Source organism: Beta vulgaris, chromosome 6 (genome assembly GCF_026745355.1).
Source record: "Beta vulgaris subsp. vulgaris cultivar EL10 chromosome 6, EL10.2, whole genome shotgun sequence".
In the NCBI taxonomy this organism is placed as follows: domain Eukaryota; kingdom Viridiplantae; phylum Streptophyta; class Magnoliopsida; order Caryophyllales; family Amaranthaceae; genus Beta; species Beta vulgaris.
Window position 1 is genome coordinate 54487047 of NC_079207.1, and position 72089 is coordinate 54559135.

The window sequence follows — 72089 nt, forward strand, 5'->3', positions numbered from 1 at the left end:
GACCCAGACCCTTATAAATGGGTCGGGTCCTAGCGGGTCTGGGTCGGGTCCAGGACCCATTACCATCCCTAGCCACAGTGGAGAATCTTCTTAGCTAAATTGTTCATCTCCCTTTAATCAAAGTCCTCTTTGTCATACTTTGAGAGAGGCTTAGGAACTGACTCACCTTTTCATCCTTCCCAGTGACTTCAAAGTCACCGATTTCATGACTCTCCAAACTTGATAATTTTCAGCCTTGATAAGATTTCCAAACGATTCTTCCAGTATGGATAGTGCTTGCCATTGAACTTAGGCGGACGTTGTGTTGAGTAACCTTCTTCTAATCTTTCTCTCGTAGATTTTTACAAGGAAAACTTCCTAGGCCCAATAGGAAGAAAAACCTTGACCACGAGAGATTTTGACTCAAACTCTCTTTAATATACTACGCCAAAAGACTCTCTTTTGTACAACCTAATATTGGACCTTCTCTATTCCTCTAGAAACTTGTTCCCCAGTCACCCTGTTCCCCCTCAACAAGTGACCTTTCTCGCTTGACTTCACTCGAAGTCTTCTCTTTCTCTTTCTCATTCTCTTTCTCACTCTTGATTACAAGATTTTCTTCTCTAAATGTCACTCACTCGATCAACACTCGAAAGTATTACAAGAATAATTGCTTTGAAGAGTATTAAAACCGAAAATAAACTTTCTTATAAAATATTACAAATAAATTTGGGAAGTTGTTAGTTAATTATGGTTCATTGTTGAGCTATATATAGGAGATCTCAACAGCTCCTATTTTTGCTCCACTTACATAGACATGGGTGTTCTTAGTGTCCCATGATCTATATGTTGATGTAGCCATTTTATCCATGATCTTCTCCCACTAACTCCACATTCAAATCCACGTACAATCAGCCATTACTTCCATATTCAGCGTGAAGTTTGTTGTGAGGCTAAATATTTGGAGTTAGTTAGATCTCCTAGATTCTAGGAACTGACTGGTCAAACAGTTTCCAGTCCCTAGATTATAGGAGCTGACTGGTCAGTCAGTTTCCAGTCTCCTGGATTGTAGGAACTGCAGCTTGATGTGCTTCCTCCATTATAGCTCGGTTTGTTATTTCTTGTTTTCAATAGAATAATTCTTTCAACCTGTAGAATAATAACAAACGCATACTCCAACAAATATCATGAAAATTATTTTACTCAAAATAATATTCCATGTTATTTGGTTAATTCAAAGCAATTTATAACACATAACATTTCGAGCATATTAACTAATTTATTTAAATAACTTGAATAGGTTAAACTCATAATCATTTCTCCACAAATTTTAACTAAATAAATTAAACTCAAGATAATATGAATTTATATAAAATAAATTCAAAATTACACAATTAATTTCCTAGACTCAATTTATTTTTCTAGACTCAATAACATTATTTGTCATCATTAAAACCGTGAATACAACATGACCTTATATTTTTGTAGTATCATGCTAGGCTGTTTGTTTGTTCTTGGACTTTATGTACTCAATTCAAGTTTGTTGATTTTGTACTTTGTATGTTTGATCATTGCTTATGCTTTATTGATCTTTTGACGACTCATCTTTACTACGTATTGTTTGGTGAGAAGTCACTTACAATAATAGGTCATGGCTTTTTTAAGTGAGAGTTCATGATGCATGGAAGTGCTAGTGTAGCTGTTTCGTTTTATTATTTTTATATTATTGGTTGGATTGTTTTAATGTTTCTTAAATATAATTTTGAGATTTTTCTTAAACTCTAGAGTTGTTTGTAGTTTAACTTTTGGTTGACTTAGTTGTTGACTTTTGTCTCGTTGACTTAGTTTGGCTTGGTAAGTCATGTTTGGTTCCAATGTACGACTTGTATTTTGACTTTATCTATTTGGTTTGAGATATTTTATTATTTTTCGCTATAAAATTTTGTAAAGGTCAAAATTTTAAACGTGGCGGTAATGATTTGATGATTCTCTTTTATTTATTGAAAACGTGTTTTTTAGATAAAGATTATTGGGGTATTATAATTTATATCACACATACATCTAACGTTAATAATTTATATTATACAAGTTCAAGGTTTTTTTCACATTAAATCTCTGTGATGAGCCTGCTCATTTAGATTTAATTTTCTACGAGACTTGGGAGAATGAAAGTTGAGAGAAACTTGCAACGAGCCAGCAAAGAAAAATAAAAATAATTGACTTTTTCTGGGTTATTAGGTACCCGCTTAACCAAAACAAGCAGCCCATTACTTATCTCAGCGCTTTCCCCTTTTAACTTTTCCTTAGACGGGTACACGACCCATGAGAACTGGAAGTTTTAGAACAATTACTTATTTTTTTTGTGGGTCAATGGGTTGATTCAACCACTTCAGTTTTTTTTAACACCCTTAATTCAAAATAATTTGATACAAACAAAAAAGGATAGTTACAATTATTCTGTGATAAAGGGAGTATGATACAATGATCATACTAGATAACATATATCAACCAATCGATTTGGTAATATATAGATCCACAATGGTACTATAAACGATGTTCAATCATAATAAAAAAAAAATTGAAGTTAATGTGAAAGTAAGCATTCATATATATATATATATATATATATATATATATATATTATATATATATAATATATATTATATATATATATATATATATATATATATATATATATATATATATATATATATTAGGTTGATTAATCATTAGTCATAATTTTAAAATATTATATAGAAAAATTTGCCAAAAATACCTTTTAAATTATTTTTTGCTAAAAAAACAAACTTAATTTTTTTCAAGATAAAACCTATTTCCATTTTCTTGTGGTTTTTGAGATGCATATGGGTGACCCTTCTATTTTCCTTTCACCTTTTATTTCCATTAACCACATTACCACCCGCTATGTATCTAAAAAACCACACCGTAAAATGAGTTTATGTTTCATCTAGCAAAGGAAATTAAGTTTGTGTTCTTTTTTTTCTTTACAAAAAATGATTTGAAATGTTTTTTTTTTTTACAATTGAACTTTTTAATTTTTTTGGCAAATGTTCCTATTATATATTATATTTAAAAGATAGTATTTGTTTTTTAAAAAAATTATTTATGATTTCGAGTCAACTGAGTTGAGTCTAATTCAACTCTTAACTCTAATCCAAAATTTCAGGATTCATAAAATTGAGTCATTTTAGGTCGAACACTCTTGCTCAAAACCCAAAAAAATTAGGTTTGTTTCGATCGGTTTCTCGAATCAGGTCATTTTTGGACAAGTCTAGATAAAATGACTACTTTGCCAAATAGTACTAATAATCTTATATAGTGCTTCCACCTAATATAACCTCAATTTACTAGCTAAGAAACTAGTGGAAACATGGAGTGCATTATTCATACATATTTCATGTGCATGGTATCTAATATATGGAAGACTATTACATGCTCATTTGGAGCTAGACATGGCCACTAGCCGGGTGGGACCGGTTCAATTCGACGTGAATCAAAATCGAACCAGTTAGATGAACGGTTCGGTCAGGTTCAAGCTTGTTTTTCTCAAACCTGAATTGATTCATCTCCGGTTCAATTTAGTTAAGGACTCAGGCCGGGACAGGCCAGTTTAGGTTTGGTCTACATGTCCAATTTTGTTTTAGTAAACGAAAAAGCGTTTTGATTTTTAAGTTTTAATTGCATATGCACTATAGTTTACGATAAATAATTTTCGATACTTTCCATATATGATAACGTTATTAATAACTAGGCCGAGTATGAATGACTTTTATGCATATTTAGAACCAGTTTAACAGTTCAATTCAGGGTTGCGTACGGTTTATGGTCTGGTTCAGGATCGAAAGCGGTTCGCAGTCTGATTTAGGGTTAGGGTCAGACTGATTTCTTCCCCCATCAATTGGGCCCATGAGAACCCTTATGTTTATTCAGTTTCGGGCCGGTACTAGCCCGACCATTTGCCGATTCGGACCGGTTTTCTTGCAAGATGGTTTAGGCTTGAGTTCGGTTAGGTCCGTCCAATGACTACCTTTATTTGGAGCTCACTACTATTCAAATATGAGCAAAAAATAATAGAATCGAATGCACTATATGCCCACCAATCATGATTCACTCGGATGTACTTCTTATGTTAGTTTTAACTTCATTATTTCGTTTTTGACACTATTTATCAACCAATTGTGTTAATATTTCTTTTACAGTATCATTATGTAAGATACAAACATAGTCAAGTAAGGTCTTGTTAGATTCGTCTCATTATAAGATTCCAAATATCACATGTTTATAATTTTCACTTATACACAATTAAAGATATTGATGTTTAAAGACTTGTCTCTACAAATAGATGTTTAAAGAGTCGTCACGACAAATGTGAAAAACAAAAATGGTTTAATTAATAAAAAATATATAAAAAGTATGATAAAAGTTCAAGTAAATCGGCTCTAGACAACTGTGTTCATACTTCATTGTATTGAAAAGATTGTTAAGATGATAGCATATTTTCATTAAGTTGTAGACTACGAGTACAATTACACTTTAATTTGGTGAATTAAATGACTTTGAAAGTCACTCATAAAAGATATCCTTGCATCAAAGTCAATTAGAATTACTACTCCTGTTGAAGAGTACAAATTTACCAGAGGTAAATCAAGAAATGTAAATCTAAATACTGCAAGGGTGGTGGTCCCAAATCCCCAAACAAAAAGTAACAGATCCACATACGCAAATACTACCTCCGTTTCTTTTTAATTGTTACACTTACACTTTTCACGCATGCCGATGCACTACTTTGAGCCTTTATATCTCTAATTTTGTATTTGTAAAAAATATAAAAACTACATATTAATAAAATACATACTAATACGAATCTAACAAGATCCCACATGACTATGTTTTTATTCACGTATAAATCACAAACGAGAGTCAAAGTGCAATTTGTGAATAGTGTAAAATGTCAAAGTGTAACAATTAAAAAGAAACGGAGGTAGTATTACGTAATAAAATCAAACAAGCTTTAAATGATAGAGAAAAACAGAAAACTGAAACCATAATTTTGCAATTGACCACAAACAAATATAGCAAAACTCTTTTTTACCAAAGCACACAATCACAAGTTACCTAATTTAGCCAAACTGATACAATAGTAACTGTCAATAATAAAAATCATATATTTATACCCATTATTTACAGTTTTAGCAATTTCAACATACCCCAAATTCCCAAATTAATTAGGACAACACAAAAAGTCAACACATAAATAGTAGGACAAAAAAAAAAAAAAAAAAAGTAAGTAGGAGTAGATAATACAATTCTAATATATTTTTTACATAAATATTAATTAGGAGTAGTAGTTTAGAACCAACCTTAAGAGGAAGAAGAGAAACCCACGTTTTTTTTGTCTCGATATTTTCTCTCTCCTCTAAAACCCCTTCTCTTTGCCATCATCTCCTTCTCCCCCTGTTTTAGTTTTTTTTTTTGATTTATTTTTGAGTTATTTTTGGGATATATAAATAGTTCCGAGGCGTAGCCGTCGAGGCTCTTTCTTCTTCTCTCAGTAGATCTCACTCTTTTTATTTTCTCATTCTCTTTCTCTCTCTTCGTTTTTTTTTTCTGCTCGAATTGTTCGATCTCAGTTCGTTTTTTATTTATTTATTCAAATTTAGATCGGAATTTTTGTTTCAGGCCTCGGATTCTCTCTCGATCGATTTTGAGGTTTGTTTGTTTGTTTGTTCAATTTGATTTTAATTTCGTTGTCAGTAGGATCTGAAACTGAAGAAGATAATGTTGTTTTTTGAAATTAAATTCTGAATATCTTGAATAGTTGTGATTATGATTGTTTATTTTTGTATGATTTTCTAGAGGTTTAATTTGATTTGTATTTAGTGTCACTTTGATGGATCTAACAATATGTAGCTGAGGTTTTTTTTTTTGTTTCTGAAAATATTAATTTCTTCAGCAATGCGCTTGATCATTTGATTGTAATAATATATATCATGCAATTTTAACAGCTGAGAATTTGTTATAGTTTTGTTAGTTTGAGTTTAATTTGGTTAAATTTGGTTAAATTTGGTTAAATTTGGTTGAATTTGGTTAAATTCCTCATGCATGATGAATTGAGTGTTCGATCTGATTATTTGAATGCTAAATTGTGTTTTTGAGATGCTGATTTTGATTGATGAATATGATTTTGGCGATTTCGACGAATGATTTTATGACAATATATATGTTTTATATAGATCCGAGTGAGTTGGCGATGGCGGCCGCCCCGGAAAAATGGTTTAGGGGTATGGTGAAGGGTGTTCCTTCTGGTGATAGTTTGGTGGTGATGAATATGAGCAAGGGAGATGTTGTTCCAATGGAAAAGACTGTCACTTTGTCACATATCATGGCTCCTAGACTGGTATGTAATTTTCTTTTACTTTTTTTTTTGTTTTCTAATTTTGGTAAATTCTTCTTTATTCGATTCCTTGGAACTTTTTTTGTGGTTAATTTCTTGTATTTATTCTTTTTCACGTCACCAAAATTGCATCTGTCGCCTATTATGAGGTTGTCCTAAATTATAACGGTGGTATGTGAATAGTAGTATATCACTGGGGAATTTTATGTAATTTTGGGTAAAGTTATGGGTTTTTTAGGGATTTCTCGAATAATAGGGGTCTTTTGGATAGTTTTTCTCCCTTTTCTTTTTGTCATAATAACGAGATTGCCATTGTAATATGCACTATTCATATGTCACTTGGTAATTTCTCCTGGTATTGTGCTTATCAGCAGTAATTCTTTATTTAATTTAGCGTCTTGCTCTTAATCCATTTAGCTATATGTTGCTCTATGGTCGTTTTCGAGTCACCTGGATCTTCTAAGTAAATTTTAGGTTTGCCAGCTTAAATGATTACTAGCACCTTATGTTTGACAATTCTTAATGTGAGGTATCTCTTGTCTCGTAATAGGCTCGAAGAGATTCAGATGACGAGCCCTTTGCATGGGAGAGCAGAGAGTATTTGAGGAAACTCTGCATTGGAAAGGTGTGCTTTTTTTCTTCTTCCGTATATTTCTTACATTGTTTGGTGACTGTCTGCATCGTTTATCTCCCTGTCAAATAAATCAGAAATTAGTTGCCTAACTTCTAACTTTGGAAGCTTCCTGTGTATGACTTTAGGAGGTAATTTTCAAAAAGGATAGTACTGCACAAACAGGGAGAGAGTTTTCTACTGTGATACTTAATGGAAACACTAATGTGGCTAAATTGGTGGTTTCACAAGGCTGGGCAAAGGTGTGCTTTATACATTTTTACTTCTTTTCTGCGTATTTTTTGGGTGTTCTTTAATTTGATTCGGAGTGTAAAGTTCTGAGTGTATCAATTACGTCTGTAATATTTTTTCCCTTGGTAAAATGATCCATCATTTTTAGATGTGTTTGTTTCTGTTGATTGTGTAAAAATAGGTAAAGGAACAGAAAGGTGAAGCAAACGCTGAATTGGCCGAGTTGCAGCAACTTGAGGAACAAGCAAAGCAGCAAGGTTTAGGCAAGTGGAGCAAGGTAGATCTCAAGCTTTGTAGTTTGATGCTCTAATATAAATGTTCTGTGCTGCATTGCATAACAACACAGAGGCTGTGTTGTTGGTCATAAACATGTTCCGCGCAACATGTATAATTACTAAGATGCGTTTATGCAGTTATTGCTCACTTAGTCGCTTATAAATCAATTCAAGTTTATCTTATTAATTCTAATGGAATTGCATGAATTGGTATGTATTAAGATCAATCTTTGTTCTGTACAGGTGCCAGGTGCTTCAGAGGCTTCCATCAGAAATTTACCTCCTTCTGCCATGGGTGGATCTGATAATTTTGACGCTGCGGCTTTAATATCCGAAAACAAGGGAAGGTCAATGCAAGCAATTGTGGAGCAGGTTCGTATTGGAAGCGCAGTGCGAGCCTACTTGCTCCCCGAGTTTCAGTATGTTCAGGTTTTCGTGGCTGGAGTCCAGGTATGATGATAGCTAACTTTTCATTTCTTCGTGGTGCTAAATTTGGATGCTAGGGTTTTCCTGGAGTGTGGGCTCTAATGTTATTTTATCTTCATGGTGACTAGTGTCCATCAATGGGAAGGAAACCAGCTCCAGAGAGAGTTCTAGAAGCCGAAGTGAGTGCAGATGGATCCAATGGAGAAACTGCTACTGAACCTCGTGCCCAGATGACCTCAGCACAGAAACTTACTGCTTCTGCTGCAGTGGGTGTGGAAGTAGATCCAGAACCCTTTGGAAGGGAAGCAAAGCACTTCACGGAAATACATACACTTCATAGAGATGTAAAACACTTGTCCTTGTGTTATGTGATTATGTCAGTGGTTGATGCTCTTTATGTCTGAATTTGAATCTTTAATTTCGCTCCATGAACAGGTACGCATTGTCCTTGAGGCCCAGGACAAATATGGAAACCTGGTTGGTTCAGTTTATTATGATGATGGTGGTGAAGCAAAGAATCTGGCCTTGGAGTTGGTGAAAAACGTAAGTATATCTGGCAAAAAATCAAAAGGTTTCTGTTTGGCGCTGCATGCAAGGGTGCTTTTCTTCTGTACTTTATATCAATTGGTTTCTGTAATACCGTTGCGGTGGGTGCCTTTTTGCACACCGTACAAGTTGAAATTTTATATTATCAGGTATAATGCGAGATGCACTAAAATGTTTTTATGTTAGTTATAAAATGGCCATAATCATAGATAATCATTTGCTGTGTTCCGGTTTGAGTGAGAAGAGTATCTCTTGTGTTAGGTTTCTAGTGTTTGTTGAAAAATGATACTCGTTAATGTATTTGCTTCAACATAATCTGTTGCAGCACATATGTGTTGGCAGTATCAGCTGAACATTTCTTATTCACTGCCTATGCATATTAACATGCAGGGCTTAGCTAAATACCTTGAGTGGAGTGCAAGATCTTTGGAAGAAAAGGAGCGCAAAGAATTGAAAACAGCAGAGCTTGAGGCAAAGAAGAAGCGAATCAGGATGTGGACCAACTATGTACCCCCTGCTACAAATTCAAAAGCAATTCATGACCAAAATTTTACCGGAAAGGTAACAGGATAATAGCGTTGTCATGTGATATTATTATCTTTGCAAATTACTTTTGTGCAATTGCCTAAGTGTTTTGTGATATCAGGTGGTTGAGATTGTTAGTGGAGACTGTATTGTCGTTGCAGATGATGCTGAGCCATTTGGTAGTCCATCGGCAGAGAGAAGGGTCAATCTCTCTAGCATAAAAGCACCCAAGCTGGGTAATCCACGGAGGAGCGATAATGTACCTGAGCCATTTGCTCGTGAGGCAAAGGAGTTCCTCCGCCAAAAGCTAATTGGCCGTCAGGTATCCCACATCCTAGGAGTTTAATTATTGTGCAAGGTAGTGAGATCAATAAAATCCAAGTCTAATTACTAGGTTCTTTGTAATAACACAGGTAAATGTTTCTATGGAGTACTCGAGAAAAGTTCCCCTTGGTGGTGTAACTGAAAATGCAGCTACATCAACCGAATTTAGGGTCATGGATTTCGGAACTGCATTCCTGATTGCTCAATCAAAGGGTCAAGGAGGTGATGCTACATCAGTTCCATCAGCTGGCAGTCAGGAAGTTGGATACAATGTTGCTGAATTGTTGGTTAGTCGTGGACTTGCCAATGTTGTACCACATAGAGACTTTGAAGAGAGATCCAATTACTACGATGCACTTCTAGCAGCTGAAGCGAAAGCAAGAGCTAGCAAGAAAGGGATCCATGGTGGTTCTTCTCCCTCGAACCACATTCAAGACCTCACCACTGTGAGTAATGGTCTATTTTGCTCTGTCCCTTTCATGACCTTTATGCCCTTTATATGGGGCACCCCTGTTGCCTACCTTTTGTTTGCTTCCTGTATTTCATTTTTGTTGCTGCATTTTTCTTGAAATAATTCATCATAAATGGGTATTCATTTTGGTATAAAAATTTACAGGCTTCAGCAAAGAAAGCCAAGGAATTCTTGCCATTTCTGCAACGAAATAGGAGACTTCCTGCCATTGTGGAATATGTACTCAGTGGCCATCGGTTCAAGCTGCTAATTCCCAAGGTCACTTGTAGTTTAGCATTTTCCTTTTCTGGTGTGAGGTGTCCTGGACGAGGTGAAAACTATTCAGAGGAAGCAATTGCATTGATGAGGAGGAAAATAATGCAGAGAGATGTTGAGGTAACATACATCTTTTCTGAGTTGTTACTAGCTCCTGGCATCCAACAAACTAGAGTACTTGCTTCCTTATGCCATAATTTCTGATTCATTGGTTTCCCTCGAAAAATCAGATTGAAGTAGAGAATGTGGATAGAACCGGAACTTTCTTAGGATCCCTTTGGGAATCTAAGAAGAATATGGCTTCAGTTTTACTAGAAGCTGGCCTTGCAAAGTTCCAGACCTCTTTTGGTACAGATCATATACCAGATGCTCATCTCCTTGCTCAAGCTGAGGAGTCTGCCAAACGCCAGAAGCTGAAGGTCAGCAATGCGTAAAATTTTCCCTTCTTTTTATTATATTATTCTTAATGTCTCTTTTAACCAATTACTGGCTCCTTGCAGATATGGGAGAATTATGTCGAAGGACAAGAAGTTGCTAATGGATCATCAGTCCCTGAAAGCCGACAGAAGGAAGTTCTAAAGGTAGTCTGGCTTGTTTACATTATCATGTTATAATGGTACCTATGTTTTTCTAAGTGTAGCCAGAGGCCTTGGCATGTTTGCCGGCGCACAAATTTGAGCATTAATATCTTCAATTATGTATAAGTAGAAACTAGAAGAAGTTTATTTTATGAAACTAGATAATGAAGCGAATCTAGCAAGATTCCATGTTACTATGCTTTTCCTTATGTATAAATAATGAAAGACAGTCAAAATGAGATATGTGAACAGTGTCAAAAATCACTATGGTACAACTAAGAAAGATGAAGTAAATATGTATTTTGTTGGATAGAAAAGCTGACCATATGTTATTTACCAACGTTTACATATAACTAGGTGGTCGTTACTGAAGTCCTTAGTGGCGGCAAGTTCTATGTTCAAACAGTTGGCGACCAGGTGGTTGCTTCCATTCAGGCACAGCTTGCCTCCCTGGACATTGGCGATGGTCCTGATATCAGCAGCTTTAACCCCAAGAAGGGTGACCTGGTTCTTGCTCAATTCACTGCAGATAATTCATGGAACAGAGCGATGGTAAGTGAAGCAACAATTTGGTTCTTCAGTTATGGTTTAATAAAAATTGTGTCATATTTAATGTTAACAAAACATTAACTTAGTTTGCATTTTAAACATTTGATGCTTGGATTTGTTCAGTGTTTGCTATGATAGATTATGAATGTGCCTTATGTTGGCATTGCTCAATCACATTTGATTGTTTAATCTTTTAATGCCGAGTTTCCTTTGCTGTTACGATAGATTGTGAATGTACCCCGTGGTGGCAGTGTTCAATCCCCAAAAGATGAGTTTGAAGTTTTCTATATTGATTATGGTAATCAAGAAGTACTCCCCTACAGCCGTCTGCGGCCTCTACCTCCTTCAGTTAATTCTGTACCTGGATTAGCTCAGCTCTGCAGTCTTGCATTTGTAAAGATCCCAAGTTTAGAGGAAGATTACGGACAAGAAGCTGCTGAGTATCTGAGTGAGCTCACTCTTGACAGTTCCCGAGAATTTAGGGCCATGATTGAGGAAAAAGATACATCTGGAGGAAAATCTAAAGGTCAAGGAAGTGGCACAGTTCTCCTTGTGACCTTGGTTGACGTGGAAGCCAGTTCAAGCATCAATGCTGCGATGTTGAAGGTATAATTATGCTTCTTAATTTTGTTTTGAATTAATCTCTATGAGTTTTTCTCTTCAGCCTTGGACCATGCTTTTTTGGAGAACATGCAGCTGTTAAAATTGTTCATGAAATGCTACACTACTACAGGGTGGGCTTGGGCTTGGGGGGGGGGGGTAAATTGGGAAATGAGGCCTAGTGGTGGACTGGTGCCAAACTGCCAACTACTTTTGTTTCTGGTGTGAGAGGAGGGGAATCACCCATCTCTATTTTATACTCCCTCCGTTGCATAATATAGTGCTTACTTCTTTTCTTGCACGGGAATTAAGGAGAGTGGACGGAGTAGTAGGAGCTCAAAAAATTTTTTTTTTTAATAAAGTACTTTTGTCTTGGAACTACTACTACTCCCTTAGTTTTTTTTTCCTTCAAAAAAAAATCAAAAAACAATAAATATTCCTTGGAATGGTCTAAAACAATAAATTGAGACACATATTTTAAAAGAAAAGGTAAGGTATTTTGGAAAATTTGTGTAAAGATTGAGAATAATTTAGTCCAAATAAATTGATAAAAATAAAATACACACAACATTTTGGGCACCCAAAAAGGAACATAAGCACTATATTTATGGGACGGAGTAGTAGTAAGGAGGGCCTAGGAGGGAGGATGGTTTAAACTAAGGGAGTTGAAGTGATGCCTCAGAAAATGCTTTTGAGGTAACATAATGAAAAGATTAGTGAGCACAAAACGAATCGTAGTTTCTAATTTTACTAAAGAAAATTGATGACTATAACTACATTGATCCTTTACAATGTCATTGTATAGTACTTTTGAGGAAAAATACTGAATATTATCCAGTAATTGCAATACAAATAGAGAGCGCGAAGTGATTCCCCCCACTGTCCCCCAACTTTTTGCTAGAGAAAAAGAATCAACTATAATTAGACTGATCCTTGACAATGCCATTGTTCTCTTCATTTACTTTTGAAGTTTGAACCATACCTTAATTACTCAAACAAGTTGTTTAATTTTGATTCATAACCAAAATTGACCAGATCCAGGCTGAATTGTTGCAAACTACAATTTGTGCCATTCTGGCTCTTATTGCTAGTAATTATTATGGAGTCATGATTAGGATTTTTTTTGAGAATTTTTTTGCTTGTATGAGCAGTCTCCATATTTCGAAGTCGGGATTTGGAATTAGAGTTATTAGTTCGAACTTGATACTATCTTTATGGGGGTAAGTTGATGTAATAGGTTTTTGGTTATACCTATTGTGAAGTAGATTTTAGCTTGTTCTTTTGGAATTCTAGGTCTTTATTATGTAAATGCAGCTTTGTGGTATTTCAATTGATTCTTTGGAATAAATCAACGTTTACCAGATTCATGGAGATCGTCATTGACCCAAAATTGAAGTAACTTGAACCAAAGACTGTCTATTCCCCTAATGGCCCAATATGACCTAAATCGAGTTGAATTGCATCGAACCCAATCCTAACTGCCGGTTTGCCAAATCTCAAAAACAAATATTACTGTATAGGTTACCTTTTTTGGCAGCTATATCAAGGTTACCTGCTCACCGATGCCTTTTTTAATTTACATTTCTGCCTTTTTCTTCCCCGACTCCTTGTTTATCTATATTGAATGGGGTTATCTTGTCATCTGAAAATTTGGATGATAATTTGAGGGTGAATTATCAACCCCTCCTCTCGCGACCCCTGTAATGGAAATGACTTGGCCAATTTCCAGAGAAAAATGGTATGCGGTCTACCAAATTCATCTGTGGATCTGCGTATTTAAGCACACTCCGGGACTTGTATCATCTGCCAATTTAAGCTATCCGGGACTTGTATCATCTGCTTATTCAAGCTATCTGGGACTTATACCATCTACCGATGAAGGCTTTCTTTTGGATACAAGGACCTTTAAAATCTTTGTTGATGTTTGAGAATTTATCTTTTCTGCCTTGATATGATGTCTGCCTCTCTTAGCAGGAGGATTTTGCTCTCATGAGTAAATCTTGTTTCTGGGCTGTTACTTTATTTTTACTCAGCTTTCTCCTTGGTTATAATACTGCAGGTTGGACTTGCTAGATTAGAAAAACTTAAAAAGTGGGACACGAAGGAGAGGAAATCTGCCATCGATAACCTGGAAGAATTCCAGGAAGAGGCGAAGAAAAGCCGCAGTGGAATGTGGCAGTATGGAGACATACAGTCTGATGACGAAGATACTGCTCCTCTACCTTCAAAGAAAGTTGCTGGTAAGCGTTGAGCGACGTCAACTGGCAGTCTGTTAACCCATGGTTTAGCGATAGGGCGTGACCAAATCTTCCGGAGTACAAGAGAATAGAGAAGAGGAAAATCAAAGTCTTAAATTAAACTACTCAGTTCGTTTTTTAGTGGTTGCCAATTTTGTTATTTTTTTTCTCCCTTATGTTATAAATTTTCTCTTAAGGACTTTTGGACAGTTTAGTGCACACTGCCCCCTCCTCCAGTCCTCCCCTCGCCACCCCTCTCCTTTCCTCACCTCTCAATACTTGAATAAAAAGTGTCGGAGCTTTCCTGAGCGCTTTACCTCTATGTAGAGAGGCTGCGCTGACAATTTTCTCACTAGTGTTAAATTTTGTACCATTTTTTATATACTACAAAAAACGTTTTCTATTTTGGAATAGTGCTGTCACTTGTGTGAAAGTTTTAACCATGGAAATACACAAGCGAGTAGGGATTCGTCTGGTTGAGCAATACTACATTACAATTTTATTTACATCTTTGTAATACAACTACAATGGTTTCTATCATAAAATAAATAATATGTAGACTTATCAAAGAAAAAGAACTACCAAAACTCATAATCTAGGACGATTCTCGCTTCTCATAGAAAAATAATTTCCCTCTGAAATAGACCACTATTAGAGCTCGTTTGGTTCATTATTTTTAAGCTTCAAGAAATGGAATCAATTATCGATTTTTTTTATTCATGTTTGGTTCAACCATTCACCAATTCATTCCATTACTTGGTGGTAATGGACTTTCTCATTCTGTTACTTCCCTCTCCCCCTCGAGTAACAAAATTCATTAGTTTGTGGTAATAGTTACCATTCCATTACCATTATATGACTTGAATTAAACACTTGATAACTACAACCATTTTTATTATAATTTTCCTTTTTTATTTGTTTTCATTTTATTTCCATTTCATATCTTGAACCAGACGACCTCTGAGTTTAACTCTACTGCTAACTATCTGTCCTATCTTTGCCACTTCAAATCAATTAAGACACATTCTTGAGAAAAGACTTCTCTAAACAAGTTTAACTTTCTTGTCAACTAAGAGCACCCATAAAAAGTTACTTTAACGAGATGTATAAATCGAAATTCTGTCACCGTTATTTAAAAGTTCAGCATGCAATGTTTTATGCTCTATGAAACTCAATCCACACGTTTCATCCTCAATATTTGAATTATGTTTGAGTAAAAGTATGGACATTGTATTATGAATATACAAATTGAAAAAAAGTTTAATAAGATACGACATAGTTATATTATTATTTCTACATTTAAATATAAATATATATATATATATATATATATATAATATATATTATATATATATATATATATTTATTTATTTATTTATATATATATATTTCACATCTTTGAGACTCCACCTCAAACAAGCAAAAGCACACACATTTAAGAGCATAATAAGGAGCCAATCAAAAAAAGAGCATAATAAGGAGGATAAAGCAAGTAGGGGTATGATTTTTATTTTCGATTTGAATTTAGTCAAGTCCTATCCAATCTAAAATAAATTTTGTTTGTATATTTTGAGGTTAATCTTATCCAAATTCCGCTAAGTCTCATATGACCTATCCGATTTGTGATCGACTAATTTGGATCAAATATATTTTTTTTTTTTAAAAAATGAGATCATTTGATATTGGGCTAATAATACCCAAGGACCTTATTTATAATTAAGGCCTATTTACAAATATAGAAAAAGTAATTCTTACAAGCACATACATTAGCTCATGATAGGCCTGAAAGTAAGGTTCTGCTTGGCAACATATTAAGTCGTCTTAAAAGAGTAGGTGCTAAAAGTTTAAGTCACCTAAAATAAATAGTCGTGTTTGGGATAAGAGTTTAAATAAAATTCAAGCTCAAAAATTGACTGAAATTGAGTTACTAACAAATATAGCATCTCAATTTAAGTTGCTAAAATTTGAACTACCTTATCAGTTGAGCTCCTTTCAGCTACCTTATTAGTTTCAATTCTATTTCAGCTTATGTTCCCAAACATAGCATAACTCTTAAAATACGCAGAATCATATTAAAAGTCTTTGAAAAATTCTAAAGATAATCACAATATGTTATAACTCCTAAAGAAAATTAAATATTCTTAATTTTTCCATTTGTTAGACTTTTAGATTTTGATTAATCGAATCCTATAAAAGATTGTCTCTGACAAAAAACTCTAACTTTAATTCACCCTTACAAGAAAGGTTAATATTTACTCGTACGGAATTCTACCATTCTACGTACTTTTGTTTGCTCATTGAAAACTCTTTAACCAATTCAGTGCGTCTTGCGTACGTGTGGCCGGCCACACGCGAAATTACAGGTGTGGCTGCACGCGACACCTTGTCAGCGCGTCAGCTCATTTTCAAATAGTCATATCTCACTCGTTTCTCATCAAAATCAAGCTTTTGACCATGCGTTGGAAAGCTATCGAGCCAAATCTTCATCTCCAACTTGAATCTTTCAAAAATATTAAGTGTGCTGTGAGATATGACCTTTTGAAGTTGCCCTTATGCACAAACCTTTATGAATAGATGGAGTTACTCTTATGAACTGATGGAGTTACTCTTATGACCAAATGGAGTTACTTGTATGAGTATGTGGTTACTTTTAACAATAAAAGGGTGTCATTCCTATAAAGAAATGTGGTTACTCTTATAAGCAAAATGAGATTACCTATGTGAATATATAGGGTTACTCATATAATTAAATGAGTTTAGTAGTATGCTTAAATTGGGTTATTCCTTATGAACGAATGAAATTACTCTTATTAATAAGTGGGGATTGCTTGTATGAACAATTGGGGTTACTGATACGAATAAAATAGGGTTACTTATGTGAACAAAATGAGGTTACTCATATGATTAAATAGGGTTACTAGTATGAATAAATGACTTACTCATGTTGAACGAATGAGGTTACTCGTATTAATAAGTGGGGGTTACTTGTATGTACAATTAGGGTTACTGATGCAAATAAAATGGGGTTACTTATGTGAACAAAACGAGGTTACTCATATGATTAAATGGGGTTACTGGTATGAATAAATATGATTAGTCTTTATAAACTAATAAGGGTACTAGCTCGTATTAATAAATAGGGGGTTACTTGTATGAACAATTGTGGTTACTCGTATGATTAAATGAGGTTACTCGTATAAATAAATGTGCTTACTAGTATGATTAAACGAGGTTATTCATAAGGTTAAACAAGGTTACTCATAAGATTAAATGAGGTTACTGCAACATTATTTTAAGGTTACTCATATGAACAAATGAGAATACTGGTATGATATGGTATGAATAAATAAGGTTACTAATATGAACAAAGGAGGTTATGTAACAGCCCGCACTTTCGAGCTGCTAGCTAAACACACTTAAGATTCATTAATTACAATTAACGCTAAATAAACCTCGAATTATATTCACTCGCAGCGGAAACATAATTTATAAAACGATCCTGGACCTGTGGGTTAGGGCCCACAACAAATCATCCTCAATAACCAAATAACACATTACATAATACCTTACTCGACTCCCAAAGCAATATAATATTTTATTCACAAAAAGGATATATACTCCTAAATACAACCTCTGAACCATTAAATCTAGGGAAATTCTCACTACAAAAAAAAGTCCATTTAGAGACGAACAAAATCCGTCCCTAAAAAGGTCAAATCCGTCGCTATATGGGCTTAGAGACGGATTTAGAGACGGATATTGTCCCTCTCTAAAACCCTTGTCGCTAATTCGAGTTAGAGACGGATTTTGCAAATCCGTCTCTAAACTTGAAAATCCGTCTCTAAACTTAGAGACGGATTTTAAAAATCCGTCTCTAAGCTTAGAGACGGATTTCGAAAATCCGTCTCTAAATTCGCTGAAAGTATAAAAAATATATAAATGAAATTAACAACACGATAGTTCCTAATATTATCATGATTATATTTAATCACCTATTATTACCTACCTAGTTCAAGTTGATCTCATTACCATTTAGGAATATCCCTTAAGTAAACCCGGTTCAGCTCTACAAGGGAAAGGATAAGAAGACTCCACAGTCGCAAGAATCGCTGTTCGTAGGAATAGAACTTGTAACCTCAAAGAAACGAGAAGAAGCTCCAACCAACTACACCAAATACAACTTGTATACTTCTCTACATAATATTGGTATAATGTAGAAGAAATATTCGAGACGGATTCAAAAATCCGTCCCTAATTTGAGACGGATTTTCAAATCCGTCCCTAAATTAGAGACGGATTTCAAAATCCGTCTCTAACTTAGAGACGGATTTTTAAAATCCGTCCCTAAATTAAAGATGCGCAATAAAATATTCATATTTGAATTTAGAGACGGATTTTTAGAATCCGTCTCTAAATTTAGAGACGGATTTAAAAATCCGTCCCTAAATTAGAGACGGATTCTAAAAATCCGTCCCTAAATTAGAGACGGATTTTGAAAATCCGTCTCTAAATTAAATACGTGCAATAAAATATTCATATGTAAATTTAGAGACGGATTTTTTAAATCCGTCTCTAACTTTAGAGACGGATTTAAAAATCCGTCTCTAACTTTAGGGACGGATTATCAATATCCGTCCCTAAGTTAGAGACGGATTTTCAAAATCCGTCTCTAAATTTATTTCGAGACGGATTTTTAAAATCCGTCTCTAATTTAGGGACGGATTTTTAAAATCCGTCCTAAAGTTAGAGACGGATTTAAAAATCCGTCTTAATTTAGAGACGGATTTAAAAAATCCGTCTCTAAATAAATTTAGAGACGGATTATCAATATTCCGTCTCTAAATTAGAAACGGATATATATCCGTCTCCAAAAATCCGTCGCTATATAAGCTTTTTTTTTGTAGTGTCTCATTGGTAACCTTGTAGTATTAGAAATTATATTTGGCAACCAATTTAAATCTGTAATTCAGAACGTGACCTTGTATTATGGTTTTTTTTACTAAACGTGACATTAATGACATTTTACGTTAATTATTCCGTTAAATCTCATGTTTTTAGTTATTTAGTTCTAGGTGTGGTTAGTAAGTAACGAAATTACTAATCTACCCCGAATTAAACCCACATCCTTCTTTTCCCCACCTAACCACTGTTGAACTTTCAAAAAAACGACCCTCCTTCTTCTCCAAGTTCTTTGAGAGCTCCATGTGAGTGAAATTCATGAACTCCAAAATCTGAGTTCTACAAGTGAACTCCAAAATCAGTTGGTGTTAGGATAATTGGGTTTCTTCTCCAGAATCTAGAAGTGAACAAGGAAGACACTCCAAAAAACGAGTTCGAGTTCGACAAACTTAGGGTTACTGTACCCTGTCAATTTCGGGTGAATTTTAAAGCAATTTCAGTCCATCTTCACTTCACTAGCATCATGTAAGTGAATTCTTCCCTCTTTTAAATTTTTGTCAATGATTTCTTTCATTTGTTTGTATTTCTTTGGTGTGAAGTTGTGGTGCTCTGTTTGAAGGGAAATGTTTTTTTTTTTCAAAAATTGAGTCTTGTTGTGGTTGTTGTATTCTGTTGCCATATAATTTCCTGAAAATTTTGAATTTTTGTTTCAAAATTGCAGAATGTGTGATAGAGTTGTCCTTGTGTTTCAACATAAAGGGTCTGATGTGGAAGTTGTTGTTGATGATGTTGATAAGGCAATGTTTGTGGACATAATAATTGATTATTGGGACAATGCTGCTAAACTGAAAACCCTAGTGCCTAAGAAACCAAAGTTTGTGTATCTTTATAAAATGAAACACATTGAGATAGTAACAGATGCTGATATGGTTAAAATGTTAAGCAATTTGCATGATAAGAATAGGATTAATGTATGGGTTGATGATTGTGAAAACGAGACAGATGCAGTTAAGGCTGCAATTAGTTTGAGGAAAACTCAGGATAAGGGAAAAGCTCCTATAAATCCAGAAGTTGAACTACCAATTAAGCCAACCCCTAGGAGAAGTCTTAGACATATGGAGGTTCAGTTAGTTGACAAACCCTCAGATTCCAAGTCAAACCCAAATGTTGAAAGTAATAGCCCTGATATGGTATATAATGACATGGATGGTGTAGATTTAGGAATTATGCATGCTTGTGAGGATAAGTGGGCAGACTTGGTTATTTCTCCAATCAAACCAGTAGGAGGTAAGGGCAAGGCCAAGTGCAAAACAAGAGGAGGTAAGAAACAGTTTGCAGGAGGAAATTTGATGGGGATATCAATCAATGAACCCTGTGAGAATGAGCATCATTTGACCAATAACCCAGAAGTTAGGGTTAGTTCAGTACCTGAGAAGTTGTGCTCCTCTAGATCATCTAAGTCCTCAGCTCTGATGACTAAAAGGGTTCCAAAAACCACTGCAAAGAGGAAAGGATTGGTGGTAACTTCAACGGCTAGTAAAATAATAGATAGGTTGACCAGGAGGAGGGAGTTAGCTGAGAGAAGACTAGCTTATTTGCAGGCTGACATGGGAGATGATGATGAGTTTGAGTCAACTGATGAGTCAGGTTATTCACCTACTGAGAGTGAATGCAGTGATGTGTCTGAGAGTGTAGTGGATAGTGATGATGATGGAGAGTATGATGATGTTTTATATGGACCAATGGTCCAAGACTGTTTTGATCCTTATGAAGGACCTGTCTGGGTAAATGAGGGTGGTGATGATGTTGTTGACTTAAATTTGGCCAAGGTGTATAGAAATGGAGAGATGTACACCCAACAAGAATGGGGAAATATTTGCATAAAGCCTTGGTAACTGTTTACTGATAAACAACATTTAAGAGATATGGTCAGGGATTACTGCATCCAATGTGGATTTTCTGTTGTGGTTGACAAGGCTAGCAACTTCAAATACACTGTTAGATGCAGTGATGACAAGTGTGAGTGGAAATTACATGCTAGTAAGTTGCCTGATGGGAGCACATGGGCCATCAAATCTATTCAAAACCAAGAACATACATGTCTGGGACTTGAGACAAGGAATCCTATGGTCAGTTCAGCTTGGGCTTCAAGGGTCTTAATGGAAGATATTAGAGCAAACAATGACATATCTGCAAAGTCTATGAATAAACTTCTTTGGGACAGATTTAGGGTAGAAATGTCCATTAGTACCCTATATAGGATGAGAACAATGACATTGCTTGAAATACATGGTGCACATTATGTTTCTTATGGCCATCTGCCTAAGTATTGTGAAGTGGTGAAAAGCACAAACCCAGGTTCAGCTGCATTTTGTGCATGGAAACCACCAAATGATCCTGAAAAGCCTCTGGCTTTTGTATCCATCTTCATAGCTTTCAGGGGTGCATTAGATGAGTTGTTTGCTGGGTGTAGAAGTTTCATTGGAGTTGATGGCACCTTCCTGAAGGGACATTATGGTGGGGTGCTACTTTCTGCAGTAGCTCTTGATGGAAATAATGACTTATTTCCATTTGCTTGGGCCATTGTGTCTGGTGAAGACAATGAGACATGGAAGTTCTTTGTTTGGCATCTAAAGAATGTGCTACAAGACAGTGGGAGAGGAGATGAATGGTGTATCATTTCAGATAGGCACAAGGTGAGGTATTTACAGTATTTTTATTTTGTTAATGTTAGTTCAAGTTTTTGTTCTTGCATTTGGTCTTTATTACATGTTATGTATTTTACAGTCCATTGAAGCTGCATTCTCTGCTTTATGGCCTAAAGTGGGTAGAAGATATTGTTGCAAGCATTTAGCTTCAAATTGGAAGAAGGCCCATCCAGGCCCTTTGATGTTCAGCTTGTTTTGGAAGGCTTGTGGAGCCACTTCTACCTTCACCTTTAAGAAAGCCATGGATCAAATTCAGAAGGTCAACCCTCAGGCTTTGGTTTGGTTGTCTAAGCTAGGTGAACAATCAAGATCGACTAAGCATAAGTTCAACCCAAATATCAAATGTGATATGAACAAAAGCAACTTTGTTGAGAGTTTCAATGCTACTTTGGGAACGGACAGATGTAGACCAGTGTTGACACTCTTAGAAGGTTTGTTACTTTGCATTTACAAACTTGTTTATGTCACTAATTTGATTTGTTTCTAACTTGTTTTTGCATAATTGCTAGGGATAAGGAGGGTTACTATGGTCAGGCTAGCCACAAGGAGACAAGTATGTGAAGAATGGGAGAGAGATGATGTTTGCCCAAACATCTTGAAAAGAATTCAAGTGCTTAAAGAACCTGTTAAGCACATATCTCTGATGATGGTGAATATGAGATTGTAGATGGGAAATCAGTGTTACCAGTTAGTCTTCACACCAAATCTTGTGCATGTAATGCTTGGCAACTAACTGGTATACCATGTAAGCATGGTCTCAGGGCTATACTTCATGCTGGGCTGGATCCTTTGAAGTTCATTGATGACATGTACACTGTAAAAGTGTACAAGCTTGCTTATGCACAATGTATTAAGTCAGTGCCAGACTTTGAACAATGGCCTGACATTGATCTTCCTACTATTCAGCCACCAACAATCAAAAGGAAAGCTAGTAGGCCTTGTAGGAATAGGAAAAGAGGTGAGGATGAAGCAAGAAAGGGGAAGAGAAGCTGCACTGTTCAGTGTAAGAAGTGCAAGAGCTTTGGGCACAATGCTAGGACCTGTAAAGGTGGACCAACTAATGCACAAACTACTCAAAGGAAGACCAAGGGCAAGCAAGCAAAGCAGCAAGCAACAAGCAAGCAGTAAGCAGCAACCCTTCTTCATCTCAACCAGTTCAAAGGAAGAAAAGGGGACAACAAGCAAGCCAAGAACCTTCCTCATCTCAACCAGTTCAAGGCAACAAAAGGGCCAAAATTTCAGCATCACAACCTCTACCAACCACTAAACACTAACTAGTACTCTTTGTTTAGATTATGTAAACTTGTGAATCATTGTCAGTTTACTTTGCTTAAAACATGTTTTTTTTGTTAAACCTCAATTACCTTGAAGTTGGTATTTTGTCGTAGTTGAAGGACGCAAAAGTTGGTCTGTTGTTGAACTTGCAAGAATCAATAGTTTGTTTTGTTTAACTTCAAATAGCAAAAAGTTCTTATATTGCAAATTCACAAAACCATCTCCTTTTCATCCATAAAATGCACTGAAGTACATAACTAAACTTCATTAATACATAACTAAGCTTCATTAGTACATTATGCAAATTAAAAGCACAAAATACATAATAACAACCATTTTAACAAAAACAACAGTCTGATTAATGAAACTTTGTAAAATTGCCTTCAAATCAGCCACATCTTGACCCATTTCTTCCCTTCCTGAGCTTCCTTCCATTCCTTGCTTACCTTGACCATTACCTGACATATCTTCACCCACTCTTCTTGTGTAACCCATGAAAAGAACCCACAATGCTTACACTTGTAGTAAGGTCTTTGGGGGTTGTTGATTGACTCTGAAATTCTGAATTCAGCAACTTTTGGAGGATGACAATAACAATAACGTGCTTTAATCCATTTGTAGTTTCCAACGCTAGGTCCTGCTCTTGAATTCGACGAAGAAAATCTTGAATCAGCCATGGGAGATGGAGAAGTGAAGAGGGATGGCGCGAATTAGGGTTTCTCTCTCCACGAAAGCATGAAGAAAAATGGTGGGAAGTTTTTTTGGGGGAAAGGTTTAGATTTTAAGAGGGAAATGGATGGTTGTTAGTAAATAACCATGGTTAGCCCTTAAAAGCATATAAAACACGTGATTTTAACTAAATCAGCTCATTAATGTCACGTTTAGACAAAAGTCAATAGTATAAGGTCACGTTGTAAATTAAGGATTTAAATTGGTTACCAAATATAATTTCCCATACTATAAGGTTACCAATGAGAATTTTCCTTAAATCTAATTACAACCTTGATACCCAAATTCTTCCTTTTACTCCATTCCGAGCTTTCCACACACGAACCTGCAAGATCACTAACAATGAACTCTGCCCCCACCAGGACAGGTTCCAAGAACAAAATCAGAAAAACTGAGTACACACTATTCAACCAGAAATCCATGCTAGTGGCTTAAAATATACTCGTATCGTTAATCAATTTTCATAAGATTACTCCATGTATTTAAATAGATGAATATCGATATAAGAAAACTATACACATTAGAAATAAGATGAGATGATAATCTATACTACTTTAACAAAACCATAGATCTTCCAAATGAAACAGACAACTATATGTTTCAATTCCATAAAGCAGTTCTTCGTTACCTATTTTATAGATAAATCCTTTCGAAGATATTTTTCTAAATCCAACTACTTAATCAATATTTCAGAACACTTTATTGAGAGTGTATCTTTCAATATAAAATCATTTGTACAATATATATCTCAAAATTTCTACATAAACCCCTAAGTCGTTGCAGCAACCAAAACGTTTTTCATATAAGAAACTAACTTGGTAATTGTTCGGAAAATAATTCATCTTTTAAATATATCGCTGGCATAGCTTAATCACGTAATAGAAATCGCTGGCAAGTACAGGCAAAAACTTATCATAATATAACATAATACAATATTCGACCTTATCTGGTCTTAACTCATATATGAGTCATTTCCCTCCACCTGTACCTTGCCCACCATTCATTTTAGTTCATAAACTAAGCCAGCTAAAATAATTTCGAAATCATTTCCTCATCATATCATACTCAAATCATATTCCAAGAATACTTTATAGTTTCCATAATCGGGGAACTTATACGAATAGAGAGGCTACACCATCTCTAAAACTCATGGGGACGTCTCCCCTATCAACTTTGTACTGCTTGCAAGACTTTCTAGGTCATGACCCCACATAATGGAGGAATACCCGCTCCACACACATAATGAGCAAACCTGCTCTACAAATGTTGTTCACTTGCCCTTATAAAATAAAACTTGTAATCATACAAAAATATTTATACTCAACACTTGTACTTTAATACTTATTCGCAATACTTATACTTAAATACTTATACTAAAATAATTATACTTTTAGGTGTTCACGGTTGTAAAATATATACATACATAAATATATCGAGCTCAACACAAGAAATCCATGTAATGATACAAAATATCAATTCATATTTCTAAGGTGGAAGGACATGTGTGTACCTTTCCTCAAGAACAACTATATACAACCTCCAAGGATCGAAACTTGATCTCCATCTTGAACTCCATAAATTATGTTCATGATCATATTAATAAAACAAAATAAAAATCAGAGTATACTCATACACTTTTATACTTGAAGACTACTCCATTTTGCTTTGACTAATCTCATTCCCGAATTCCACTCAATTACCATTCCAATAACTATTTATGAACTAATCCACTTCCTTCCATTATACTCAACATCAACTTCATAAGATAACTCTAATCAACTCATTCCTCTTAATTAATCACATAATATCATTGCAAGTTCAATTTCTCCAATCCAACTCTAGTTTGATATAAGATTTTACAAAACAAGAACAAGTTCAGAATATACTTAATTAATTAAAACCAAATCAACAAGTTGATTTTATAGTTTACTTAACAAAATAGAAGATTATAATTTAATTCAAAATGAGTTTCAATCTAAGTCATTGAACAAAAGTTCTAATATTTAATCTCAACAATCCAAATAATACCAATTCCAATCCCATAATCTAATTTTGCAAATCAACAATACTTTCAATTGTACACGTGAAAATCAGAACTATTAATAACATATAAATCAGATTATAATTGATGAACAAGGGTCACAACTTTAACCCAAAAATTATACCTTGCCAAAGGAATTCCAAACCGAGTAAAAACTTAACAACAACAATGGCGTTGATGAACAGTAGCAGTGACGCATTAAGAAAATCAGCAGCAGCACCAAACTTGCAAAGGCCATAACTCACAGCTCCAAACTCCGAATTGGACGATTTTTGTGCCTAAATTTAATAAATCAAAGAGATATAAAACTTTGATGAAGAAGCAAGGAGCAAATTTGGATTGCATGTTAGAGAAAATTGCAGAAACAGATTGACGAAAACAGAGGAGAGAGAAATGAAGGTAGCAACACCAAACTTGCAAAGGCTACAACTTATAGCTCCAAACTCTGAATTGGATGATTTTGGGTCTAAATTCAATAACTCGAAAAGATCTACAACTTTGATGAAGTAAGAAAGACTGAAATATGACCGCATGTTGCTTGAAATCGACGAACAGAACAGAGGTGAGAGGAAAGAAGAGATTTTGGGGTTTTCCTCTTTCTAGAACTCCTTAGAGAAGTAAGAGAATTTTTCTCCATTTATGGAGTTTTGATGAAGTTGAAAAACTGAAAAACTGGAACTTATCTCCTTTTGACAGCATGAGAAAAGATGAAGATATGGTTGTGTTGTCTTTGACAACAATTGACACAAGTAAATGAAGAGATAAATGAGAGATTTGTTTTTCTTTCTTTTGCTTTAAAATACTCAACTCAACTTATTTCAATAGAACAAAGCTAATTTCATATTTGTACTTAAGGTAAAATTAATTTTATAAGTAATTTTTAATTCTCAAAATATTAGCATACTAACATTATCATATAATTAGACTTAATAAAATGTAATTAACCCTTAATTGATGCTGCTGAAAAGTATGGGCTATTACAAGTTACTCAGATGAAATCCCCAAATTGAAGCAAAAGTTAAACTAATTTTCGTTTAGAATCCGCAAATTAACCTATTCAATTCAATCTCAAACTCTTGTCCCCTCAAAGATAATAGTTTAGTATGAGGAGAAAGAAAATATAAGATACATATATAAAAACAAGAGTTTTTCAGAGATTGAAACGAAAGAGAAGAAGAGAGAGAATGAGTGAAGCTTCCTTCAATGGAGGTATTGGTGCAAAATCAGTTGTATGAATTTGCAAACAAGTCAATGCACACCCAATAGTTAGATACTGAACGCCACGGGAGTCTTAGTCCATGGGGGTTACCGGTTTTAGTTAGATAAAACCTTGCTAAAGTACTTTGTTATAGCTTAAGGTAATCGAACTACAACACCTAATAAATTCAGGGGATTGATATTAAATACGGTTTTTTCACCAGGTACCCCTGTGGTCTTAAAAAATTCATGGGGTACCCTTAGTTTTTAAAAAATGCACCAGGTACCCCTAAGGTTTTAATAAAATTCACGAAATGCCCTTAATGACTAACGGTGTTAAGTTTCCGTTAGTCATTAACCCTAATTAACCCTTTAATCCTAATTAATCATCTAACCCTAACTCTTGAACCCTAATCCTAACCTCCTAATACCTCCCTTACCTTAACCATCCAACCACCCCTCCCCCACCCAAGCAGCCCCCACCCTTCCCCCACCAACCCTGTCGAGTTCCCTCTCCCCACCCCACCACCCCGTCGAGTTCCTCTCCCCACCCTACCACCCCAGTCGGATTCCCAATGGTGACCCACCACCGCCCCTGCTTGCCCCACTCCCGCCGCCAAATCGAAGCCCCCAAATCATCGCCGTCGAACTGGAAAACACCACCTCCTTCTTCTTCATCGATTTTTTTTATTTCAAAAACTTATTTCGAAAATGATTTCGAAAATGGTTTCGAAATTGATTTCAAAATTGGTTTTCGAAAATAGTTTCGAAAACCATTTTCGAAAATGTTTTCAAAAATCGTTTTCGAAAATAGTTTCGAAAATGGTTTTTTTTCAAAAATGATTTCCAAAATCCTTTTCGAAAATGATTTTGAAAATGATTTTTGAAAATGATTTTGAAAATGATTTTGAAATTGTTTTTTGAAATTGATTTTCGAAATCAGTTTTAGAGAGGGGTGGGGGTGGGGGTGAGGGTGTTGCTGCTAAGGGAGCAGTGATGCTGCCGGGGGTGGGTGGGGGGGTGGGGGTGGGGTGGGGGTGGTTGCTGCTAGGGTAGCAGGGATGCTGCCAGGTGGAGGTGGGGGTGGGGGTGGGGGTGGGGGTGGGGTGGGTTGGGTGGTGGTTTTAGGGTTAGGTTAGGGTTTACTTAGTTAATTAGGATTTAATTAGGGTTTATTTAGGGTTTAAATTAGGGTTAGAGATGTTAATTAACCCAAATGACTAACGGAAACTTGACACTGTTAGTCATTAAGGGCATTTCGTGCATTTTACTTAAATAATAAGGGTACCTGGTGCATTTTTTAAAAACTAGGGGTACCCCATGAATTTTTTAAAACCACAAGGGTACCTGGTGAAAAAACCCTATTAAATAAAACAATCAAGATAATAATTAATCTATTAATTAAAGTTGAATATTCCCACTCGTATCACAAACTTCTAGAAAGATTCTTTATAACACACATGAAGATAAACCAGGTTGGACAATTAAAGTAAAGCACGAAAATGGATACATCCATGAGTTCCGGCTAAAACTGGAGATGAAGAAACGTATCACTTAGTACATGCTCTAGGTATAGGCTAGGAACTAAACTATAACCCCGGAAGGGGGTTGGCTAATCTAGGTTAAAGCTACGCTAGAAAGGAAGTAAATTTTCACGCTGTTGTATGTTGTCTTTCAATTGATCCTTTTTCTTGTATTTATACTTCTTCACCATGCCTAACTTTCTTGCCTCTTTGGAGGGAAACGATTTGAATCAAATCACAACTGCTATCTTCTGGTGCCATAGTGGCCACGTCTCATTACCCACGTAACTTGCATGCTCCATAATCGAATTGACTATTACCCACGTCTCTGTCCACGTTTTGGCGTTGTTTGACTTCCATTTCTTGAACATTCTTGACTTATGAGCTTTCTTTTATGGGCTTCTGGTTGTTGATTTTTGTTGACTATTTATCATGGGCTTCTTAGTATGATTGGGCCTTTATATTTACATAAACATTAAACCCTTCGGGGCTTAATACACTGTATCATAATAAATGCTAGCAATTACATAAAAATGGTGGTAACAGGAGGAGAGAGAAAATAGAAGAAATGAATTGAGGAGAGACAAAATGTTAAAGGGTTTTGAAGAGGTTTAGGGGAAGTAACGTCGTCGTCGGCTTCAACCATGAGAGAAAAGAGTTTGGTATGTAATTCACAGGAGAATCACGTGGAAGAAGAAGCGCTAATTTCCACTTGGGCTTATTTATGGGTCGGCCACACGCGAAATTTTTGGTATAGTCGGCTGTATATAAGAATTTGTGTAACCAATTAAGTAAAATAATTATAGATGCACGGTGCAGCCGGAGCGAGCCAAGTACATGTAGATGTATAATACATTGAATAAGAGTTGTTTAGAATGTTCCCCAAGCATGAGGAAAATCTGTAACAGTTGTATCAACTAACGGCAAATCTGATCTGCGTGAAGCATAAAGGCAACAGGAAACCCCTCTAAGGAAACAAAGGCATTATTCTCTCCTTTATTCCAAATTACCTCTTTTCACTTTTTCTCCTTTTCTCTTTATAGAGATTGTGAAAGTAAATTTATAACAGAACGTAAACCCTCATGATAAGAGAAACAGGATATTGTATACCTCTATGGCTCTATCCATGTACCCAAAACAGCATCCTAAACTAGTAGTAAATCACTCCTTTTCTTTTCTGGGAGCAATATCTATACTAGCACATCAATTTTTCAGTAAATTTTGTCCAGTAAACTCCAAAAAAAGAAAAGAAGAATGACTAGTTCTTACCTGAGATAGACCAATAATGAGGAACGACCTTTATATAAATTATAGATATGATATATAGGAAATTGGAATGATCTATATTATGAACCTGAGGATTATGGATGACATGCGTTTTTAGTTCCATGTCATTTTCATTACAAAAGTCTTTCTCAATAACTCTCATACATAAATTTTGTAGAGAAAACATAGTAATATTTATTGGACAACCTTTCAAGAAAAAACAAACAAAAAAGTTACATAATTACTGCGTCATTCATGATTTTAAAATTTTATAAAATGACACATACATATACATTACTTAGCTTGGATCTTAGCAATCTGACTCCATGAAGCGGAAAACCTCTAAGTATCGAGATTTCCCTTTTCCGGAAATTCTCAACTCTCTAGATTCGAACAATTTCCGTGCTTATAAAACTCGAAAGTAGCTCGAACATAAAGTTTCCCATTAAGCCGAAACCCTAGCCGTTTTCTTGTTGCATATATAGGAAACGGGGTGGTGGTCTGAAGCTAAACTTTCTTTCTTAAGCATTAGTCAAGAGCAACCATTGTTGCCTCTCTAAAGAACGTTGCTTTTGCAATTGCATCTGTTTTTTAAACCTTTGTATAAACAGATCAGCTGCTTGGTCTATATCTTCTTCCTCCTCAACCACCACACCATCCACCATCAACCTTTCTTCACCACCTTTCACAAACTCTTTACTCTCCCTCTCGTCCTCCATCTCCGCCTCCAACTCCTTAAAAATCTCGTACGTCAAATCCACCCCTGCTTGTTCTTCTTGTTCCTCATCTTCTTGATCATTTGCTTCGTATTTCGCCGGCCGCGGCACATCTTTTGCCAAGCTCAGATCATTGGCATGGCTTGCCATCATGCTTGAAGCTTTGTTGTAGCTCATCAACAAATTTCCCTTGCTTCCTTCTTCCTCCTCGAAAGCTTCGTCGTTTTTCTTCTTTTGGTGAGGTTGGTGAGAAACAAGGGCTTGAAGAGAATGGGTTAATGAAGCTTTGTCTATGTTCTTATGTAAAAGGAAGAATATCATAATACGTATTCTTAGCTCGTTTGTTTTGCTTGAAAAAGCTGCTATTATCTTCTTCAATAAATTTGGTGTTTTCACCTTCATTCTAGACAAAGAATATAGTGAATGAAATGATATATACAAGCATATAACCTTAAGTTATATATAGAATATAGGGGCTTTTCTTGTATCAATGAAATGAAATGTAATGTAACAACAGAGTTATAAAAAGAATGGCCAAAACGTTTATATATATATATATATACAGAACAAAGTACTAGTGTACTACTATATGGTATGAAAGGTATATGAGCTTGAATAAGAAGCTGGTTTTTTTAAAAGTGAGAAAATTTAGGGTTAAGGAAATAATGAGGGTTTGGTAGTGAAAAATGAGAATGAAACGTGGCAAAAGATGTGAATTTTTGGAGGTTTGGCGTACGAGATGGATTATAAATGGAGGGTCAAGATTTTCCAAGTTATATCTTTCATGCCATTATTAAGGCCATAATATGTAAGAGATGGGGTCCATTTTTGGTTGCTAGTGGAAGAGTTGTCTGTTAGTACTAGTATTATTAGTGGGGGATAGACTTAAGAGGTAAGCTTTTGCTTTTTTGCCTTTTGCTTTTTGTTTGGGTGTGTGGGAGGAGAAGTGGTCCATTTTTTCAAACTTCAAACCCGGAAAGTAGAGAATGCTTGGAAGGAGGTAAGAGGTCCTTCTTGTGATTTACTTAGTGTAGTTATGCTTCTCTGTCCTACGCAACTAATTAAGTTTACACTGCTGAAAGTGTACAAAACTAATCAGAGGAGAAGTATAGAGGGATATTTTTTTGTGGTTTTGTTAAGTAAGCTTCTTTTCTTAATTAAGCTTAGAATCTTAGACCTTTCTATACTAATTACAAGTTTCTAGTATGAAATGAAATAAATTATAATAAAAAATTTGATGAGATGTGGGTGACAACTAAACAGAAAGAGCAATTTTCCTTTTATAAAAATGTTCGAAATTTCGAGATACATAACCTCGGCATTTAAGCCCAACTACATTTTTGAGATATGACTTAGGGTACTTTATTCACCTTGAAAAAAAGTTTTAGCTTCTAATAAGCTCAATTAAATTCAGATAAATACCTTTAAAACCTTATAAAAAAAAATAAACATCAATAACTTCAGATTGTTTAGATAAGAACAATTGCATTCTGAAAAATTCATAAGAATTCAGATGAAGAGGACACACCCTTAGTGCAAAATTTGTGTATCACAAACTAGAAGGATTATATTTGACAAGAACCAATAGTTTGTAGGACTATATATAGATGCTCAGTGAGGAAAACGAATATCATATACTCAAATATCTAACCCAAGATCTTTGCATAGATTAACATGAATATAATAAGAGTATAGAATTATACCTCTTGATGCGTAAATTCCTCTTACACCACAAGCCTTCTAGTGAAGATCCTTTAGAACGTCAAATGTCGTTCCTCTAGTGTTGGTCTACGAACAATAACCCTTGGATCACCACGTATGCTAGTACGGAAGAGAGGAAAACTCTCTTGCTTTTGGAGTGTATGGTAGTCGAATGGGGAGGAAGGAAGATAAAGGAAAAATCTGATTTTTCTCTCTAGATGATGTAATGTGTTGTACTCACTTGGTAACCCCCATATCCCTATATAAGGTGGTTACAAAGAGGTACTTCATGAGGTTTTATTTGCCTCATAATGTCACATACATTATGAGCCTAATAGTCTCATGAGTTACATCTCACTCCACCCATCTAAAACCGTCTAACTCATTTTTCAATTTGGTCCGGGTAATATCCAAGGGTCGTCACATTGTGTGACCTCATAGGACCCAATATATATCAGTAGCTGGCCCTATTATACTAGCCCAACAAACTGCAATTAGCTTCTAGCAAAAACGTTGCAGTCACCTAATATTATTGAATATATTATCTCTATGATTTATCCATATACATTTAGTTTGTTACACTTGATCGAGGACAAAAATCTTCAATCTCCCACTTGTCTAAGAACAAGTGTGTAACCTTCAAACTCCTTAATTCGCTTAATGTCCAACTTGCTGACATGGTAACATCGTATGTAAACCATACCAATATTCAAGTTGTTTCTTGAAATCCGAGTTCGAACTGTCGATACAAATCATTAACTTCTTAATCTATTTGAGCACGACCATGCATTTTCAGTTCTCCCTCTTCAAGAGGCCAAGACACCAATCCTAACTCTTAGGGGGACTTTATCCCGTATTGTATAACCAAAACCATCACTCAATTCATTGCAGTTCCGATCATTGCCTTTATAGCCTCCTTTTACGGCAAGACGTTTCGCAGTGTCAAAAACATACGAATCCTTAAGTAAGAATAGTATCATACTCATGTCAAAGGAATCTATTAAATATATTAATGAGATTCTCATAAACCTTTTAGAGAATTCCCACTAGGTCTGCCCGACATTTATCAACTATACATGTCTATGCAAATAACTAGACATCTCTATGTCCCCATAGCCCATGAAACTGCATTATCAATCAACTTGCAATCTAGTCCATGAAACTGAATCATTTACATTCAAATTTAATGATTCGAACTAGGGACCAAGGTATATTATAACTCTTGTTCACTAGATAGGGTTTCATTTGTCAAATCACGTATTTGACAATCCTATCAACCGTTATAAAATACTCATAACGTTTTATTTAATACTAAACCAAGATTAAATAAGAATATAACCTTTTATTGATAAACATAACCAAACATATCATAAGAGTAACTATAACCGTAAACTAATTAAAGTAAATATTACACAATCAAAACTACTCTCCTACATGCTTAAGTCCTATAGCCCTAGTATGACTCTCATGTTTAGACTGAGGCAAGGGTTTAGTCAAAGTATCAACGACATTCCTATCCGTATGAACTTTGCTAACTGTTACATCTTTTCTCTCAACGATTTCTCGAATAAGATGAAACTTTCTGTACATGTTTACACCTTTGATGTGATCTTGGTTCCTTAGATTGAGCTACGGCACCATAGTTATCACAATGTAAAACAGTACCATCTCCAACACTAGACACTACTCCTAGCTCCAGAATGATCTTGTTCTTCCAAACAGCTTCCTTTACTGCATCTGCCGCAACAATGTACTCAACTTCTGTTGCAGAATTAGAAATAGTGCTTTGCTTTGAACTTTTCTAGCTCACTGCCCCTCCATTTAGACAAAAGATGAAACCAGATAGGGATCGAAAATCAACTTTTTCAGTTTGGAAGCTTGCATCTATGTAACCCTCAACAACTAACTTACTTTCACCTCCATACACTAAGAAATTATCCTTAGTCCTTCTTAAGTACTTTAGGATGTTCTTAGCTGCACTCCAGTCTGAGTCACCTGGATATGATTGGAATATGCTACACATGCTCAAGGCATATGAAACATCTGGACGAGTACAAATCATGGAGTACATAATAGACCCTATAGCTGACACATAAGGAACATTACTCATTCGCTTAATCTCATCAGGTCCAGAAGGACACTGAGTCTTGCTAAGCGATATGCCGTGTTGCATGGGTAAAAAACCTCTCTTAGAGTTTTCCATGTTGAACTTAGCGACGATCTTATCTATATAAGTTCATTGGCTAAGTCCGATCATCCTCTTAGACCTATCCCTATAGATCTTCATCCCCAAAATGTACTCAGCGTTTCCAAGATCTTTCATAGAAAAATAACTTTTCAACCATTCCTTGACTAACTTAAGCATAGGAATGTCGTTTCCTATGAGAAGTATATCATCTACATACAAGACCAAGAAGACTATGTTACTCCCAATTTCCTTCTTGTAAACACAAGATTCTTCTCCGTTTTTGAGAAAACCAAATTGTTTGGTTGTCTCATCAAATCGAAGATTCCAACTACGGGATGCTTGCTTCAATCCATAAATGGATTTTTGAAGCTTACATACCCTCCTAGGATATTCTGAATCCACTAAACCTCCCGATTGCGCCATATACACATCCTCTTTCAAGAACCCATTCAAGAAAGCGGTTTTGACATCCATTTGCCAAATCTCGTAATCATAAAAGGCAGTGATCGCTAGGAGTATCCGAATGGATTTAAGAATTGCTACTGGTGAAAAGATTTCGTCCTAGTCTATACCATGAACTTGCTTGAACCCTTTTGCAACCAACCTTGCTTTGTCAACCTGAACCTACCATCCTTGTCTGTTTTCACTTTGAAAACCCATTTGCAACCAATAGGTGTAATCCCATCGGGTAAATCCATCAACTCCCATACTTGATTGTTAGACATGGATGCCATTTCGGACCTCATAGCTTCAAGCCAATTTTCGGAGGTTTTACTCATCAAAGCATGCTTGTAAGTAGTAGGTTCCTCAAATTCTAATATCATTATCTCAAAACTTTTGATTAAAAAGAAATCAACAAACCTTTTGGTTGGTATTCTAGGTCTATTAGACTTATGAGGGGCTACAATAGGAGAGAGTTCTTCTCAACAATTTGAGAATTTTCGCACGAATTAGATTCGAGTGGGATAGTAGGAGGCTCTTGTACGAGATGCACGTCCTCCAGCACTTGGTCATTTATGGGCGAAGATTCCTACAAAGGAGGAACTACTTCAAGCTCCACAGTTGGCACTTGTGTTTCTGAGTCTGATATAGGTCGAATTATGTCTATTTGTTGCTTTTCTTGAACTTCTTCAAGAAATACATTACTCCCACTTGCCTTTTTGGAAATAAAATCTTTTGCCAAGACGAGCAACAAACACTTTGCCCTCAGTTTGATTGTAGAAGTAATAGACCTTGGTTTCCTTGGGATAACCCATGAATAAACACTAATCTGATTTAGTGGCGAGTTTATGTGAAAGTAAACGTTTTATATAAACCTCACATCCCCAAATATGTAGAAAAGACAAGCTTGGAACTTTCCCACTCCATATCTCATAGGTTGTCTTTTCTATTGCCTTTGATGGAGTTCTATTAAGTGTGAAAGTAGCAGTTTCGGGAGCATATCCTCAAAAGGATATTGGGAGATCAGCAAAACTCATCATAGCGCACCGAACCATATAAAGAAGAGTTCGGTTCCTCCTTTCGGATACACCATTCAACTGAGGTGTTTTAGGCGGAGTTAGTTGTAAAAGAATTCCACAACTCTTCAAATGATCACTAAACTCTTGGCTCAAATATTCATCACCACGATCAGATCGTAGTGCTTTGATTGTCTTGCCAAGCTGGTTTTTGACTTCATTATGGAATTCTTTGAACTTTTCAAATGATTCCGACTTATGCTTCATTAAATAGACATATCCATATCTACTTAAATCATCAGTAAAAGTATGAAGTACCCAAACACTCCCCTAGATTTTGTGCTCATTGGTCCACACACATCCGTATGTATTAAGTCCAATAGATCACGGGCCCTTTCACCCTTTCTAGTAAAAGGCGACTTTGTCATTTTACCCATTAAACTTGATTCACACGCATCAAATGGCTCAAAGTCAAAGGATGTTAGAAGTCTAACTTTATGTAACTTTTGAATGCGTTTCACGTTTATATGTCCTAAACGACAAGTCCATAAGTAAGTAGAATTATTAGTATCATTTGATCTATGTTTTTTGCTGCCTATATTAAGGACATCTTTGTCTATGTCTAGGAAATATAGACCATTAGACCTTTTAGCAGTGGCATAAAACATTTAATTCAAATAAACAGAGAAACAACCTTTCTCAATCATAAATGAAAATCGTTCATTATCCAATACAGGAATAAAAATAATGTTTTTGGTAATACCATGAACATAATAACAGTTATTAAGCTCTAATATTAATTTGGAAGGCAAAGGTACTACAACGACCGCAACTCTTGCACCATTTCCAACGCACAACTCTACCTCTCCTTTAGCCTAGGTTCTACTTCTTCTTAGTCCATGCACATTCGAAATAATGTGAGATACACAACCGGTATCAAATACCCAAGAAGTAGATGCTGCTAAATTAATGTCAATGACATATATACCTGAAGAAGAACCCCAGACTTATTATCCTTCAGATACTTCGAGAAGTTACACTTCCAATGACCCATTTGATCACAATATAAGTACTTGGCATCTGCGGCCACCTCTGGCTGTGCCTTTGCTTGTGGCTTATCAATACATAAATGGTTTTTTGAAACTTACAAACGCTCCTAGTGTAATATCCTAAAAATCTTAAACATATTTAAGTGAATAATTAACATAATAATGTAGTTAGAATATATTTTATTTTATTCGTTCCACTAATTAAGCATCGTATGTTAAATGATTATAGAATTTTTTTTAACATAAAAGTTTATGAACTTAAGTTATGACGATAATTTATAATTTACGATTTTAGGAGTTAATCAAGAAGGCTAATGTAGTTGTTAATTCATTAAAGTACAAAGTGTCAACATTTCACCCAAAGTCTTACTAAGTCACGTTTCGGGTAGTATTGTGGGAATGAAATTCTGATTTTTGGTTTGGGAAGCAAAGAGGGAAAAAGAGAAAAGAAAGCATGGTCAAATCCCCCATTAATAGTACCTTCTTCCTCACCCTACCATGTCCATTTGGCACTCATGCAATCACCCTCTCTTCTTCTTCTTCTTTAGTCAAAATCTGTCACCAATCTCTCACCATTGCTTCTTCAAGTTAACAAAATCAGATTATTTACTTCACCGTCTTCCTCCCAACCACTGATTTTAAAACCTCCAAACTCCACTATAAATAGCCATAGATTCAACACCAAGAACACACAACCAACAACCTTCATCTTCTTTTCTCTCACTAATCAGGAATTCAGTCAATAATCGCCAGAAAAATTTCAACTAAAGGAAACCCAAAATAAAAACCCAAACTTTCCCTCTCTCTCCCCTGTTCGGTTCTTTTCCCCCCACGACCCCCCTTGGCCACCTCAGGCGACGCCAGACCTACGCCGGCCATCCGTCGTACCTCCCCTTGGCCTCGTCGTCGTTCGCCGGCCACCTGCGCAGCTCGCCGGAAATCCGCGACGCCAGCACCCGCGCATTCTCTCTCCTCCTCGCGCTCTTCTCTTCGCGCGTCGCTTGCGGTTGTGCAGCATCACCGGCGACCTTCGTCCGCGACGTTCCGCCGTCGCTGCCGTCGTTTCCCGCCGCCGCCAGACGTCGCCGTCAACCCCCCATTCGCTGGAGTCTGGCAGCTTTGTCTTCCCTGCTCCTAGTAGCAGAGGTGACGTTTCTTTTTATTTTTTTTGATTTCCCTAGCTTTCAATTCAAGCCCAAGTTTATTTCTCTTATTTAGTTAATATTTAGTTTGGGCCTAGGAGAATATCTTTGGACTAAACTCAAGTGTTTACAAATCTGAATTTATTTTATTAGATGGACTAATTGAGTTAAACTAAAGCTGATCTAGCATTTTATTAAGTTATGTTAGTTTAATTATTAAGTTAAGCATAATGTTGGGCTTATAATCTGATCTACTTAGCTAAATCATCTAAGTTAATCTTTTTGCTTTAATATATTAAGCTTTAGTGGACTGATTTAGTTAGCTTTACTAAACCACCTAACTTATTTACTAAAATCTATTATTGGGTTATAATTCATGATGTATAACTAGTTGAGTTGTTTAAAACTAATTAAAAATAATTCATAAGCTTGCTGTTATAATTGAGTTTAAGTTATGAATACTTCAATAATCCTTAAGTTCACTTATAATAATTAGTTACTTGACTTGTTAGTTTTAATGACTAAATAATATTAAATAATGTTAATGGTCTAGCTATACTTAACTTAATTAATTTATTAATGGACGACTAATTAGTTATTAACTATGAATAGAATAATGTTATGTTTTCGAAAGGTTTATAATATTAGTAATATAACTTTAAGTTTTATAATTTCTAAAAATATAGCTAAATGAGTTATTTCACTAATTAGTTGATTAAAGAGTCACCTTAATTAAAAGTTATTAACGATTAAGAAATAATGACCTTAAGGAGACCTTTACGACGTTATAATAGACCGTATGACCTTAAAAGCGCTAACTAATATTTAAGCTTAAAAGCTAAATAACGAAACGTTCATTAATAAAATTATTCTTGAATAGATTAAAGAAGATAAAGGATATTACAAGCCTCCCCCGGCTATCATGGTTGGTAAGCAGGAATTCAGGTAACGTCTACTGCTAACACCCGCATTCCCCTTCAAAGTATGTTTTATGATCATGATTAATATTATGTTTTATATATGGATTGCGGGATCGAAATGAAATGTTTTATGATGGTTATGATGATATGATGCTATGAAATGATGATATGATGAAATGAATGAATATAATTATTCACGATGATGATGATATGCTTAAAAGCAATGAAACATGATAAATTCAAGTGAAAGACGGTTCTTGGCAAGTATTCTGTTATCCCGGGTCGTGCACGTACCTTCCGGCCGGTTAACCACCTTCCGTTTAGTGAGGGCTATTGTCCTCGGGTGGCACCGCGCATTTTGGCAAATAACGCCACCTTCCGTTTAGTGAGGGCTTTTGTCCTCGGGTGGCTCCTTCCGTTTATGATGTTACTATGTTTGGGGAGACGTCCCTTCCGTTGTACTAGCCAAGTTACCAAAGTAAAAGATATATGATGATGAACATGATAAAGAAGATAATGTAACATGTTATGATATGTTTGTGAAATGGTTTTACTTATTCTCTTCTCCCTGTTTATAAATAAAATGATGTGAAATGAATTTACGATGTTAGAGTAGTATGTTACTGAGCCTCGGCTACGACGTTTTGTTTTATGTTTTAGGTATGGAAGAACAGTTGTGGATCACTATTATACTGCTTATGGAGATTTGTATGATTCTATGAGGTTTTAGGATATTTGTATGATGGATAAACAAGTATTATTTCGATGAGTATTGTATAGTGAATTTTCAATTTTAGGCTATATTTTATTTGTGGGCCATAACCCACATGCTTAAGTTATGATTCCGCTGACGATTAAGGTTATGTAATTTTCGGGGCGTTACAGAGTGGTATCAGAGCCGAAACCTAGCCGGAAGTGCGGAGTAATAGACTTTGCACCGCCTAGGAGTGGTCCTTTGGAAATTAGATATTGAGGAAAACTCGAGGTTAGTAAATGACCATTTGGGTTGATATAAGATGAGATATAAGACAATGGATGAAAAATATGAGGTTTACTTCCATGAATGAGTTATTAGGAGTTGAGGATTATTTGGGTTATTAGAATCTTAAAGAAGTGAGGATTTGAACTTAATTATGATCTTTGAGTATTATTTGAAATTAGAATAACTAAAGCTTTGGGGTTACTAGAGTGTAAGATGTTAAATGGAAAATTTTGCGATTTAAACTTGGCATGAATTATCTGCAAAGATTGATGTTGAATAACTTGAGGATAAAATGATGGTTATATGAGTCATAAGGGACTAAGGTGAACGATCTTTTGAGGTATGAGTAGTAATATTTGATGCTCGAGGTAATACAGAAATAATATTTAGATATGCTATGATGAGTAGGGTTATATTATTTGTGGGATGATAAAAAGGCTAAGCTATATGAAATCCTGATGGTTATAAGTTGAGATTGAATTTTACTTTATAGGAGTTCATATGACGATTTTGGAGATTCGAAAATTTTGAAGGGATTAGAAATTCTACTCGAGGAATTAGAAAGCAATTACATTACTTCAGTTTTATAAGGATTTTAGTTTTAATGGTTGAGGCACTTCATAATGTGATGCGAACCACTTTTTGGGATGTTATGGGATTGTAGTGAAAAATAAATTATGAATAAGTAATTGAAGAGTTAGACAAATCGATATTTTGAAGGAATAGGAATTTGCTACTTGGAGATGTACTAGCTATATGGAATATAATTAGAAATAAGCATTGATGTCGAGACGAAACTTAATGTGCATAAGTGCTTGATTTTTTTTCTATTTTACCAAGATTTGGGACAAAGAATTTCTAAGTTTGAAATGTTGTTAGATAAATGGTTTCTTCGTGTATGTTATTGAGATGATCTAGGAATGAATTCAAGTGATCGAATTACCAATAAAAGAGGATAATGGAAAAATGTGGAGGAAATTGAAATTGTGAATAATTTGGATGGAAGCCTTGAATAATTAAGATATTGAGTATTGATGTTAGCTGGTAGGAAGTTGTAAGGAGTACGTTATGACATTGTCAGATTAGTAAGTGCTTAACGTTGAGGCTATGATAATGATATTGATTTGGTATGATAATGTGATGATTGAAAATTTGGGAATGCACAAATATTGGTTTAGGGATCTTTTAGATGAACTATTTATTATTAAAGAGAGGAACCAAAATGTGATGCTTATGAATGCCTCGTGAACTTATATTGTGGAATTGATAGGAGAACACATATTATATACCAAGCAGATTGAGAATCGTCAAATGATAATGAGTAAGAAAAGAATGGGTTAATATATTAAGGGGCATGATTAACATTCGAGTTTAAGATTCTAAGTAAAACTGACGGGCGTAGTATGAAATTGTGTCATGGATATTTAAATTCACAAGGATTCAACATATATTATGGAAAGTAAAGTTGTACTGAGAAAGTTTGAGGTTAGATTCAGGAAAACTATGATCTCCATATCGTAACGTAAAGGTTTTAAATAGGTCTAATGGGTTGGCTAAAAGTTAGGTATAGACGAACCAAGACGTTTGAGCATTTGCGCTGTTGCGTGTACAATATGAATCTGTTTATGTAAATGTGGTGCATGTGATTATCTGTGTTAGTTACCTCTTAATGCGTACGTAGTATCATACATTTTTTTTTATGATATGTAGTTACTCTAAGTATGTATCTTGATAATTTGAGAAACCAAAAGAATTTCAAACAAGGTCTCATCAAATGAGTTAGTTGGAATTCATTGCCAACAAGTTTGCCCTTTTTGTTTTCTTTGCTCCTCGATTTCGCGAGTCGAGTTGAAGTAGAGATACAAAAGATGATGGCGGAATGGAGGCTGAATATCTAACGAAGCCATGAAGGCTTGAGATCTTGGTCTTGTTAAATGAATTTAGCTTGTTGTGTTATCAATTAACTAAATTGCAAGTTTCGAGGACGAAACTTTTTCTAATGGGGTAAGGATGTAATATCCTAAAAATCTTAAACATATTTAAGTGAATAATTAACATAATAATGTAGTTAGAATATATTTTATTTAATTCGTTCCACTAATTAAGCATCGTAGATATAAATGATTATAGAATTTTTAACATAAAATTTATCAACTTAAGTTATGACGATAATTTATAATTTACGATTTTAGAGTTAATCAAGAAGGCTAATGTAGTTGTTAATTCATTAAAGTACAAAGTTCAACATTTCACCCAAAGTTCTTACTAAGTCACGTTTAGGGTGGTATTGTGGAATGGAAATTCTGATTTTTGGTTTGGGAAGCAAAGAGGGAAAAAGAGAAAAGAAAGCATGGTCAAATCCCCCATTAATAGTACCATCTTCCTCACCCTACCATGTCCATTTGGCACTCATGCAATCACCCTCTCTTCTTCTTCTTCTTCTTCAGTCAAAATCTGTCACCAATCTCTCACCATTGCTTCTTCAAGTTAACAAAATCAGATTATTTACTTCACCATCTTCCGCCCAACCACTGATTTTAAAACCTCCAAACTCCACTATAAATAGCCATAGATTCAACACCAAGAACACACCAACAACAACCTTCATCTTCTCTTCTCTCACTAATCAGAAATTCAGTCAATAATCGCCGGAAAAATTTCAACTAAAGGAAACCCAAAATAAAAACCCAAACTTTCCCTCTCTCTCCCTTGTTCGGTTCTTTTCCCCCCACGATCCCCCCCCTCGGCCACCTCAGGCGACGCCAGACCTGCGCCGGCCATCTGTCGCACCTCCCCTTGGCCTCGCCGTCGTTCGCCGGCCACCTGCGCATCTCGCCGGAAATCCGCGGCGCCAGCACCCGCGCATTCTCTCTTTTCCTCGCGCTCTTCTCTTCGCACGTCGCTTGCGGTTGTGCAGCATCACCGGCGACCTTCGTCCGCGACGTTCCGCCGTCGCTGCCGTCGTTTCCCGCCGCCGCCAGACGTCGCCGTAGCTTTGCCTTCCCTGCTCCTAGTAGCAGAGGTGACGTTTCTTTTTATTTTTCTGATTTCCTTAGCTTTCAATTCAAGCCCAAGTTTATTTCTCTTATTTAGTTAATATTTAGTTTGGGCCTAGGAGAATATCTTTGGACTAAACTCAAGTGTTTACAAATCTGAATTTATTTTATTAGATGGACTAATTGAGTTAAACTAAAGCTGATCTAGCATTTTATTAAGTTATGTTAGTTTAATTATTAAGTTAAGCATAATGTTGGGCTTATAATCTGATTTACTTAGCTAAATCATCTAAGTTAATCTTTTTGCTTTAATATATTAAGCTTTAGTGGACTGATTTAGTTAGTTTTACTAAACCACCTAACTTATTTACTAAAATCTATTATTGGGTTATAATTCATGATGTCTAAACTAGTTGAGTTGTTTAAAACTAATTTAAATAATTCATTAAGCTTGCTGTTATAATTGAGTTTAAGTTATGAATACTTCAATAATCCTTAAGTTCACTTATAATAATTAGTTACTTGACTTGTTAGTTTCAATTGACTAAATAATATTAAATAATGTTAATGGTTCTAGCATAGCTTAACTTAATTAATTTATTAATGGACGACTAATTAGTTATTAACTATGAATTAGAATAATGTTATGTTTTCGAAAGGTTTTATAATATGTAGTAATATAACTTTAAAGTTTTTATAATTTCTAAAAATATAGCTAAATGAGTTATTTCACCTAATTAGTTGATTAAAGAGTCACCTTAATTTAAAAGTTATTAACGATTAAGAAATAATGACCTTAAGGAGACCTTTACGACGTTATAATGACCGTTATGACCTTAACAAGCGCTAACTAATATTTAAGCTTAATAGCTAAATAACGAAACGTTCATTAATAAAATTATTCTTGAATAGATTAAAGAAGATAAAGGGATATTACAAGTCTCCCCCGGCTATCATGGTTGGTAAGCAGGAATTCATGTAACGTCTACTGCTAACACCCGCATTCCCCTTCAAAGTATGTTTTATGATCATGATTAATATTATGTTTTATATATGGATTGCGGGATCGAAATGAAATGTTTTATGATGGTTATGATGATATGATGCTATGAAATGATGATATGATGAAATGAATGAATATAATTATTCACGATGATGATGATATGCTTAAAAGAAATGAAACATGATAAATTCAAGTGAAAGACGGTTCTTGGCAAGTATTCTGTTATCCCGGGTCGTGCACGTACCTTCCGGCCGGTCAACCACCTTCCATTTAGTGAGGGTTATTGTCCTCGGGTGGCACCGCGCATTTTGGGCAAATAACGCCACCTTCCGTTTAGTGAGGGCTTTTGTCCTCGGGTGGCTACCTTCCGTTTATGATGTTACTATGTTCTGGGGAGACGTCCCTTCCGTTGTACTAGCCAAGTTACCAAAGTAAAAGATATATGATGATGAACATGATAAAGAAGATAATGTAACATGTTATGATGTGTTTGTGAAATGGTTTTACTTATTCTCTTCTCCCTGTTTATAAATAAAATGATGTGAAATGAATTTGCGATGTTAGAGTAGTATGTTACTAAGCCTCGGCTCACGACGTTTTGTTTTATGTTTTAGGTATGGAAGAACAGTTGTGGATCACTATTATACTGCGTTATGGAGATTTCGTATATTCTATGAGGTTTTAGGATATTTCGTATGATGGATAAACAAGCATTATTTTACGATGAGTAATTGTATAGTGAATTTTCATATTTTAGACTACTATTTTATTTGTGGGCCATAACCCACAGGATTAAGTTATGCTTCCGCTGACGATTAAGGTCATGTAAATTTGTCAGGGCGTTACACCTAGGATATTCAGGATCCACTAAACCTTCCGGTTGTGCCATATAAACATCCTCTTTTAAGAACCATTCAAGAAAGCGATTTTGACATCCATTTGCCAAATCTCGTAATCATAAAAGGCAGCGATCGCTAGGAGTATCCGAATGGATTAAAGCATTGCTACTGGTGAAAAGGTTTCGTCATAGTCTATACCATGAACTTGCTTGAACCCTTTTGCAACCAACCTTGCTTTGTAAACCTGAATGTTACCATCCTTGTCTGTTTTCACTTTGAAAACCCATTTCCAACCAATAGGTGTAACCCCATCGGGTAAATCCATCAAGTCCCATGTAGGGATGGAATGGATCGGAGATGGGTCGGGTGGAGCTCCATCCGTCCCATCACCCGCGACCCAAATCTCCATCCACACCATCCATCACCCGCGAAATTAAAAATTCCATCCATCACCCGCTCCACCCATCATCCACGGGTGGGGCGGGTGATACTAGAAAAAAAATATTTTGTAGATTTAACAACTTTTTAAAAAAATTAATATTTGAAAACTTAATCAAAGACTCGTATATTAACAATAAAGTGATAAATATCAATCTCATTACGCACCAAAAAGTAAAACTAATAATGGCTTAATAAATTGTCAAATAATAAAATACAACAAATCCATTGCTATATGCTAGTTTGGTGCTGCTCCAGTGCTCCTTCAAATCTTCTCATTCCTTTCTTCTCAAAAGTCCTCACCATCCTAGCATAAATAGCGAAAAAATCAATATTAATAAATTAAACATATATTTAAAGGAAAAAAATCAGAATTAAGAGTGAGAATACATACTGAATTAGCATCAAACACTACAATTGATGAGCTGCCATCGCCTTCCACATCAAAGTCCTCCAAAATAGTAGCACATGCATGTGTGATGTTATGGTTTTATATAGAGTTTTCTCCCCTAATTATGTGCTAAAAGTTGTGATTATGGTGCTCTTAGGAGCCATTTGGTACTAACTCTCTCCATCTAGTTGTGGTTTGCTATTTTGTATTGAATTGTAGGTTTTGGAAGCTATCACCTACTTTACATGATTGCACAGTGGATTAGAGGGGTTAGATGCCGAGTTTCTAGATCTCGATGATGATTTCCGGGACTTTGAGCAAAGAAGAACAAGAAACGAGAAAATACTGATCGGCCCGATAGCATCGGGCAGCCCAGCCCGATCGGGTGAAGAAGCGCGTTCATAGTTTCTGTTGCGGGCCCGATCGGGCGTTCAACGCCCTGTCGTATTTCGGTGTTCCGCCCGATCGGGCGAGTTGGCCCGACGTCGGGCGCCCTTCCAGCTACTCTGCCTGCCATGTCATAAGACCGCCCGATGTCATCGGGCGGGTCAGCCCGATTGCATCGGGCGTCTGGCGATTTTAGCCTTACTCATCTGCTTTGAAGCCCGATGTCATCGGGCGACTTAGGCCCGATCGGGCGTCTGACGAGACGCGGATTTTTAATGATTTCGGGCCCTTCTTTCGAGATTTTCTTCTATTGTTTTAGGGCTTGTATAAATAGAAAAATCAGATTTATTAGCTCTTATCTAGTTTTTATTATTAGTTTTCTCTAGAGAGTGTTTCAAGAACCTTAATTTAGTACTTTGTGATTTCAATTCAAGATCAAACCTTTTGCTTATTCATAGTTCAATATAATTCGGTAATCTTTCTTCTTTATTTCTTTGTTATTTCTTCCATTGTTAATTATATTGTTTTCTTAGTTATTTGCCATGTTTCAAAGTATGAGTTTTTGTATGATTCTTGTTATTGTTTTTATGATTATGAGTGAGTAGTTCTATATCTAGAATTGTGGAGATCTATGTATGCAATGAGGGATTGATAGATTAGTTTGATTATCTGGTATTTCAATTGTTTCCTTTGATTTATATTTCTACTGTTGCAATACTGAATGTACTTCGAGAGGAGAGATACCGTATAGGCTTTCAATTATTAGGCAAAGTGACCCTTGACTATGCGAGAGCGGCTGGGTGATCTTTGAGGGAGGTAATGTTCGAGAGAAATTACATGTGCCCTAGACAGTTGACTTACTAGGTGGTTATCATTTATCCTTGATTTCCCGAATTGTATGCATAGTGATCCATGATTCTAGTGCTTTATTGATATATTTACACCTTCATATTTAATTCTGCTACCTGTTTAGCTTAGTAACACAACCATTCATCTGATTTCGTTAGTATAATATTAGAGTTCAGATACGATAGTATAACTTCTCCTTGTGGATTCGATCTTGACTTCCCTGACTACTAGTTAGTGGACCTTAGGTTATTTTTGATTAGGTGATACGACTTTAGCCTGTCAAATTTTGGCGCCGTTGCCGGGGAGACGGTTTATTTTATTTTGTCTGAATTATAGTATTAAACTAACCTCTACTCTGAAGAACACCTGTTCTTTGGAGCATCTCACGTTTGTTTTATGTTTTTGGTGTATGAGCAGGAAATTGAAATCTCCAAATCTCATCCCGTTCGATCCAGAGATTGAAAAGACCGCTCGTAGACTCAGAAAGAAAACTAAACAAGCTAAGCTGTCTGCAGGGACACCCTCCCAAAAGACACCATCTCCACCATCTTCCCCACACCAAGAAACCCCACCTCACCTATTACTGTCAACATGGGTGAGAATGTTACTCGAACCTTCAGAGACTATGCGAACCATCTCCTGATAACGTGCCTACTGGGGTACGGATGCCCACTATTGCTGCTACAAATTTTGAGATCAAGTCTCATGTTCTGAATATGGTTCAGAACAATCAGTTCGCTGGGTTACCATCTGAAGACCCAAATCAGCACCTGCAGAGATTTTTACAGTGTTGTGCTACTCAGAAGCAAGCTGGTGTTACTCCTGATGAGATGAAACTCCTCCTATTTGGTTTTTCTCTGCGTGATAAAGCTTTGTTCTGGTATAATAAGCTGCCTTCCACCATCACCACCTGGCCAGAACTTTCCAAGATTTTCCTCATCAAGTGGTACCCTTACCAAAAAACTGCAGATATGAGACATGCCATAGTTACTTTCACCCAAGATCCTGGTGAATCTCTATATGAAGCTTGGGAGCGGTTCAAGGATTTGCAGCGTCTATGTCCTCATCATGGGTTGGACCAGTGGTACTTGTGTCAGATTTTCTACACTAGAGTTGATGCAGACACACGACGGGTAATTGATGGAGCATCTGGTGGGTTCTTCATGGATAAAGCAATTGAGGAAGGGTATGAACTTTTGGAGAAGCTAGCATCTAATCAAGCCTCTACCATTCGTTCCTCTTTGAAAAAGGGTGGTAAACATGATGTTGAAGCCATTTCTCTACTGTCTGGGCAACTAGCTACTCTAACTCAGAAAATTGACTCCCTGAAGTTAGGTAATGATTCCTCCCATATGAGTGTTAATGCGATGGCTAGTGCTTCTAACTATAATGTGCATATATGTGATGCTTGTGGAATATCTGGGCACAACTCTCAAGAGTGTCCTGCTTGGGAAATAACTGTGAGGCCGTCAATGCTTTCCAGTCACAACCTAGGAACCAGTTCAACCCCTATTCCAACACCTACAATCCTGGGTTAAGACACATCCCAACCTCTCATATAGGAGTACTAATGTGTTGAACCCTCAACCTCAACAACCATATCCACCTCAACAACAGGGTCAACAATACCAACCTTCACAACAAGCTCCACCTGGTTTTCAGAGAAATCAAGCACCTCCACAGCCTGCTCCTCCTGCTGACCCAGCCATGACAGAGTTGAAGAATATGATGTTCCAGATGCAGAAGGGGTTCAATGCTTTTCAAGCTGACACAAAAGCTCAACTGGAAAATTTGGGCACGCATAACAAGATGTTGGAGACTCAACTAGCTCAGTTGGCTAGTTCTTCTGCTAGTAGGCCACCTGGGGCCTTCCTACAATCAATGCAACCAAGGGACACTGCCAATGCCATCACTCTTAGGAGTGGAACACATTATGATGGTCCCCCAATGCCTAAGGATGGTCCGGTTGAGCCAGAAAAAAATGCAGACATAACTGAAACTTCGTCAGCTCCTGAGGCTACCACCAACACAAATGCAGAGAAGCAGACAGTACCTGAAAACAGTTCCTCCACCACTCCTGCGATCAAGGTTCCATTCCCACTCGTCTATCAAAGAATAAGCTGGATCACCAACTTGGTAAGTTTATGGAGGTAGTGAAAAATCTTCAGGTAACTGTTCCATTTACTGAACTCATTACTCAAGTACCTGCATATGCTAAATTTTTGAAGGAAATTTTGACTAGGAAAAGAGCCTTTAATGCAGTAGAAACTGTTGCCTTTACTGAAGAATGTAGTGCTCTTTTGCAAAATCAATCCCCTCCTAAATTGAAAGATCCGGGGAGTTTCTCCATCCCTTGTAATATTGGCACCATATTTATTGACAAAGCCTTATGTGATCTAGGTGCTAGTGTTAGTGTCATGCCCTTGACTGTTTGAAAAAGCTTGACATGGGAGATTTAAAATGTACCAACATTACTCTTCAAATGGCTGACCGTTCTGTTAAATACCCCCTAGGTATCTTAGAGGACGTTCCTGTGAGGGTAGGTAAATTTTACATTCCTGTGGATTTTGTTGTGCTTGACATGGAAGAGGATACTCAAATCCCAATCATTTTAGGGAGACCATTCCTTCATACTGCTGGAGCTGTCATAGATGTTAAAAATGGGAAATTAACTTTGACTGTGGGGGATGATAAGGTAACTTTTAGTTTGACCAATGCTTTGAAAAGTCCCATGCTAGAGGAAGCCTGTTACAGAATAGATGTCATTGATGTGCTGGTTAATGATGACATGCCTCAATCCCTTATGCGGGATCCACTGGAGGCTTTGCTTTGTTTTACCTCTTCCACAGGTGATGATATTATCCGGACTACTGAAGTGGATGCTTGGGAAGCAGCTTTTACCTGTGTCGAGCTTGATGGTACTACCACTCATGAGGATGAACGGTTAGTATGTGCTACTCCACCGGTAGAGGTAAAGAAACCTGAACTGAAACCCCTTCCCCCTTCTCTGCGATATGCTTTTCTGGATGATTCTGAAAATTGCCCTGTGATTGTTAGTGCTGCATTAAATGATGGTCAAATGTCTCAACTTTTGTCTGTTTTGCGACAACATAAAAAGGCCATTGGATATAATATTGATGATTTGAAAGGCATAAGCCCTGACTTTTGCATGCATAAAATTCATCTTGAGGATGATCATCGTCCTAGTATACAAGGTCAGCGTCGTTTGAACCCGAATATGCAGGAAGTTGTCAAAAAAGAGGTTATGAAATTGCTTGATGCTGGGATTATCTATCCTATTTCTGATTCTAAGTGGGTGAGTCCAGTTCAAGTGGTTCCTAAAAAGGCGGGTACTACTGTAGTTAAAAATGAGAAAAATGAATTAATTGCTACAAGAGTAGTTACTGGGTGGCGTATGTGCATTGATTATAGGAAATTAAATGTTGCCACTAAGAAAGACCATTTTCCCCTTCCCTTCATTGATCAGATGTTGGAACGTCTAGCTTGTCATTCTCATTTCTGTTATCTAGATGGCTATTCTGGTTTTTTCAAATCCCTATCCACCCAGATGACCAGGAGAAGACCACCTTTACATGTCCTTATGGTACCTTTGCTATAGAAGGATGCCCTTTGGCCTATGTAATGCCCCTGCTACTTTCCAACGTTGTATGATGGCCATATTTTCTGAATTTATTGAGTCCATCATGGAAGTATTTATGGATGACTTTAGTGTGTATGGCATTGATTTTGATGCATGTTTGCTGAATTTGACTAAAGTACTGAAAAGATGTGAGGATGTCCACCTTGTCTTGAACTGGGAGAAGTGCCACTTCATGGTTACTGAAGGAGTGGTACTTGGTCATATTATTTCTGAACGAGGCATCCAGGTGGACAAAGCAAAAATTCAAGTGATTGAGCAATTACCCCCTCCTGTGAATGTTAAGGGTGTTAGAGGTTTTCTTGGTCATGCGGGATTTTATCGCCGCTTTATCAAGGACTTCTCTAAAATTGCTAAACCACTTACTCAGTTGCTCCTCAAGGATGCCCCGTTCCTGTTTACTGATGAGTGTCTAGTGTCTTTTAACAGGATCAAGCAAGCTCGATGATACTGCTCCTATCATCGATCTCCAGATTGGACCCTCCCATTTGAGATTATGTGTGATGCAGTGATTATGCTGTGGGAGCTGTCCTTGGTCAGAGAAAAGACAACATCCTCCATGCCATCTACTATGCTAGCAAGACACTCGATGAAGCTCAAGTAATTATGCCACTACAGAGAAAGAGCTGCTAGCTGTGGTCTATGCCTTGGACAAGTTCAGGACCTATCTGCTTGGGTCTAAAGTCATTGTCTACACTGATCATGCTGCATTGAAGTACCTCCTCGCCAAAAAGGAGGCCAAGCCTCGACTCATTCGGTGGATTTTGCTGCTCCAAGAATTCGACTTGGAGATCAGAGATAAAAAGGGTGCAGAAAATGTAGTGGCTGACCATTTGTCCCGATTGCAGTATGAAGATATGGAAGAAGGTCTACCTATAGACGACTCCTTTCCTGATGATAAGCTCCTGGCAGTCACTTCTGTTACCCCGTGGTATGCGGACTTCGCCAACTTTTGTGTGAGTGGACAAACCCCTCCAGAGCTGAGCTACCAGCAAGAAAGAAATTTCTCCATGATGCCAAACAATTCTTTGGGATGACCCTTGCTTTACAAGCTCTGTGCTGACACCATCTACAGGCGATGTATCCCAGAGTGGGAGGTGCATGACATTCTGAAGCACTCTCACTCCCTTCCATGTGGAGGCCATGCTGGGCCTCCAAAACAGTAGCAAAGGTACTTCAATCTGGTTTTTATTGGCCAACACTTTTTCATGATGCTAGTACTTTTGTTAAGTCTTGTGATGCATGCCAACGAACAGGAAATATTTCCCGTAGACATGAGATGCCCCAAACACCCATCCTAGAAGTTGAACTATTTGATGTGTGGGGTATTGATTTTATGGGTCCTTTTCCCTCTTCCTCAGGCAACAATTTCATACTTGTTGCTGTTGACTATGTCTCTAAGTGGGTAGAAGCTATTGCATCACCGACCAATGACTCTAAGGTTGTCATGAAAATGTTCAAAAAGATTATCTTTCCACGGTTTGGGGTACCAAGAGTTGTCATTAGTGATGGGGGATCCCACTTTCACAAAAGAACCTTTGAAGCCCTACTCAAAAAGTATGGTGTCTACCATAGGACTGGCCTAGCATACCACCTCAGACAAGTGGGCAAGTAGAAGTGTCTAACCGGGAAATAAAGTCTATTTTGGAGAAAGTGGTAGCTAAATCGAGAAAAGATTGGAGTGATAAGTTAGATGACACCTTATGGGCTTATAGAACTGCTTTTAAGACCCCTATTGGTACCACCCCTTATCGACTAGTCTATGGAAAAGCATGCCACCTACCTGTCGAACTAGAGTATAAGGCTTTTTGGGCGGTTAAAGAGTTGAACCTTGATGCAAATTAGCAGGAGAAAAGCGTTTATTGCAGATCAATGAGCTTGATGAACTTAGATTAAATGCTTATGATAGTTCGCGTCTCTACAAAGAGCGCACTAAGAGATGGCATGATAAGAAAATTCTGAGTAGGGAGTTCAATATTGGTGACAAGGTTTTATTGTACAACTCTAGACTAAAGCTTTTTCCTGGTAAGCTGAAGTCTAGGTGGTCTGGTCCTTTTTCTGTCACTAACACTAACAAGTTTGGTTCTATTGAGGTGATGAATGCAACAGGTGAGAAGTTCAAAGTTAATGGACAACGTCTGAAGTTGTACTATACGGGAATCCCTGTTGGGTCTGTGGAGGAGTTATACCTTCAACCCCCATCCCCTTCGTTTGAGGGATGAAGCATTATGGTCGTGCGGGACCTTTATAAACCAGCGCTAATCGGGAGGCAACCCGATTTCTTTCCTTTACTTTCTGTTGTTTTTCTAGATTTTTATTTTTACTTTGTTCATTTTTTGTAGTTTAGTGAGAGAGTGAGAGGGTACTGATATTCCTCTTCCGGTCACATATGTGTAGGAGTGCTTACCAATTGGACATATTCACTCAAAAATACGAGCCCCTGCTTACTGGGCATAGCCTGAAGCCATCGGGCGAGGCAGCCCGATCAGGCCCGCAACGAACTCGATTTTTTGGGAATTAACTGACAGACGCCCGATGGCGTCGGGCGACCTCGCCCGATCGGGCCCGCAACGGATTTGGGAATTTTCAGAATAAGAAAAAAACACGCCCGATGGCGTCGGGCGAGCTCGCCCGATCGGGCTCGGGGTCCGGCTGGGCAAAATAAAGGGGTTTTTTCCCCTCTTTTCACTCACTTCCTCTCACATTTTCTCTCTCCTCCAAACCCTAACCCCCAAATTCTCCCATCTTCTTCTCCAAATATCCCTTTCCACCATTGAAGACCCTCCTTCAAACCTTCAAATTCTTACCAATTTTTCTCTCCTATCACTTTCTACTCATCTCTCATCCTACTTTCTTCACTTTTCTCCCACTCTATCTCTCTCCTTTATCTTCTTCTCCATTTTTTTTTTCTTCCACCATTAAAGTGAGGATTTTAGTGCTTCAAGTTTTTTCCCATCTTTTCCCCATTAGAGAGTGAGTTGAAGGTTTGATATTTTTTGCACATTCAAGAACCATGTTCACAAGGCGACGAAAATCTACAACGGGCTCACAACAACCACCACCACCACCGAAAATTCCCCGAGATGAAACCTTCCCGGACGTCATCTTCTCCACGGAGGAACAAAGGGAACGATTTCAGCGCCTCAAGGGGCGCGAGGTAAGTCCTACCACATTCCTTGATATTGAATTCTTGGATAAATTGGGAATTAATAATGAATTCAAAGATTTTATGAAAATCATTGGTATGGAATCTCTCTATCCTGTTCATGTCAATACCTATCCAGTGCTTGTGTATGAATTCTATAGTAGCTTGAATGTGACCCACCCCCGTTCAGGACCAATCTCGCATGTTTCCTATAGGCTCTTAAATAGGGACTTCACCCTCACTTTGCCGGAGTTTGCTCGCATACTCCGTGTCCTCAACCGGGGGGAGATTGGGCATCCACCTGACTATCATCACAGGGACATTTACTATGCCATAACGGGGGATGAAACTGATTTTACCTTGCAACACTGTCATGCTAGGTACATACACCAACCCATCTTTAAGATTTGGGTTTGTTTCATGTCTAAGACCTTATTTGGGAGGGTTGAAGGGCAGCTCATTCGAGGGGATGAGCTTTATCTCATAGGTAGCTACATGTATCGGGGCACTCCCCGCCGCTTCCACTACAACATCCCACACCATGTTGCGCTCCAAATGGAGCGTATTGCCACTACATACCCTAAGCGGCGCGCCGATGGGAAGTTCTCCTCTCAGCCCATCGTGAACGGGGGGCTAGTCACTCTTTTTGGTAGGGCCATTCCAGACTTTGACGAGACTCGTTATCAGCCAGCCTTAGGCCCTACCCTATTGGACTATGCCTATCTCACTCGCCTGCATTGGTTAGAACGGGGTGGGGACACATACCAGTGGCAAATTAACGAAATGCGTTCCATTGACCTGCCCAACCCTTTGGCCAAAATCAAACCTGGCCAACCTCACTATCACCTTCCCATTGCAGGTTCTGACTTTCCCCACCCTCGCCCCCAGATCCTTGAGCGTACCTATTATCGTCGCCCCCATGTTGAGGATATCCCCTTCTTGTGCCACGATTCAGCCGCTACGCTGGAATCCCGGTGGTAGTTAGAGTCAAGGGTTGAGCAAGCTTAAATAGTGGGAGTTGTTGAAGAAATGGTGTTCCCATTGCGGAGAATCCAAGGCGTCGTTGGACCGAATTGAGAAAGCAGTATATCCTCAAGTCGAAGACTAATTCAAGGTATTAGAATCTGCGGTGTAAACGGTTGAGGAGAATAAGGAGTAAAAGCCAAGTATATTGGAGGTGCCAAACCGCTCATAATCTAAGGAACGGCAACGGCATTGAACAGTATATAAAGGCAGCAGATTATTCACCAGAAGATCACCACCTAGCATACATTACAACTACTATTATTTATTGATGTCTAAGTATGATAATGCCTCCATCATTCTCATTCAGTTGCCAACTCCACGTATGACCCAAATGCTTCCATTGTAACCATTATACCAAAACTACTATATTATATTAATAGATAGACAAGTACAAATAGCCTATAGTATTACCTTCTAATAGAATAAGTTTATTCCCTAGTTAAGAATAGTTCTACATACGACCCTATTGTGCATATTATCAAAGAAGCCAATTCAAGGCCAAAGTTCATAGTGGATTGGTAGCCTCATTGCTACCGCGTTTTTACCCTTTTTCTTGGGGTTTTCCGCGTCACCATTTCTTGGTGTCTTGTTCTTTTCTGCCTTTGTTTATTTTCGTAGCTAGCATCTTTTGTTGTTCGTAGTTGCATCTCCATTAGCTGTAGATCCTCAGCTAAGTTCTACCTGATCAGAATTTGGCATAAACAGTTTGGCGCCCACCGTGGGGCTCTACAGCTTGGTTCTTCAGGAAAAGAAAGGGAGAGGCGGAGTTAGATGCCACCATGGTCAGTACATTAACTTCCAGCAAAGAAGCTTATAAAGCCTCATCCGGAAGCGAAACACTAAATAAGATAAGTGGAGTCTAACTTGTTGATTTGCTATTTTTCATACATCTCACTATCTCAGCAACACACTAAAACTTGGAAGTGTTGGTTTATTCTAAAAAAAAAAAATATATAAGAAGTATGAAGCAATAATATGAGAGTGTGAATAATGAGTAATTAGTCACATAAAATTTCCTTTATTTCGGAAAGGGTATAAATGCTATAAAAACAAGTAGTTCTTTTTGCTTTGTTGAAATATAAGTGCTGAGTGAATACAACGTTTAGCTTTCTAAATGGTAATGCCGCTCCAGGGAAATTAATCATTAAAAATAGTCAAAGCATAATTGGTAATGGCTTTGTATGAAGTACTCATGTAACCATTCTGATCAATTGTTATGTAAGAAGTCCTCCAGCTAGCGTTTACTATATGTTTATATTACTAGCAACTAAAGCTCTTTATTTCCATTTTTTATGTTTTGATTACTCCTTTCTTCCATAATAGAAGGAATATTATCATTTGGGGGCTTATAGCAAAGTTCGAATTGTTCCGTCAAAGTATTCAATTCTGACTTAGAAGCATCGATCGCCGACAACGAAGACGTGTTGTCACTTAAGCAGGTTATTTGGAAAGAGTAACGATAACACAGAAATAGTATTGAAAAGTGGTAGTTGCAGTGGGTTTACCAGGTTCACAATGAATTGTTCACGGCAACAAATAATGACAAGTAAGCTATAAATCATTACTATTGATAGCATCGAATAATTCCAATACATGCTTAAGTATTCTCTTAATTTTCGCCCATCTAGCTATCATATCACACCTTGCTGAATGTAGAATATGTACTTCGTATTATTCTCTGCTTATAAGGAATTAGTTCTATAAATTTGTAACTTCCTATACTTAGTTTCCTCGTAATTGTCAGTAACCTTATTTGCATACTTCAACTAATTTTTCTACACAAGTACATGGCGACATATCCACTTACTACTAGATGCAATATGTGACTAGTGAATACAATTCCCGGCATAATCAACTAGCAATGACAAAGTACAACTCATAGTCTTATAATACATTAATAATACCTACACTTGCATTCATTAGTATCTCCATAAAGTTCATTACCAAGCTTGTCTTTTAATGGTTAATGCATAAACTATTATTATCATTTCTCCGTAAACTAACAAAGAGTGTAGTACAAAAATCCTTCGGCAAAGTTGAGATCAATATACTATGATGTAGCAAAGCTGGATCGAGTTATAACAGGTCTTACAAATGCGGCTATTAAGACACATGATGTCAACAGATCAAAGCAGAAACCCAGTAGCCAGCTAAAATCGCTAAGTAACTTCTAACCTGTTTCGTTGCTAAATTCATTTCACTCTATTATTATACAACGTCTCAAATACATGGCTTAATAAATCGTGCATGTATAATACGTGTTTGTGCATGATGTCCTTCGTCCAATGTATATTAAATCTTTGTGGCCACTTTTCTCCAAAACTTAGAAAATGCTATGTTGTGGACTAACTGACATCACTTTTGCCAACAAAGCTAATAAGCGTAAGCTAGAAAAACACCAGGTTTGACAAGTAAACACTTTTACTTTGTTTTGTCCTAAAGTCGCCACAAGGGGGGTAAGGTAGTATAATCTAATTATTATTACTTGCTTTAAATTGTGATTTAAGCGTGATAACACAATGTCTTTTTTCCGCGAGTCCAAAAAAGTTTTTTCATAAATATATGTAGAATATTAAAAGCACGTTAATGCCTTGGGGGCTTAACTCCAACAATAATGTAGTATGCCACTAAAGCGATCAGAATTGATAATCTAGTCTCAGCTAGAATTCGTAATTTAATTGAGGCTAGCCCCTAATACCACCAAGATAAAGCTAGGTGGCAAGTACGGATTAGAATGTCAAAGCTATCAGCGAGGAAATATTTTGTGTCGAACACGAGTAAAAGATAAACAAAGGTAAAAGTAGTGATGGCTGCACACGCACATTCTTTGATAGCTTTTGCTTTGTAAGCTTGTCACAGGACTTTACAAAAATCTTTAATCAATCGATCGGAGATAAATTGGATAGAAAAGTCGCAAAGTATAATGAAAAGATCATTGTTAAAGGAAAATTGTTATGGGATTTTCTACGACCGCAACTTCTATGGTTCACGTTTATTACTTGCAGCTTCCTAACTAAGTTGTGCAGGTTTCCTTGTAGCAGTGCAACTTCCTAACTAAGTTGTGCATGTTCTTCAGTGGCAGTATAGCTTCTGATCGATGCTGCATAGCTTTCTACGTGGCAAGCTGGCTTCCGATTGAAGTGGGTCAACTTCACCAGTTCCAGATAGCTTCTTGGTTATTGTGAGTGCTAGGTCAGAAAGATTTTTCTTTCCATATTCAACAGCGACAAGTAAGATAAATTTATATTACAAATGAAGTTTAAACATATTTTTAAATCGGTGAAAAACGTATCTCGTAGCACACATGACACGCAGTTGTTTATTGTTACTCATGGTAATCATAAAATATCTACACCTGCATTTCTCACCGTGATCATTTTATTAAAAAGCTTCTAAGTTGTTATCGCTTATACCTAACATTAATTACAACTCCATTATGAAGATAGTTCATAGCAACAATATTAGAGTTCAAAAATGTAACTAAAGCTACGCGAAAATAGCACCAAGTCAAGATGTGTGACGTATCTTATCGCAAAGGTAATAGCCCCTACGTATAAGAGGAAAAGTTTTAAAATAAGTGTAAGTTAAAGCATTTACCTGTTATACCCATACATTTCATGATAATAGAGTACTTAATTGACATGTGACATAATCTAAAGCGACACTGAAGTCTATGGATGTCAATGAACTTGCAATGTGTAATCTGAGTAAATAATAAGTAGTCGACCAAAGCGCTAAGTACACACCTAGATAACTATTGTTCTCATTTGCATTCTTGTTTATTCCGTCTACATCAGTTTTTACCTACAAAGCTAACATGTCAACAATGTTTATTTTCGCATCACGCTCTCAAAATTGTAGCTAACATGTTGCAAGAATAGGCTTCGTACTATTATATGCATTGTAGGACAATCTTGTGACGACAGAGTTTCTCACAAAAAGCACCTTAGAGAAAGCAAGAGCCGCTCATACATGTGTCTGTTGGTGTTAAGCATAACGAGGATCGCACGCTAGATGCTAGATTGCAGATGAAAGTAGCAGGTGTTAGGTGCTAGCTACGCTAGCTGCCAAATATGCAGAAGAAATTTGCCAAGTTAAAGTACCAGGTGTCCTACAACATGCACTAGATGCCAAAAGGGAATTGCCTAACTATCTTGTATTAAATGTTTAATCAGCAGGTTTCATGTTTTAGACGTGATGTGCCATCTACCAAGGTTCAGATATCAAACGTCCAAAGTTGAATGTCAGATGTCAGCTGCCACGATAAGATGTCAACTGTTAACTAAAGCCATGATCCACCTATAAAGCTAAAACTTGAAAAGTACAGCGTATTCCAGTTTACCCAAGACTTATGACAGGTCGTAGATGCCAGATTACAAGTCCAGAGGTTAGCTGCATGACAGCTTGCCACCAACGACTAAGCACCTATGGTAATGCACAAGTCTAAGATTTTCTAGCTATTGCTACCTTAAAGTTCCCATACGTGATTCACATGAAGCTTCATAATGATGAGCAACACATCAAGTAAGTAACACTAGTTGGCGTTGATAGACATTGTTTACTATTGTAACATATCAACCTGCAAAGGTATATACTCCCAAATTTAAAAATACATCATTTACCAAGACTTCTAAGCTTAATGTGCACATCAATGTTCACTTATGTTTATCTATTCATTCACCTAAGTTAGGACACAAATGATCAAACTCTCGAAGTGTCTACTTGTACAAAGATATGCATACTTGCTTTATATTCTATGACATTATATCTTCACCAAGTTATAACAAGGTGAAATCGCTGTATGGTAACTTACAATATGGTCTAGCGTCAGTTTGCAAACGGCCCTGACGCCACGCTAGCTTGCAAACGGCCCTGACGCCAACTTACGAATGCGGCCCTGACGCCAGCTTACATACGTGCCCCTGACGCCAGCTTACAAAAGGGTCATGTCTGTCGCCAGCTACTCAAAGGTGGTCCTAACACTAGAATATCCTAAGTTCAAATTGACAAATAACTAAAGGCCCAGGTGCCAGATAAGCGCAAGGAGGTCACAGCACCTAGTCGCAAACTAAAGGTCGAAGCGCCTAGCCAAGCTAAAGGTCGAAGCGACTAGTCATAAGCTAAAGGTCGAAGTACCTGAGTTTAGCTATATGGTCGTAGCACCAAGGAAACGGGCCCAACCAAAGGAAAACTCGAGTACACCAAGTAAGAACATCACCAAAGCTAGCAAATATGAACGTGCATACAAAAGAGATGTTTCTTAAAATCAAAAGTCAAAAGTTCAAAGGATCCAAAGATCAAAAGCAAAGTTCAAAGAGTCAGATCAACTTAAGCAAACGAAGTAAGCTAAGGACAACGTGCAAAGACGCAATACAACATAAACGTGAATTCAATGGATGATTGGCTGCATGAAACTAACACACAAGTCCTCTTGAGTTATAGATACAAAGTTACTTCTAAAGGACCAAAGCGTCAGGACCTAAGCGTTGGTGCTAGCTAGCCAGCCAGCTAGATAGTCATCTAGCTAGCTATAATCGTATGAATTGTCTAAAGTTTCAAATGTTAATGGCTACCCGCAACCTGTTGCGAGCCAACCAAGCTATGAGAAGCGCTGAAAAAGCACACAAGCAAAGCAATGAGCTGTTGAAATGCGTAGCTACCATAGTATTGTATATCTTAAGTTTATTGTACATCCTAAGTTTTCAAAGTACTATCTCAAGTTGTCAAAGTATTATCATAAGTTTTCAAAGAATTACTCGAAATTGTTCTCAAGCTGTATGTTACATATTGAATGCTTTTGAAGCCACCTAAGCTAAGTACAGGTTTATCAAAGACAATCAAGGTGTCAGCCACAGAGATGATAGCTAAGCTATCTAAAGACAAAGCCATGTATAGCAACCAAGCAAGACACTCGTTGCAAAGCAAGCGGGCATGAAAAGAGCAATTGACATGATGCGAAGCTGCAGTTTATTTTCCTAATCTACGACAAGCTTCGATTAGAAAAATGGGGGCTATTGTTGTGCCACGATTCAGCCGCTACGGTGGAATCCCGGTGGTAGTTAGAGTCAAGGGTTGAGCAAGATTAAATAGTGGGAGTTGTTGAAGAAATGGTGTTCCCATTGCGGAGAATCCAAGGCGTCGTTGGACCGAATTGAGAAAGCAGTAAATCCTCAAGTCGAAGACTAATTCAAGGTATTAGAATCTGCAGTGTAAACGGTTGAGGAGAATAAGGAGTAAAAGCCAAGTATATTGGAGGTGCCAAACCACCCATAATCTAAGGAACGACAACGGCATTGAACAGTATATAAAGGCAGCAGATTATTCACCAGAAGATCACCACCTAGCATACATTACAACTACTATTATTTATTGATGTCTAAGTATGATAATGCCTCCATCATTCTCATTCAGTTGCCAACTCCACGTATGAGCCCCAAATGCTTCCATTGTAACCATTATACCAAAACTACTATATTATATGTAATAGATAGACAAGTACAAATAGCCTATAGTAGTACCTTCTAATAGAATAAGTTTATTCCCTAGTTAACAATAGTTCTACATACGACCCTATTGTGCATATTATCAAAGAAGCCAATTCAAGGCCAAAGTTCATAGTGGATTGGTAGCCTCATTGCTAGCGGTTTTTACCCTTTTTCTTGGGGTTTTCCGCGTCACCATTTCTTGGTGTCTTGTTCTTTTCTGCCTTTGTTTATTTTCGTAGCTAGCATATTTTGTTGTTCGTAGCTGCATCTCCATTAGCTGTAGATCCTCAGCTAAGTTCTACCTGATCAGAATTTGGCATAAACAACCCTCATCTTCTGATGCTCCCCCTCCCCCATATTCTACTGCTCTTCCTTCCTTTGATTTTCAGGAGATGATGACCCTGCTTCAACGTATGGATACTGGCATTCAAGCCAATACAGCGGCCATCTAGGGCCTCAGCCACCAGGTTGATGCCAATGGTGTTCTTCTACAGACTCTCAGTCAGTGGGTCGATACATTAGCCAACGATCAACACCTGGCTTTGTACTCGATGTATGACGAGAACTGCCGCTTGCATCGCATTGCTGAGCATGATGCACATCCTTCGTGGTATACTTGGAACCCGAGCTACAGTCAGCCCGGCAATGAGGTGGATGGAGATGAGGCTAGTGAGGACGTGCACATGGATGACTGATATCCATGTCTCTCCTTCCTCTTGTTGCAATGAGGTCATTGCCTCGTTCAGCTTGGGGGAGGATTTCTGTAAGTACCACTCTCACTATTATTGCTTTTTAGGTAGGTTAGTGTTGTGTTCTTAGGTTAGTTAAGCTAGTTAATTAGTTAACTTTTTCTTTTCATAAAAACAAAACAACAAAAAAATGAAATATTGCTGGAAAAAAAAAACCAAAAATACGAGTTGAACATGAATAGTCTAATTGCTTCCCTGTGCCCCAAACTTTGCCTTGAAAAATGATTTAACTCATTATACTGGATAATCGGGCATTCGTGATTGGGATGTTGTGATGTGATCTTTGATTGCCTTGGTCTTGAGTATATTTTGATGATAAAACACCTACTTTAACTGCATGCTTGGACTGGTTACATTGTAAGGATTCATTCGAGCCTTCGGATGCATATTTATGTCCTAATTATCCTTGTGTGTTAGTTCCTCATATCATTCTTATCTTGACTTTGGCATTGTACTCGTTGATTTCTGATGACTTTGAACATTGTGCTGTGATAGAGGCGTTCAATTGTTTTGATTTTTGGCCTCAGAATTTTCTACAAAAGAATCATTTCCCTCCTAGCCCGCTGAGCCTAATGAGTTTTTTGGATCTATATCAAACCACATTACATGCCTTGAGCCTTTTCAATGTTTATTGTCCCAAGCCTAGCTTGGGGGAGCATTTGTTAGGTTAGAACTATGTTGTGTGGTTGATTTTCGGGTTGATTGGAAATAATATGTTTATGATGACATGAGGTGAAGTGAATAAGAGAAAAGAAAACAAAGAAAAAAAAATAGAAAATAACACATGAAAAGAATCAAGAAGTCACGAGTCATGAAAAAAAAAAAAGAGTAAAAATCAGAACAATACATTTTGCTGAAAACTATCAAAGAGACAATTGTTGGTTGGTTCGAAAAATCTAAAGTTGGTCATTATTTTGGGTATGTGATTGAGACCATGGAAGTTGTTTTACCACACCTAGTTCTACTAGTGTTGATTGCTCCCCTTTTATGGGCTTTTCCACCACATTCCCCAAATAATTCCCATACCTTTACCCGAGCCCCATTACAACCCTCAGAAAGACCTTTTGAGCACTTGTTTGAATGTTTATTGGAATGATACAGAGTCAATTTGCCAAAGTCGAAGTTTAAGTTTGTTATTCGAGTCGACTTGAGTAGGATGAGCGATATTTTACCTTTTCTAAACACATGAGAGTGTGAGAGGGAAGGGATATTATGGTTGGGTTGGTGAGCCTTCGGGCACACTTTATGCTCGCCACAAAAATTGAGAGGAGTGACATCCTGGTGAGCCCCTTTTCAAGATGTGCAAGTTATGTATGGCTGCTATTTCGGACAATCTGCTTAAGTGATTGGTAGTCAAAAGTGATCTGATCAACTGAACTTGAACTTTGCTTGCTTGAAGGTTTTTGAGGTCAAAATGTTTGAGTTTCATACTTTGAGGGGTGAAGCAAATTCTATTCATATTCATGTTGTGCTTTGCTTAGGGACAAGCAAAGGTTTAGCTTGGGGGAGTTTGATGTTATGGTTTTATATAGAGTTTTCTCCCCTAATTATGTGCTAAAGTTGTGATTATGGTGCTCTTAGGAGCCATTTGGTACTAACTCTCTCCATCTAGTTATGGTTGCTATTTTGTATTGAATTGTAGGTTTTGGAAGCTATCACCTACTTTACATGATTGCACAGTGGATTAGAGGGGTTAGATGCCGAGTTTCTAGATCCCGATGATGATTTCCGGGACTTTGAGCAAAGAAGAACAAGAAACGAGAAAATATTGATCGGCCCAATAGCATCGGGCGGCCCAGCCCGATCGGGCGAAGAAGCGCGTTCATAGTTTCTGTTGCGGGCCCGATCGGGCGTTCAACGCCCTGTCGTATTTCGGTGTTCTGCTCGATCGGGCGAGTTGGCCCGACGTCGGGCGCCCTTCCAGCTACTCTGCCTGCCATGTCATAAGACCGCCCGATGTCATCGGACGGGTCAGCCCGATTGCATCGGGAGTCTGGCGATTTTAGCCTTACTCATCTGCTTTGAAGCCCGATGTCATCGGGCGACTTAGGCTCGACCGGGCGTCTGACGTGACGCGGATTTTTAATGATTTCGGGCCCTTCTTTCGAGATTTTCTTCTATTGTTTTAGGGCTTGTATAAAAAGAAAAATCAGATTTATTAGCTCTTATCTAGTTTTTATTATTAGTTTTCTCTAGAGAGTGTTTCAAGAATCTTAATTTAGTACTTTGTGATTTCAATTCAAGATCAAACCTTTTGCTTATTCATAGTTCAATATAATTCGGTAATATTTCTTCTTTATTTCTTTGTTATTTCTTCCATTGTTAATTATATTATTTTCTTAGTTATTTGCCATGTTTCAAAGTATGAGTTTTTATATGATTCTTGTTATTGTTTTTATGATTATGAGTGAGTAGTTCTATATCTAGAATTGTGGAGATCTATGTATGCAATGAGGGATTGATAGATTAGTTTGATTATCTGGTATTTCAATTGTTTCCTTTGATTTATATTTCTACTGTTGCAATACTGAATCTACTTCGAGAGGAGAGATACCGTATAGGCTTTCAATTATTAGGCAAAGTGACCCTTGACTATGCGAGAGCGGCTGGGTGATCTTTGAGGGAGGTAATGTTCGAGAGAAATTACATGTGCCCTAGATAGTTGACTTACTAGGTGGTTATCATTTATCCTTGATTTCCCAAATTGTATGCATAGTGATCCATGATTCTAGTGCTTTATTGATATATTTACACCTTCATATTTAATTCTGCTACCTGTTTAGCTTAGTAACACAACCATTCATCTGATTTCGTTAGTATAATATTAGAGTTCAGATACGATAGTATAACTTCTCCCTGTGGATTCGATCCTGACTTCCCTGACTACTAGTTAGTGGACCTTAGGTTATTTTTGATTAGGTGATACGACTTTAGCCTGTCAATGTGCATTCTCAAGAGAAGATTTTGAAATTATATATAAAAAAAATTTGTAATTAATATATGAAAACTTAGTCATATAGAAACAATGAACTACATGTACTTATTTACCTGCATATTGTCCATGGGTCGAATTTTGCATACACATAAGTGCTTCCACTGTGTCAGCATGAAGCCTCGAATGATGGGGACTCACTACCCTTCCACCCATACTAAAAGCGCTCTCTGAGGCCACCGTTGATGCAGGAATGCCTAAAATATCATTAGCGATTTTTCTCAAAGTTGGATATTTCAAATCAATTTTCCAATAATGAAGCACATCAAATGCACTACTCTCTGGTAATGCATCATCCTCAAGATATTGGTCTAACTCACATATCACATTTACCTTCTTTTTCTTATTCTTCTTAATTTGGGTCCATGTATCACCTTCATCACCACTATCCAAAGAATCACTTCCAGCTTTTCGTTTCCCACTTGACACACCATCATGACTAGAATAAGAGTGAAAATCATCTTTGCTTACTTTGTCCCGGTACTCATGAAGAAGATCATACAATAATAATCTCTTAATCCTTTCAATTTCAAGGAATGAATCATCACCATAAATTATATTGAAATAGTGCTCCACACATTCTAAATTATTTCTAGGGTCCAGAATAGCTGCAACTGCCAAAATGCCATTGGTACTTGCCCAATACTTGTCAAACTTCTCTATCATTCTTTCAGCCATGTCCTCAATAAGTTGCTCTTCTTTTTCACATTCTTTCCACTTTTTTAATGCCATTTTGATCTCACATACTTGCCGAAAAAACAGATTGGCAGTAGGATATTTCCTACCAGAGAACAACTCAGTGATTTTGTGAAACCTCTTTAACTTATCACATATTATTTCTGCCAACTCCCAATCACATGGAGTAGGAATACTGAACTTAAGCCTGGGGTTTTGAGTTTTCAAGTTTTCAAAGACATTCGTATATGGCATAGCACTAACAAGCATCAAATAGGTGCTATTCCACCTAGTTTTACAATCAAGTTGCAACTTTCTAGAACAATCAATTTTCGAGGCTCTAGCCTTATCCTCAAACTTTTGAACTCTACTAGGAGTGGCTGTCCAAAACACAACACAATTACAAATCTTTTCAATTCCACCAGAAGTTACATCTAGACCATCTTGCACAATGAGATTTAATATATGTGCACTACAACGCACATGTAAAAAACCTCACCATCCAACAACAAACTATCAGGATCAAATTTCTCTTGTAAAACATCAATCATCGCATCATTTGTCGAACAATTGTCAAGAACCACAGAAGAAACTTTCTCAGCTATATTATACATATTAAGAGAATCAACCAACACTTGGGCAAGCATATTGGTAGTATGTGGACAAGGAACATAAACAAACCTATGGATTTAACAAGTATTTAAAAAAAATCAATTTTGTTTCATGAGCCAGCAACCAGGTAGCAAACCAGAAGCATAAAGAAAATGGGATACCTCAAAGTCTTATTCCGCAAAATCCAACGATCGTCAATGAAATGTGATGTAACAACCATGTATCCTTTTTTCTGATTTGAAGCTGTCCACATATCACTAGTAATTGCCACTCTTCCAACATGATCATTAAAGAGATTCTTCAAGCTTGCTTTCTCACTTCCAAACATCTTCATGATGTCGTTTTTTAAGGTATTACGGCTAGTTATCTTAAAGCTTGGATTCAAGCTATTGATGAATCTTCGAAACCCAAGATGGTCAGCAATGGACATTGGATATTCATGAAGAATAACCATGTTAGCAAGCTCCTTTCGTGATACCTCTTGAGAAAACACATGGTTCTCAAGTTGTGATGTTGAATTTTGTTTATGATTAATAGACAAGAGTTTTTGGCGCAAATTAATCAACTTGTGTACTATACTTTCTACTACACCTTAGTTCATCTTTGAGATGTGAGGTGCCATTTTTACCTTTGGCAGAGTAATGTTGGCTGCAATGCACACATTGAGCTTTCTCTTCGCCATTCACTATCACCTTCTCAAAGTGATTCCATACTGGTGATGTAAGTTTTCTACAAAGAGGAGGTGGTACTTGAGGTGGAACCATTGTGGATTTGTTTTCAGCAGTATGTGGCACCTCTTTTGTTGAGATTTGAGGTACCTCAACTGGTTGAGGTTCAGGGCTTCGACTGGGAGTTGGAGATGGAGATGGCATGGGGTTGTGGATGTCAGGAGATGAGCCTTGAGTGAGAGGGAACGATTTGGAGGTGCTACTATCTGATGTATCTCCCATGTTCATAACTAAATAAATCAAATACGAAACAATTCAGCAAACCTAAATTAAACAACAACATGGTTTTCTTTCCATGACAGAACATAATTTTCAGGTAATTAAACGAAAACAAGCAAGAGAGAGAAATGAATTCGAACAACTAAATTATAGTAATTGTTAAACGAAGCTAAGCACAACAAATATATTAGTCAAACAATTTCAGCAAACAATTAATTAAACAAGAAGAAACGCAGGAGAAAGAAAGAATAACATAAGAATCATTACATACCAATTACCAAATTACAGTAAATCAATCTTTGGAAAGTTACATGTATTATGAATATCTTGAGACTTGCTGCTGACTGGCTCAGGAAGATCAAACGCAGGAGAGAGAAAGAAGTGAGACTCGAGTCTTGCGGCTGAGGAAGATGAGATGGTGAAAATGTGGACTTTAGGGTTCTCATTTTTCAATTCTAGTATTTTATTTGACAAGTGTATCAATATTTTTTTTATTACATTAAATGGTAAGTGGCAATAGAAGTTTTAAAATAAATTTTATTTTTCTATATTTTTATTATTATTATTATATATATATATATATATATATATAAAATTTAACGGGTGGATGAATGGATATTTTAACGAGTGGATGATGGATCGGGTGATGGGTAAAAAAATGTCATCCACATCCGACCCGATCCATCACCTGATCCACCCATCACCCGCCAATCACCCGCTTCACCGCGGGTTTTCACCCGTTTATTCGGGACGGGGGGATGGATAATCCACTCACCCATGGATAATTGTCATCTCTAGTCCCATACTTGAGACATGGATGCCATTTCGGACCTCATGGCTTCAAGCCATTTTTTTGGAGTTTTTACTCATCAAAGCTTGCTTGTAAGTAGTAGGTTCCTCAAATTCTAAAATCATTATATCAGAATTTTCGGTTAACAAGAAATCAACAAACCTTGTGGTTGGTATTATTGGTCTACTAGACTTACGAGAGGCTACAGTAGAAGAAATTTGATTCTCAACAATTTGAGAATTTTCGCACGAATTAGATTCGAGTGGGACAATAGGAGGTTCGTGTACAGGATGCACATCCTCTAACACTTGGTCAGTTATGGGAGAAGATTCCTACAAAGGAAGAACTACTTCAAGCTCCACAGTTGGCACTTGTATTTCTGACTCTGACATAGGTCAAATTATGTCCATTTGTTGCTTTTCTCGAACTTCTTCAAGAAATACATTACTCCCACTTACCTTTTTGGAAATAAAAGCTTTTTCCAAGACGAGCAACAAACATTTTGCCCTCATTGATTGTAGAAGTAATAGCCCTTGGTTTCCTTGGGATAACCCATAAAGAAACACTTATCTGATTTAGGGGCGAGTTTATGTGAAAGTACAAGTTTTATATAAACCTCGCATCCCCAAATACATAGAAAAGACATACCTGGAACTTTTCCACTCCATATCTCATAGGTTGTCTTTTCAACTGCCTTTGATGGAGTTTTATTAAGTGTGAAAGTAGCATATCCCCAGAAGGATATTAAAAGATCAGCAAAACTCATCATAGCGCACCGAACCATATCAGGTACAATTCGGTTCCTCATTTCGGATACACCATTCAACTGAGGTGATGCAGGCGGAGTTAGTTGAAAGAGAATTCCACAACTCTTCAAATGATCACTAAACTCTTGGCTCAAATATTCACCATAACGATCAGATCGTAGTGCTTTAATTGTCTTGCCAAGCTGGTTTTCGACTTCTTTATGGAATTCTTTGAACTTTTCAAATGATTCCGACGTATGCTTCATTAAATAGACATATCCATATCTACTTAAATCATCAGTAAATGTATGAAGTACCCAAACACTCCCCCAACTTTTGTGCTCATTGGTCCACACACATCCGTATGTATTAAGCCCAATAGATCACTGGCCTTTTCACCCTTTCTAGTAAAAGGTGGCTTTGTCCTTTTACCCATTAGACATGATTCACACACATCAAATGGCTCAAAGTCAAAGGATGTTAGAAGTCCATCGGCTCATTTTTTTTTCCAACGAACTAAGACGTTTAATCTGTTTATCCCTTAATGCATATTAAGTAACTATTAAGCTTGGTATCTTATGCTACTACTTAAGTGATGAAATATCATGCTATATTTATAGTTTAATATGATTGAAATATATGTGGTGCCTAAAAGTGCTTAAGTATTGTTCTTTAAATTTAATAGTTGATCAAATTTGTTAGATTAATATTTTAGAGACTTTAAGAGATAAATTCTAATGTATATGATTAAAATTTATCTTTGGGTACTAACCATTTGATTTGATATGAGATTAAATCAAGATGGTGCTATCATGTTTTAAAGATGTTAAAGCATGATAATTATTTAAATAGTGATTAAAATGCATGGTTACATATATATATATATATATATATATATATATATATATATATATATAATTGATATTATGGATGAATGTAGTGACTAGTATGGTTCAAACTTGGATAAAAAATACGATGTGTATCATTAATGTATTTTTTTAAATTTAAATACAATCTACGCATCGTTGATATTTTTTAATATTTTAGTTTATAATTTCAAATTATTTATTCATATAGTAATAAGAAGAATGGTGATTGAATCTTATCTTATGAAGCACAAGGATGGAGATCCATGGTGATTCAACAAAGGAGGTCTTAAAGAGTAGTCTTTAGGTTTAAGGGCCATACTAGGATCACATTTTATTTTGCATTTAAGTATTTTCTTTTAAATGCTTTCTAAGTTTATTATGCTTGTGATTTAATTATTTAAATGTTCACTGTTAATTAAATCAACATAATAACTTGCTTAGGTCCCTTAAATAAAATATTGGGTTTTTGCTTTTCCAAATAAACACCTACTAAAAATTGATCGTTAGTAATAGGTTCTGCCAAAGCAAAGTGTTACTTCTAATCTTTGGCTACGTAGAGTAAATTTCCGATTTTTGCAAGTTTAGTTTGGTTTGGCCCAACAAAATCATCAAAACGGTTTTGGATTTTGTGGCAAAGGTTTGGGTTTTATGTTGAGGTGACAAGCTCTGTCTAGGATTAGGAAGGCTCTCCCCAACGTTGTGGGTAACATCCTTACTTGGGAGCTAGAATCACCTTGGCAATCACTCATTAACTAAGAATTACAATTATTGTAATTAGTAAAAGAGTTTACTTACCTTTTAAACTTGGTTTTAAGTAGAGGCCAAAGTCCACTTATAAATCATGTTTGATAGGATCTTAGAATCACTTGATTAAAGGGATACTTTGAAGTTGATCAAGTGCATGGATTTTATTTTAAAATGTTTAAAATTTGTTAAAAGCTATTATGATAAACATATTTATTATTTTGCATCTTCTATGTAGATATCAGGTCTAGTAACAACAATAATTCACCTTTTGACTTATGTTCAATCCTTGAGAAGGATAAGTTGAACGAGAACAACTTCCTTGATTGGGAAAGGAATCTAAGAATTGTTCTTAGGTCTGAAGGTCGAGAGGATGTTCTTGAAACCCCAATCCCAGTTTTGATTAGGACCTCTACTAAAGCCGAAAGGGAGGCCCATAAGGCCATTGCAGAAAGGTCAGTAATTGTTACTTGTCTTATGCTCGCGGCTATGGAACCAAGCCTTCAAAAGAGGTTTGCAAGCTTGGATGCCTATAGTATTATCCGATAGCTGAAAACCATGTTTCAGCAACAAGCTCGGATTGAGAGGTATGAAACTCACAAGGCTATTCTTGAGTGTGTGTTAGTTGAAGGAAAGTCGGTCGCCACTCATGTCTTCGAAATGATGTTGTTATTTCGAAGCCATGGAGAGGTTGGGTTTCCTTATAGCCAAGAGTTGGCTACTGACATCAATTCTCACCCTTCATGAAGGGTTCAATACGTTTCGTTGAATTTCAATATGAATGGGTGTGCAAAACCCTTGCTGAGTTACATGGGATGCTCATGACTGCCGAGCAAAACATCACTTTGCACCTAAGAAGGAAGTTCTTATGGTTCAAAGGGAAAGGGTTTTAAGAAGGAATGGGCTGGCAAGAAAAAGCAAGATAAGGGCAAGCAAGTTGCCACTAAGACTGCTATTAAGCCACAGGCAAAGGCAAAGCCAAAGGTGGCCGCAAATGCCAAGTGCTTCTATTGTGATCAAATAGGTCATTGGAAGCGTAACTGCCCGAAGTACTTGAAGGATAAGAAGTCTGGGGCTTCTTCTTCAGGTATCTATGTCATTGACATTAATTTAGCAACCTCTACTTCTTGGGTATTTGATACCGGTTGTGTTTCTCACATTACTTCGAATGTGCAGGGACTAAGAAGGAGTAGAACCTTGGCTAAAGGAGAGGTGAGTGCTGCGAGTTGGAAATGGTGCAAGAGTTGCGCCGTTGAGTTGGACTTATAGTCTACCTTTGCCTTCTGGATTAATATTAGAGCTTAATAATTGTTATTACTGTTACCAAAACATTATTTCTATTCCTGTTTTGGATAATGAAGGTTTTCATTTACAATTGAGAAAGGTTGTTTCTCTGTTTATTTGAATTCAATGTTTTATGCCACTGCTAAAGGTCTAATGGTCTATATTCCTAGACTTAGACAAAGATGTCCTTAACATAGACACAAAAAACATAGATCAACGATACTAATCCTACTTACTTATGGCATTGTCGTTTAGGACACATAAACGCGAAACGCATTCAGAAGTTACATAAAGATGGACTTCTAACATCTCTTTGACTTTGAGCCATTTGATGTGTGTGAATCATGTTTAATGGGTAAAATGACAAAGTCACCTTTTACTAGAAAGGGTGAAAGGGCCAGTGATCTATTGGGCCTAATACATACTGATGTTTGTGGACCAATGACCACAAAAGCTAGGGGAGGGTTTGGGTACTTCATTACTTTTACGGACGATTTAAGTAGATATGGATATGTCTATTTAATGAAGCATAAGTCGGAATCATTTAAAAGTTCAAAGAATTCCAAATGAAGTCCAAAACCAGCTTGGCAAAACAATCAAAGCACTGCGATCCGATCGTGGTGGTGAA

At 36.8% G+C, this 72089-nt stretch overlaps 3 protein-coding genes and 1 non-coding gene across 4 annotated transcripts; 2 read left to right on the forward strand and 2 right to left on the reverse strand.

Moving 5' to 3' along the window:
- The first annotated feature begins 5381 nt into the window (after positions 1–5381).
- Positions 5382–14446, forward strand: LOC104897091 (ribonuclease TUDOR 2). Its single transcript, XM_010683912.4, has 17 exons — positions 5382–5709; positions 6234–6397; positions 6945–7019; positions 7154–7267; positions 7438–7533; positions 7775–7981; positions 8086–8301; positions 8393–8500; positions 8894–9064; positions 9150–9350; positions 9442–9798; positions 9969–10199; positions 10310–10498; positions 10580–10660; positions 11015–11209; positions 11432–11812; positions 13866–14446. The coding sequence occupies exons 2-17, from the start codon at positions 6251–6253 to the stop codon at positions 14055–14057; spliced, it is 2961 nt and encodes a 986-aa protein (XP_010682214.2). The 5' UTR covers positions 5382–5709; positions 6234–6250; the 3' UTR covers positions 14058–14446.
- A 6421-nt stretch (positions 14447–20867) lies between these two features.
- LOC125498550 (uncharacterized) lies at positions 20868–22778 on the forward strand. The gene is made up of 4 exons (XM_048646778.1): positions 20868–21638; positions 21730–22081; positions 22160–22313; positions 22412–22778. The coding sequence occupies exons 1-4, from the start codon at positions 20868–20870 to the stop codon at positions 22776–22778; spliced, it is 1644 nt and encodes a 547-aa protein (XP_048502735.1).
- Positions 22779–29698: 6920 nt separating this feature from the next.
- LOC104897092 (uncharacterized) lies at positions 29699–31033 on the reverse strand. Its single transcript, XM_010683913.4, has one exon. The coding sequence runs from the start codon at positions 30797–30799 to the stop codon at positions 30203–30205; it is 597 nt and encodes a 198-aa protein (XP_010682215.2). The 5' UTR covers positions 30800–31033; the 3' UTR covers positions 29699–30202.
- Positions 31034–47707: 16674 nt separating this feature from the next.
- LOC125499164 (small nucleolar RNA R71) lies at positions 47708–47814 on the reverse strand. Its single transcript, XR_007275883.2, has one exon. It is a non-coding gene; the product is annotated as a small nucleolar RNA R71 (small nucleolar RNA).
- Positions 47815–72089: the final 24275 nt, after the last annotated feature.

What these genes read in the sequence shown, in the direction of transcription:
- LOC104897091 (XM_010683912.4), top strand. Translation starts at nt 6,251, where the DNA reads ATGGCGGCCGCCCCGGAAAAATGGTTTAGGGGTATGGTGAAGGGTGTT. An exon ending in GGAAACTCTGCATTGGAAAG is followed by an intron (nt 7,020 to 7,153) that starts GTGTGCTTTTTT and finishes GTATGACTTTAG; the next exon opens with GAGGTAATTTTCAAAAAGGA. An exon ending in AAAAGCTAATTGGCCGTCAG is followed by an intron (nt 9,351 to 9,441) that starts GTATCCCACATC and finishes GTAATAACACAG; the next exon opens with GTAAATGTTTCTATGGAGTA.
- LOC125498550 (XM_048646778.1), top strand. Translation starts at nt 20,868, where the DNA reads ATGGTCAGGGATTACTGCATCCAATGTGGATTTTCTGTTGTGGTTGAC. An exon ending in AGTGTTGACACTCTTAGAAG is followed by an intron (nt 22,082 to 22,159) that starts GTTTGTTACTTT and finishes CATAATTGCTAG; the next exon opens with GGATAAGGAGGGTTACTATG. An exon ending in ATGATGGTGAATATGAGATT is followed by an intron (nt 22,314 to 22,411) that starts GTAGATGGGAAA and finishes GCATGGTCTCAG; the next exon opens with GGCTATACTTCATGCTGGGC.
- LOC104897092 (XM_010683913.4), bottom strand. Translation starts at nt 30,799, where the DNA reads ATGAAGGTGAAAACACCAAATTTATTGAAGAAGATAATAGCAGCTTTT.